This window comes from Lynx rufus, unplaced genomic scaffold, assembly GCF_022079265.1.
Source record: "Lynx rufus isolate CCGP_SWC_20201006 ecotype Redwood Valley unplaced genomic scaffold, mLynRuf1.p SCAF_12, whole genome shotgun sequence".
Lineage (NCBI taxonomy): Eukaryota > Metazoa > Chordata > Mammalia > Carnivora > Felidae > Lynx > Lynx rufus.
The window spans coordinates 30,924,263-30,996,351 of NW_025814826.1; the positions used below are offsets into that span (position 1 = coordinate 30,924,263).

The 72,089-nt window shown below is 36.9% G+C and overlaps 1 protein-coding gene across 2 annotated transcripts; it reads left to right on the plus strand.

Moving 5' to 3' along the window:
• The first annotated feature begins 19,922 nt into the window (after nucleotides 1-19,922).
• Nucleotides 19,923-57,794, plus strand: ZBTB10 (zinc finger and BTB domain containing 10). Of its 2 annotated transcripts, none has more exons than XM_047074069.1 (6): nucleotides 19,923-20,097; nucleotides 30,993-31,878; nucleotides 47,516-47,614; nucleotides 51,727-51,903; nucleotides 52,129-52,301; nucleotides 52,566-57,794. In XM_047074069.1, the coding sequence occupies exons 1-6, from the start codon at nucleotides 20,002-20,004 to the stop codon at nucleotides 52,869-52,871; spliced, it is 1,737 nt and encodes a 578-aa protein (XP_046930025.1). In that variant the 5' UTR covers nucleotides 19,923-20,001; the 3' UTR covers nucleotides 52,872-57,794. The 2 variants fall into 2 exon arrangements, with proteins under 2 accessions (XP_046930025.1, XP_046930024.1); XM_047074068.1 differs by lacking the exon at nucleotides 19,923-20,097 and adding an exon at nucleotides 21,027-22,007.
• Nucleotides 57,795-72,089: the final 14,295 nt, after the last annotated feature.

Here is a 72,089-nt window from a genome sequence, read left to right on the forward strand (position 1 = left end):
TTGATTGGTTGCTTTGTTTATTCATTCAACACATATCTATTAAGAATCTGTGATATTCATGGAACTATTATTCTGACTGTAAAAGTTAGTTTAAAAAAAACATAAACCTATGTGAAATTCTTATTTTGTTTTATTTTTATAATTTTTTTCTTTTTATTTGTTGCTGTTATGCGTTTATTTTTTTTTTAATTTTCCCTATGTGAAATTCTTGAATCCCCAAAGATGTTTGACTCTATCAAACTGAAAGAGAATGAGTGTTAAAAACATTGATATCCTTTAGAAAGTACTCATAGGCTCTTTAGAAAGTAGCACAGAAGGCATAATTGCACATATGTAAGGAGACAGCATCTTTTTGTTTCATGTGAGTTCAAGAAAGAGGCACTTTTTACTCAGTTCGTCCCTGAGATATGAAAACTAAATTTTACATTAAATGACCTCATTTAAAATTTTCTATGCCAAAATTAAATGGGACAACAAAGAGTTCTAACAGAGCAAGTGTGGCCCCTCCAACTTCTTAGTATCCCCTCAATGAAATCTCTGAGAGCAGTAACATTCATCCAACATCCCTGCTAATCAACTGGAGATTGGGCAGATGAGTATTTTAGTCATGGTCATATGCTTGCATAATCTTCAGTGAGCAAAATATGAAGAGCCTATTTTCTAGTAAAAATAGAATGCACAATAACCAAAACATTCAAAGAATGAATTGTTAAAATTCACCAGGTACTCCAAAACAAGCAAAGAAGTACTTTCAGGATTTTCTTTTTAAAAACAAAAATATCAGCAAACGTTTCAAAACTGAAACTTAACTGACCTTAAAATTGTAGTTGTCTTGAAAAAAAGAAAAATTGTAGTTGTCTTATAATATTTATGGTTTTTTAATAAACTTGTACACTTGTAGACAATTTAACAAACAAACACAACCATAAAACATGCTAGCAGGGAAAATAATTAACCTGAGGGAATAAATGGGGAAAGTTACCAAGCAAAAGAAAGCCTAGATTCCAAGATCCCTCCAAATAGGAAATTGTTATCCTGTTCATTTTATTTTAGAATCTTGCTTCTTTTTTGTGGGTGGTGGCTACAGGGAGGTCTAGGAGATAATGTAAGGAAAATAAAAATATTATGGATTATATTTAAATTTTTTCATTCAAAATAGAAATAACATTGAGAGAAAAAATGTGTACTTTTAGAACTCAAATGATGTGTTTTATTGAAAACTGTCAATAAAGGAAAGAATATGGTATAACTAGTCATTCTTTTTATTTTTGTAATACTGATGACTCTAATTGTCCTGTGCTTTGAATAACAGTATACATTCCTGGAGATTTTCCTTCTAAGAGGTACCTGTACTTCTCTGGGAAATGTTTTTTCAGTCTAATATTTAGATTTTCATTTACAAGTGTGCTACTTAGCAATTCTGATTTGGTTAGCAACATTTAAATATATTACTTAGTCATTTATGATAATTTAGCACTAAAGATAAATAATCATACTTATTCATATTTGCTATATTCATTTGAATTATAGACTTCAGTGATTTTTAGGGGACTTGGAAGTATAAATGAGAGTTATTCTTCTGGTTTGGTCACTATATTTTATGTTATCAGTACCAATATAATCTGTTGCAAATTCAAGTTGATGATACTATTGCTTCTAATTGTATTCTATTGTATACACTAATAATAATACACTGTCATTTTTTCAGTCAACATCTACAGAAAGATTGCCAGTGTAATAGACTATGTTAGTGTGTTATAGACACAAAAGTAGATATGACATAATGTTCCTTTAGAGAGTTCATAGTGGTGGTGCAGAAAAATCCATACCTAGCCATATTAACATAATGTGATAAGGGGGCAAAGATAGGCAGGGGTCTTGGGTATTACAAAGGCACAAAGGTGTGGGGGGGGGGTAGGTCGGTAGGTAGGTAAAAGACTTTCTAGGAAGAGATGATAACTGAGGTAGGTTTTATGAAAGAATTAATTAAATGATGAGAAAGAAGGAGGGTGCTCCAGACAGAAATAGCACCACTGCTAGAGAGCAAAGTGAAAGATAAGAAGTAGAGGGAGATGATAAGAGATTAAAATAGAAAGTCAGATGGAGGCCAGATCATAGAATTATTGAATTCCACGTTAAGGAGCTGAACTCAATCTCACAAACGATGATTCACTGAAATGTTTAAACAGGGAAATGAGGGGTGCATGGGTGGCTCAGTCGGTTGAGCGTCTGACTTCGGCTCAGGTCATGATCTCACAGTTCGGTTCCTGGGTTTGAGCCCCGCGTCGGGCTCTGTGCTGACAGCATAGAGCCTGGAGCCTGCTTCGAATTCTGTGTCTCCCTCTCTCTCTGCTCCTCCCCCACTCATGCTCTATCTCTCTCTCTCTCTCTCTCTCCTTCAAAAAATAAATAAAATAGTTTAAATAAATAAATAAATAAATAAATAAATAAATAAATAAATAAGGAAATGAGATAGTAAGCTATGGACAGGGCCAGACCAGAGACTAGAAGTGTAGTTAAGAGGATGTCATAGTATTCAGGATGAGAGCTGATGAGAGCCTGAACTAGGAGAGTAATAGCAGAGTTGGGGGTAGGAAAAGGATTCAAGAACTAGTTAGGAGGTAAACTGCATAAGAGTTGGTAATTGATTGAACATGGGACATACAAAAAATGCAAGAGTTAAAGACAATTGTGAAGCATAGCACCACACCAAGTACAACAGAGAATACAGGAGAATGAATAGGCTTCACAGGAAGTGATGGCTTCAATAATTTTAGATTTGAGTGTGAGGTGTAACTGTAGCATACACATAGCAGCCAATCAGCGCTCTGCAGAATGTTTTGACATATAGCTCTAGACTTGATGTCATTACCAAGTGGCAGTTAAAACCATGTCAATGGGTCAAGCAACTCAGAATGTAGTGAGAATTTTTCCCTCTCAACTCACTGTGAAATTATACTTTTAGATGCTTATCTTCACTTTTAACTGTGAACTTTAGATCTAGTACCTATCATGAGTGGATCAATCTACTTGATTCATCATTGATTTATGTATCTTTGAGGTTGTCTTCAGAGTCTAGACATGGAGGCTTATGTTAAGTGAAGAAGCACAAAACAAAACAAAGACAAGCAAAGTATCTAAAATTAAATGTATTGGCAATTCTTCAGGATTATTTCTTACATTCCAGTGGCTCAACAATAACCCCCAACATATTGATTTCTTGTGGAACTTTTAAAGTAGCAGCTGAATTCTTTGATTAGTTAAAAGCAACTCTATTATTTTTGTTGACTTTTAAGTTAAATCAAAACTATTTTCTGTGCAGGCTTCAAGGGAAGAACATGAATAAAACTCTTACAATGACATTTCAGAATCATGTGTGGCAACCATGCAGATTAGCACTGACACACTTTCCAAGAGCTACTAAAGACAGCCTTTATGCAACTGGGCAAAATGAGTGGGTGAATAGTTTTGTGTGTGTGTGTGTGTGTGTGTGTGTGTGTGTGTGTGTGTGTGCGTATGTGTGTGTGTTTCATTTTTTTTTTTAATTTACATCCAAGTTAGTTAGCATATAGTGCAACAATGATTTCAGGAGTAGATTCTTTAATGACCCTTACCCATTTAGCCCAACCCCCCTCCCACAACCCCTCCAGTAACCCTTTGTTTGTTCTCCATATTTAACAGTCTCTTATGTTTTGTCCCCCTCCCTGTTTTTACATTGTTTTTGTTTCCCTTCCCTTATGTTCATCTGTTTTGTCTCTTAAAGTCCTCATATGAGTAAAGTCATATGATATTTGTCTTTCTCTAATTTCGCTTAGCATAATACCCTCTAGATCCATCCACATAGTTGCAAATGGCAAGATTTCATTCTTTTTGATTGCCGAGCAATACTCCATTGTATATATATACCACATCTTCTTTATCCAGTCATCCATCGATGGACATTTGGGCTCTTTCCATGGTGTGTGTGTGTGTGTGTGTGTGTGTGTGTGTGTGTGTGTGTGTGTGTTTTAAGTGGAGCCATGACCTCTGAGATTTTCTGTTGTTTTCACTATGATCTATAAACTGAACAAAGTGCTATTTTCTTTCTCACAGAAGCAGTCCATTACTTGTCTGGCACTAAGGCACTGTATCGGAATGAAGCCATAGCTCCTGTTGCTTTTAATGGCAAATACGGGCTACCTGTGCCTCCTTTCCTATGTCCCATGTCCAAGGTAAACAATTTGATATAGCAATTCACAGTTCTAATTTTCGAAAATTCTAATTTGCCACAACATTTTTTCATGATCTAGGACCCTGCTTCAGAATCCTTCTAATCACATTGCTAAGCAGTAATTAAATTACCACCAGTCAACTGGAGCTGACAAGCAAGAAGGAATTTGAGTGCTACTGCTGGTCAAGACCTTCCTTTTCCACATTTGACTTAAGGCAGGCATCAAGTGTGATTTTCCTTGAGATAAAAAAGTGAACTGAGAATATAAAGATAACCAGAACCGTGTTCCTTCTTCAAGGAGCTCACAGTGGAGTAGGGGAGATAGACATGTGAAATAACTGAGGATCCTTCACACTAACGGTTTAATCTGACTCTACAGTTTAACCAAGAAAGGGGAGATGAAAAAGAACAGATGCTTCATCTATGTCACCCTATGCAAGTACATGGAGTACAGAGCTTTTACCTCCTACCCAAACTGAAACCAAGGCAGGTAAACTTATTTCATTCAATCACCTAAAGGTATTGAGAATAATCTCTTTGAAATGTCACAATCAACATGGATTTAATGTTAACAATAAATACAAAAATTTAGCCGGTTACACATAAATAGCCAAAATAATTGGTTTACTAGAAATCCTGTATTTGACATGAAGTCCAAGCATAGCACTGGGATACATAAAGTTACCACATAAAAATTTAAGAAAATTCTTCCATGATCCTCAAAGTGAATTTCAAAAACACATCTAGCAACGGACTCCACAGTTAAAGAAGGATGTGGAGAAAGTGGAAGGGATTTGAGAGTCACAGAGATGATTAAAGGGTTGGGAAGATGGGAGCTAGAAATTATTTAGCCTAAGTTAGAGAAGACTACCGGGTTTCTTAATAACAGTATTCAAGCAGAGGAAGGGTTGTTATATACAAGATGATGAACAGCTGCTTTCTATCTCAACTGGAGAGTGGACAGAGGAAACAGACTTTGAATACAGCATGATATACCTAAGTTAGACATAAAGAAGAACTTTTAAGAATGAGGATCATTGGATAAGAGACCTCAGGATCCTCTTATTATTTTTTTAATGTTTACTTATTCATTTTGAGAGAGAGAGAGAGAGAACGCACATGTGTGAGCAGGAGAGGGGCAGAAAGAGAATCCCAAGCAGGCCCAATGCTGTCAGTGTAGAGCCATACAGGGGGCTCGATCTCACAAAGTGTGAGATCATAACCTGAGTGGAAATCAAGAGCCGGATGCTTAACTAACTGAGCCACCCAGGCACCCCCAGGATCCTCTTATTGTACCTATTCCTTAAATGATGCTGTTTCACAGGGTCCTTTTCAAATTCTTTATCTCTTTTCACTTTATATATTGTCCTTAATTTATTTCATTTACTCTGATTTAAATTACCTAGTATAAGCTGATAATCCCCAACATACATCTATATATCTTTTTCTCTATATCTCCAATCCAGACCACTTTGCAAATGGCCTCCTGGACATCAGGCTTCTGTCTTTTACTTGTTCAACTGTCATAACTGATAACCCTGTCTCTCCAGTCTTCAATTCCATTCTCTGGTCTATATGATGTTCTGAACCTTGGTTTCAGCTGAGGTCATGATCTCACAGGTTTGTGAGATCTACCCCTACATCGGGCTCTGTCCACACAGGGCCCACTTGGGATTCTGTCTCTGCCCTTTCTCCACTCATGGGCACACATGTTCTCTCTCCTCCAAAATAAATAAATAAACTTAAACAAAAGATTTAAATAAATAAATAAATAAATAAATAAATAAATAAATAAATAAATAAATATTAAAAAGCAAGTCCAGTCATTTCCCTGCTTACAATTTTCTGACAGACCCCATCATTTACTTGCTTTCCAACATCTTACTCCTTAACCTATCCAATATCATCCCTGTCACTCACCAAATGTTATTAATTCCAAGATAATTTCACCCCTTTCATCCCACTCTGTCTTTACAAATCTGTGCTTTTTTAAGTCTCTGTATTATTCACTCTTCCTAGAACACACTTATCTCCTTCTTTCTCTGGTTCAGCTTCAGTTCTAGGAATTTTTCATTGACCTTACCACATTGGACTAGTGGCCATGAATAAATGCTCATGAATTTCCATGAAAACTTGCCTTGAATAATTTAATGTTGTAGTCAGTATTAATAAGAGCGTTTCCAGACTTCAGGTTCAGTAATTGCTCATTTAGAAAACATTTAAGTAGCTTGCTAACAGAATCTAATGATCAACCTTCAAAAGTGGTATATATCAGACTATTGTGTTTATCACACTAGCCTCAGGCTGCTGTTCGTCCGACACCTCTTGCAGCATTTCCTCTGGCATTTCCATATCACTCTCCCATTACCGTACTAGTGCCTTTTCTCCATCTCTTAGCCTGGCACAATTATTGATACATATTTAGACACTTTATGTGCAGCCTCTTGAACTCATTTCTTACAATACTCCTATGAGGCAGGTAGTGTGCTCACTTTACAGGTGAGAAAGTCATCACCTATCCACAAACAACATATATGTATGTGCATGTGTGTGTGTGTGTGTGTATATATATATATACACACACACATGTATATTCTATGGGCTCTGGCCTACCTAACATGTCCTCTTAAATACCTCAAAAGAATCTCAAAATGAAATTTCCAAAACATGAATTCATAACTTTACTCCCAAATCTTGCTCTTCTGATGTTACCTGCTTAGTGAATACTGGACACTTAAGAGTCATCCTCCACACTTTGCTCTCTTTTAATCCCCATATCCAATCCATCCCCAATTTATATATATAAGATTTTCTTCCTAAATATTTCTTAAATTTGTCCAGTTCTCTCCAACTTTACCATTATTAGCTGAGTCCAAGTTTTCATCATCTCTTATAACAGCCCCTATATCCTTTGGTCTTCTTCTTATCCATTTTCTACAGCCAAGAGGATCTCAAAATCCAAATCTAATCATGGTACTTCACGCTGTCCCTTCCTCCCACCTCATTTAAAAGCTCTTTAGCAGTTTCCCATTGTTCTTATCAAAAAGACAAACTTAAAACTGCTATTCAATGGATCACATCCATGCATCTCAAATTCACCTATTCTCACATCCTGCTCCGCTTCCTCAATTGCTCCAGGCACTCAGGATTGCTTTCTGTCCTTCAAACCCGTGATGACACATTGTTCTGCAGGCCTCAGCACAGACTGGAAAGCCATCTCTCTTCTCCATTTCACCAAGTTAACTTTTAATCATCCTTCAGATACCACTTTCCTGGAGAAATCTTCTCTGATTACCCTCAAAAACCAAGTCTAATCTTTCTATTTCTAAAAGCCCACTTGTTTCCTTCTTCTCTTCTTTGTATTTGTTTTTGTGATGATTTGATTATCAACCTCCTCCATTAGATTGTAAGCTTCACGAGAGCAGGAACTGTTTATTCTTGTTCACCATTTTATCTCTAGTACTTATCTCTACTACCTGGCATGCAGTGTTGGAAAAATTGAATAAATTAATTTGTTGATTTATATTTGGTAACCACTGATCTAAGTGCTTTACATATATACTTTCATTAAATTTTCACAACAGACTTACCAGGTTACTACCTTTCTATTATTAACTCCATTTAGAAATGGGAAAAACAGGGTCTAAAGATATTAGGTAATTTTCCCAAGACTCACAAGTTGAAAAGTTAAATCCTCTACAGTAAAACTATATGCCCAACATTTTGTGGATACCTTTGGAGACATTAATGTATTAATTAATGTAACACTGAGCACATGAGCAGGAAGAAGTCTCTGAATCATGAATTGATCATTTGTGTCTCTTGAGCAAACCTGAAAATCCTGAAATATTTAAGAGTCAACAACAGAATCCCACGGTTGTTAGGTCAGGTTACTTAAACAGAAGAAAAAAGTAGGCTGGACCTGAATTGTACTTGTTCAGTGAGCCTAATTGTTCCACTGACCAGTGAGGCATAACTTTGCACAGTACAACACTGACTGTGACTGGCCTAGGGGAATGTATCTCAGAGCAGACAAAAAAATTTATCAAGCCAAAATTAATTAATTGATTCTCACTTCACCGAAAGAAAACAACTTACCTCACTCACGTTCACTGTCTTTGTTCATGCAGAAGACTCTGCTGAGCCATTGTAAGTAGTGCAACTACTTTGAGCAGTTTATCCAAAAGTGCTTCTGAGTTTTTCCTTCTCCACCTACACTGTCTGGTCAACTCCTTTTGAGAACAGAGGTATAGTGGCATAGCCATTCTTTATGGGTCTTGTTGCAAGAGTAATATATCAAAGTTCAAGATGAATTTTATGTTGGTTGATCACGAATGTTCGGAAGAGCTTCACCTTCATTTCTGGAAGTTGTGTTAAGGATTTTTAAATTATCATTACCATCTTTTATGAAGTTATTGTCATCATGACTACTGAATTCTTACTACATGTAGGAGGCTGATAGATATGTAATGTTCAGGTTACTACAGAGAAAGTCTTCAGAATTCCCACTAGCTTTTCAAGCAGGACTTGAAGAAGTAGAAATAATTTGTTGATCTCAGTAGTATTTTGTCAGATCTGCAACTCAGGTTTGGGCATTCCCAAACTGGGCTTGTTCACTATATTTTAAATACATTAGAGTTTGGATACTATCTCAAACCAACTCAGAATAGATTGCCAATTATTTTTCAATAGAACATTTATCTGGAAGGAGAACTTAGCTTGTTTACTAAGAGAATTTCTTCCTAGTGAATGAATCTACATAGGAGGCCAAATTAAAGATCAGATTGTTGGATGAGCCTGTAATTAGGAATTAGATGGTATTAAGAAGTATCCGATTTAGTCATTTCCTTGCTTAAAAAATCTTTCAGTCTTGCCATTGCTTCAGGAGAAAAAACAAATTTTGTATTGGTCTCTCCCCCTTCTTTCTTTTCAAATCTCACCTCAAGCATTTCTATAGTCCAAACACACTTGGACTACTTAAAATGTTCTTACTTCTAGGATAATTTTCCTTATATTTTGGCAAAACTCATGCTTTCATCTATATTCCCTAGCAATTCAATTTTTAAAACCAGCAATAATCATTCTATCCTCCATGTTTCCACAGCAATTTGTACATATCTCTATCAACACTTAACCATTATAATTATTAATTTTACATGTTCCTCTCCTTCATTGAAATGGGAGTTGCTTGGGGGTTGGGACAATCTTATTTACCTATTAAATCCTGGTGTTTGGTACACAGTAGAAATTCAAAACATGTCTTTAAAATGCTTGTTGGTTACGTTCACTAAACTAGGTAGTAAAATGAATATCTCCATTCCTCAGTAAGTCCAGAATATTCTGTTTTATAAAATAAACATTCCTATTTACATTCTACTAGACTGGTGTTTCTCTCAGGATTTTGAATCTTGTGAGTTAATAAAAATAACTTTTTAAACATTTTAGGAAGCAATGAAGCAAAAAACATTAAAAATAAAGCCACCATTTGTTAACATCATAATTTTAAAATATATCTTAACTCTAAACCATGAGAAAGGATATAATTTAAAATAATAGCCTTTTAAATTGAACAAATTTAACTTTATGAAAAATTTTCTAGGTTATTATTTTTTTTTTCTTTCCCAACTGGTGAAAATTAGCATTTGGGACACACTGAACTAGATCAGTGTCCCCCCCAAAATAATTTTAAAATACTAGGTACCCTTTCATACATTTCTAAGATAGCACTTGACATATTTTCATTGTAAATTCACATTATTGTAATGAATGTCATTTCTGGCATGTGATAGATATTGACACTACAAAATAAAATATCTTCTTAGAAAAATCCATTCAAGGGTAACTGGGTGGCTCAGTTGGTTAAGCATCTGACTCTTCATCTCAGCTCAGGTCCTGAGATCAAGCTGCTCATTGGGCTCTGAGCTGAATGTGAAGCCTACTTAAAAAAAAGAAAGGAAGGAAGGGAGGAAATCCATTCAATGGAATCTATATACTACAACTGATACCCATCATTATTCATTTAAAAATATATGAACAAACTGTTGGAAAATTTACCTTATTCCTTTACTTCCATTTTACTTCCACACAGTTTTATAATATGACACTTATATTCAGAAGTCCGTTATCAATTAAAACTTAATTTCAAAATTTCTATAACCCTAAATGTATAAAATATCCTGAAATGAGTTACCTTTATAATTACTAGTGAACATTTGGTCAAAGCAACATAAATATATTGATATTAAACATGTCATAAACATTTACTGAAAATACATTTCTTAATTAGCTGAGTTTCTTCAACTAATTAATGTGGTAAGAATTTGTTTGCTAGGATGAGAAATAGTTTGTCATACATTTTATTCCCTTTTTTCTTCTTTTTAAGACGTGCTGAGAATATTTGTTCACAAAAAATTATGGATGAGGGAAATAGAAGGGGTTTGTTTTAACTACGTCACAAATTCTTTAAACTCCTTGAAGTTACATGCAAAAAACCCTTAGTGATCTATTGTTGAAAACTATTTTTAATGATTAGCCGACACTTTAGTTAGGTCCTTCTTCATTTTTGTTTAAAGGAAAAGCTGAAAAACATTTGTACAAGGATAGCTACCAAGTAATTAGGGACATTTTACTTTCTGTGTCTGGTGTCCCTTTTCCATCCTGGGGCAATATAACACAGTTAATATTAGGGATGCGTAAAATGTGTTTGCTTTTTTTTTTTGTTTTCTGTTTTTGGGGGGTTTGTTTTTTGTTTTGTTTTGTTTGGTTTGGTTTGGTTTGGTGAAGGGGGAGAAAGGTTTGTGCAAGGTGGAGGTAGGACCAGAAAACCAATGGGGGGCGGGCTCTCTAGTGGCTCAGTTTTAGAAAAACAGTGCACATGGAAATTTAAAGGCTGACAATTAATTCTCTTAAAAAAAACAAAACAAAACTACATGCTGGTTACATAGTTCTTAGAAATTCCTTGGAAACCTCCAGAGCTGAGCATACTCCAGTTTGAAGAGCACTGGAATATACCTGAAAGTATATTAATTCTATTAGCTTTAGTTTCAAAGTGTGGTATTTTCTGACCTTGACACTACCTCCAAATTCTGGGGGAAGGAACTTATTTGCAATTTTTAAGCCCTCTGTGAAATCATTATGTGAAGTTGTGTAGAAAGTCCTGCTTTAGGGGCGCCTGGGTGGCTCAGTCAGTTAAGTGTCTGACTTTTTCTCAGGTCGTGATCTCACGGTTGGTGAGTTCGAGTCCCGAAGTCAGGCTCTGTACTGACAGCTCAGGGCCTGCAGCCTTCTTCGGATTCTGTACCTTCTTTTTTTTTTTTTTTTTTTTTTTAATGTTTATTTATTTATTTTGAGAGAAAGAAAGAGAGTTCACCAGAGCAGGGGCGGGGGAGAGGGAGAGAGAGAATCCCAAGCAGGCTCTGAGCTGTCAGCACATGGCTGTGACATGTGCTCTCACATGAAATTGACATGGCTCTCAATTTCATGAACCATGAGATCCTGACCTGAGCTGAAATCCAGAGTTGGACACGACCAACTGAGCCACCCAGGAGCCCCAGCACTGTACTTTTAGGATCTTGGCATCTTTCTCTCTTCCATGTTTTCTCACCTGGTCCTTCTGAAGGGAACCGGTTTGTATTTGTAAACTTATGAAAGAGGTGGATTAGTGTGAAATCTGTGGCTACTGATCAGAGCCTAATTAATCAACCTATCAGGGAAATGAATTTGTGAACCAAACAGTTATCTGTACACTAAATATTTGAGATAGACCTCTTACAAAAATTGATAATGTTTATGTGGTTTTAATAATTCAGTGTTCAATAAAAATAAATATTAAGCCTCTGCTCCTACTTTATTGTTCTCATTCTTTACAGTCGATATAAAAATTCATATTGTAAACATGATCTATTTTTGTACAAGTCATACATACAAAGAAGGCCTTTTACTTTTTAATTCATCTGAGTACAGTGAACTCTTATTTGTGATCAATTAAAAGACAAATAAACTGCAATGACAAAATGGTTAGCTATCATTAAATTCTGAATTTCAAATATTTTTTTACATAGTACTCACCTAGGGGCACCTGGGTGACTCAGTCAGCTGAGCCTTGGTTCAGCTTGGGTCATGATCTCATGGTTCATGGGTTCAAGCCCTGTGTCAGGCTCTGTGCTGGCAGCACAAAGCCTGCTTGGAATTCTCTCTCTCTCTCTCTCTCTCTCTCTCTCTGTCCCTTCCCTGCTCACACTCTCTCTCAAAATAAATATTTTTAAAAAATTTAAAAAAATAAATGATACTACCTAATTTTTTAAATAAATAAATAAATAATAAATTTTTAAGTACACTCCATGCCCAACATGGGGCTTGAACTCACAACCCTGAGATCAAGAGTCATCTGTTCTACCGACTGAGCCAGCCAGGCACCCCTGAATTTTCAAATATTTTTAATTAAAAGCAAAACTTCACAGATAAAACATTTCATTTATTTATATTTTTAAAGACCTAGTAGTTTAGTTCTTAAAAACTTCAAAACAATCTTCCTACAACTGTACACTTTATAAAAATGCCTTACACTGTATAGCAGGTACGTATTATCAACACTTAACACCTATTGTATTTCTGTTCTAGTAGTTCATTTTGATCTATGTTTTAGTCTTTTGTTGAAAGTTCAAGGTTGTACATACTTAGTATTTGCAAATTTGCACACTCATACATGATTCATTCAACAAATCCTTACTAATTATCTGCGATGTCATAGTCACTGTTTCTACACACCATTGAGTCAAGCCAGAAAGAGTCCTTGACCTCATGGAGTTTTCGGTTTATTGGGGGAACATGCAAGAATCAAATAATTACACATGTTTAAAAACTACAATTATGACAAGTGCTGTGAAGGAGAGTTAAAAAAAAATACAAGAAGAATCTTCAATAGCATATATGAATGTTGGGTGTGTGTTTGGGGGGGGGTGGTTAGGGAAAGTTGCCCTGAGGAAGTGATATAAGGATGAATGTGGGTTAATTAGGAGAAAGGAGGGAAAAGCATCACTGACCTAGAACAACAGCTTCTACAAAGGCCAGACAGGTATCAAAGCAAACATGAAGGACAGAAAAAGGCTACCTTCTAGAGGAGAGTGTTAGAGGCAAGGGGAGCCTCTAATGAGATGAGGCTAGAGTATGAAAGGCAGCCAGATCTTTCTGGACTCTACAGGCATTTAGAAAGTGTTTTTACATGTAGACAAACAGAAAATAATTGAAACCTTTGTAGGGTTTTAAGTGTGATTGTGGGTGGGGTGATAGGATAAGATTTGCATTCTGAAAAGATTACTGGCTTCACAGTAGGAATGGATTAGAGGGCAGGGCAAGAATGTATGGTTTACTGAGATAGACTCTTCTCTGAACATTTGCATATAAACTTCAGACTTTGAAAAATCAGGTTTTAAAGGGATTGGGATTTTCTAAGAAAAGAAACACTGTGTTTTTAGCTTTTAAATATTTTGTGTTTATTTTTTAGGAGCAAAGCAAAATGGGTTCACAGTGAGTATAGAAAAAGAAAAATGAACAGTACACCTTCCCAGAAGTCCTGGGAAAAAGTTTGTCATTGATTATTGATGTTAACTTTTTCTCCCCAAATGAAAATAGCTTTATTGATTTTTTTTATTATACACCCAATATAAGTTATATTTTCACTATAAAGCAGTACAGAAAATGTGTTAAGAAAGTTTTTTAGAAACTGAAGTTCAACTACTGACTAAGTATTGTCCCCATTCTGGTGAATCTTTTAAAACTACTCTCCATGCTAGTATTCACATATGAACTTATATATACATTTTAGGGACCATGGCTATCAATAAATATTAATAGGAGGAATTAATTATTCCCATCATATGTGTTAATATATTGCTTTCTTCACTCAACAATAAGCCTTGGACTTATAAAATGCCATATGAACCTTTTTAATGGCTAGTGAATAATTCATGGTAAGTGTGTGCCATAATGTATGTAAACAACCCCACAGGATGGAAGCTCAAGTTTTTTAGGCTTATAAACAGTGCTACAGTGAATATCCTTGCACAGACATCTTAATAAACCTGTCTAGGATAAATTTCTAGAAAGGAAATTGTTGGGTAAAAAGATACATATATTTTTTTTGTTTTGATACATATAGCCAGCCTAATGTTAAGCTATTCCTATTTACATTTCTAATTATATTTATTTTGCTATACTTCTAATGGACTAAAAAATTACTTATTCACTGGTGTTTTTTATGCACACTCCTCTGATTACTGGCCAAGTCTGCACATCTTCCCATATATTTATTACTTACTTGTATTTCTTACATAGTTTAAAAAATTTTTTTTTAATGTTTATTTTTGAGAGAGACAAGCAGAGTGTGAGTGGGGGAAGGGGAGAGAGAGAGAGAAAGAGAAAGAGAGAGACACGAAGAATCGGAAGCAGGCTCCAGGCTCCCCAGATCCTGACATAGGGCTCAAAGCCATGAACCAAGATCATGACCTGAGCCAAAGTCAGACACTTAACCAACTGAGCCACATAGGCACCCTTCTTCTTATATAGATTTCTATGTCCTTTGCACATTTTTTTCTTTTACTAGATATGTGTTTGTTTTATTGATTTATAAGAGCCCTTTGCTTATTAGTGGTATTAAGCCTTTGTCTGCCATATACACCCCAGACTTCTTTTTCCTAGTTCACTTAAAAACATCTTTGTTATTAAAAAAAAAGTTTTAAAATTTATATAGTTAGTTCTGTCAGCCTTTTTCTTTAAAAAAAATTTTTAACATTTATTTATTTTTGAGAGACAGAGTGAGACAGAGCATGAACAGGGGCATAGAGAGAGAGGCAGGACCCAGAATCTGAAGCAGGCTCCAGGCTCTGAGCTGTCAGCACAACACCCAACATGGGGCTTGAACCCAAGATCATGACCTGAGCCAAAGTCTGATGCTTAACGGGCTGAGCCACCCAGGTGCCCCAGTCAGCCTTTTTCTTTAAGGCTCTTGCTTTTGTGTTCTACTTAGAACTAGGTCTTTCACTGTCCAATATTATAAAAATACATCCCTACTTGTATTTTCTTTTGGTACTTTTTACATTTTCATGAGCATTAAGGGAGGACAAATGATACTGACTTTATTAAAATTTTTCCTTTTATGAGAAATTCCTCTTTTAGGATTTATCTTAAAGAAATAATAGACACAAAGTTTTAGTTTCAAGGATATTCACTAAAGAATTATTTATAATGACCAAAAAACTGTAAGCAATGATAAGTTCAACACCAGAAGACTGATTACATCAATTATGGTATATCCATAGCCATTAAAATGACACTAAAAATATTTAATCATATTAAAACATATTAGTAAACATAAGCACAAATATGCTAAGATGTAATACATAAACACCAAAAAACAATTTTAGCTAGGCACAGAAGAGTAAGATTGTATTTACACGACAGTGGTTAGTTTTGGTACCGGAAATAATGAGTGATCTTTTCTTATTTTTTTCTGCCATGAGCATGTATAAAGTATGAAAAAAGTTTAAAATTTAGTGTACCTTGTGATTACACAGTGTATAGTGGTGTTTTCGTAGCTACGGGTGCCTTAGAGATTGTCTTCAACCTTACAAATATAACTTTTGCTTCACCCAATAACCTTGAGCAAGTTGGTTAACCCTTTTGTACTTGAGTTTCCTCATCTTTTAAATAAGGATAATAATACCTATCTTGATTTCATTCAAAAGGAAGGTGTGTAGGGGCACCTGGGTGGCTCAGTCGGTTAAGAGTCTGACTTTGGCTCAGGTCATGATCTCATAGTCTGTGAGTTTGAGCTCCCCCCGCCCTTCAGGCTGTGTGCTGACAGCTCAGAGCCTGGAGCCTGTTTCAGATTCTGTATCTCCCTCTCTCTCTGACCCTCCCCCTGTTCATGCTCTGTCTCTCTGTCTCAAAAATAAATTAAAAAAACAAAAACAAAAACAAAAAAAAACAAAAGGAAGGTGTGTAAACTGTTCATAATTCACTGTAAGCTATATAGAAAGTATGATTTACATTCAACTACATAAACATCATTGCTTTTTTGGCTTAAACCCTTTTCTTGAGGTGTGACTGACATACAAAAAGCTGTACATATATTTCTTAAAGCTTTTATTTCTTTTTTAAGTTTACTTTTTTTTTTTTTTTTTAGTAATCTCTACACCCAACATGGGGCTCGAACTCATGACCCTGAGATCAAGAGTCCTATGCTTTTTTGACTGAGCCAGCCAGGCCACCCACAGTACTATTGAATGTATACAAATTGGAGATAAATACACACCTGTGAAACCATCACCACAATCTATTCCATAAACATATCCATCACCTTCCAAAGTTTTCTATTGCCCACTTTATTACTACTTTTTTTGTGATACAGACATTTAAGACCCACCTTCTTAGCAAAATTTTAGGTATACAGTACAGTATTGTTAAATACAGGCACTATGCTATACAGGAGATCTTTAAGACTATTCACCTTATATAACTGAAATGTTGCACCCTTTGACTAATACCTCTCATTTCCCTCTCTCCCCAATCTCTGGCAACAATTACTCTACTTTCTGCTTCTGTGAGTTTAACTAAATACCTCATAGAGGTGGTATCATGCAATATTTTTCCTTCTGTGTCTAGCTTATTTCACTTACCATAATGTCCTCCAGTTTCAACCACATTGTTACAAATGGCAAGATTTCCCTCCTTTTTTAGGACAGAATAATATTCCATTGTATGTATATGATTATTGTTTTTAATGTAAATTCGATGGAAACATTAGTTCAATATCTTTACTTAGCTAAAGAAAGAAAAAAAGAAGAAACAGAAGAAAAAGTTGTCTACCAAATTAAACTGCAAGGGAAGATAAATTATTCAACAAACATACTAATCCCCTCCTATGTGCCAAGCACGGATTGGGATAGGGAATTATAAAAGTGAGTAACACATAGTCTCCATTCTCAGGTACTTCAATCTGGTAGATGACACATGTCAATCCCACAGACAGAATCATAGGCTATTGTCCCTAGAACTAAAGAGGCAAAGTGCCCCCACCAAAGCAGTAACTGACTGTCAAGTTTGACTATCAAAGATCAGATGAACCAGGTATAGGATGTCAGCCTCACAGCAGTTATAGTGAGACAGTATCAAGGTAACCCACAGAATTTTACATAGCCTAAAGTGAAATTAGGGGATAAATTGGTTGGGGAATGCCCCATTCTTGAGGGGTTCCCCTGGTAAGCATAAGGGGGAATCCCCTTAAATATGGTAGAACCCCCAACAGTAAATGTAGGGGCTAAGGGGAGAACAGATCCCTACTTGCTAGCAGGAGACTGGAAGGGGTGGGGGAATTCTTAAAAACTCCATTTACAGAACAGGAGATCCCCTTATGTTACTCAAAGTTCCCTCATACATACAGCTGTTTTGAGACGTTTGTGATTACTATCCTCTTGAACTTTGATTTTGATTCCATCTCCCTTAAGGTTTAGAGGAAGACCTTAATATTTCTTTATATATATCAGGAAGACCTGTACATTTATATAGAAAAAACAATAAAAATATAAATACATATACATACATACACCACACACTCACACTATTTGGCTGTTAGGAGTTCAATAGTCCTATAATTTAAGCCATTTACTTGTACCATTTGAATCTAAAGTTCATTCCCAATTAATCCATGTTTAAATATAATTCCAGACAGAAGACAAAGTGGATTTTACAAAATATAAGGTAAGATATATGTCTGAGAAAAATACAGTCCTGACACAATTCACACCAGTAGGGATTCAAACATTTTTGGTGGTTCTAGTGCTACCAGAAAGCAAAAATAATACTAGCAAAATTCCTATTATGTACTAAACATATAAGATGAAAAGAAGCAAAGATGTTCATTTAACAGTTTGGAATGAAAATAATTTGTAAAGTTGAAATAAAAATTCTTAAACCCACTTTCACTTACCATTACCTTAATCCTAGATGAGCAATTAACTTTAGTAACTCTTTTTATGGGAGAGGCACTGGTGGTTAAAATACAGTAAATAATGTATTTATTTGCAAAGTGCCTGGAATTGAAAAAATGCATTAAGGACAAAGTACTGTATTGTTATAGCATTCTTCCATATATTACATGGAAGCACATATTATATGTACCCCAACAGGCAGAATCCTATCTTCTCCAAGGTACAGATTAGGTCAATGTCATGAGCCTACTGTCTCAGACTTTCCAATAACTAAAACAAAGCAGGACAAAATGAAGAAAAAAAAAAAACACCAACAATGCCAATCTGAGGATTTGTATCAGAATTTGAAGCTGTTGATCACATGGATAGGTGATAATATGATCATTACTGGAAAAATAATTCAAAGCCAAAATCTTTTTGTGGCAGGTTAATGTATCATTCTTTACATTAAAATTACATTTCATCTAAAAGATAGAACTAATATTTTTTTGTTTCATATACAGCACTGTTCATTTATACTGGTACTAAAATTATAGAGAACTTAAGTGGAAGTTGCTTTGAATAAATCTATACAATCAATAGCATATATGAGTCTGGATGTGCATGCATAGGTATAGCCATTGAAAAATATTAATATTAATGGTATTTTATAATATGTCTGGGAAACTGCTTTTTAAAGCTAATCTTGAGAAACATACCATATTCCTTACTCCACATATATATTCAAATTTTTAAATAATTTTCTTACTTGAAAAATAGAAATTTCAAAAGAACAGAATCATCAAACTTGAGGACCTAAAAATTGTAACACATGCTTTTATTAAACATAAAATTTCCCATTAATATTTAATGCAGATTATTAAGGCCTCTAACCATAGATAATTTGTAACTGTAGAGTTTGTATTTCCAATTTTTTTTCTATGCACATTCTAACATATATTAATGTAAAAAGTGTACCCTGTCATATAAATGTCCTTTTTCCCTTTTTCAAGAGTAATTATCTTGAACATATTTCATATTAGTTTGTGATTAAACTTTCAATATATTTCTTAAAAAAGTTAAAAAGCCTCGCCATAGTTTGAGAACATCTTTTTTTAACCTGAAATAGGTTTGAAAAAAAATAATTTAAAATTTCACATTTTAAAACAATAAAACGAGTCTAAACACTTTAGTATTAGCTAAATTTAGCATACTAAAATTTCAAAAAAAAGAGAAGGGCTCTAAATTGGAAAACCTTCTTCTGAAAAACTCGACCAAGATTATGAGTTTCGTTTCCAGCTCAATCTGTTCTTTTAATCATTCTAAATTCCATACGCAATGTAAACAATTAAAAAATAAGTCTGAAAAATTAATTCTTGTCTTAAGACACACAGTCCTTGGAGTCGCACACAACGTCCGTAGAAGCAGACTCCTCCCCGCTCCTGGGGAAAACCCTGCCTAATATTTATAACGTTATGACATACTGTAATACTCACAAGGTGGTTGTAGAAGTATAAACACGACTGGAGTTATCTGATTGGCTGGTGGTGATGTAACACCCATGTCAATACTTCCCAGTGAACGCACGTGTTCGACCTTTTATTTAAATTTCCATTTCATCACAGCAATAAGACACTCGGGGCGGTGCATTTTCTGTGAAATGATTATTGCCTTGGGCCTGAGGTGGTGCCTCGCACACACAATGCTGCAGACGAGGAGGTGTCGGTGGTTGTAACCTCCTCGCGTGAAAGGCACCGCCTGGTCCAGTCTTTGTGAAGGAACAAAATAAGTTCACTTCCTTGGGTACCGCCACCCACCCCTAGGCAAATGACAAGGCTGGAGCGCAGCTCCCACCGCACAGTTATTTCTAAAGTCCCAGGTGAACTCGTGGCGAGAGAAGGAAAATGTGCGTCCCGGCCGCGGGTAGGTGCGTGTGGGCAGCGGGGAGGCGGCCAGACCCTGACACTCGCCAGCTGTTTGTCCTCCGCGTAGCCCGGCCCCGGCCGCACACGCCCGCCCCCTCCCCGAGACCCCCAGCCAGCCGCTCGGCCTTTTGTCCCCCGCCCCTCGGCCGACTTCCTTCCCCCCCGGCCGCACCCCCGCCCCCAGGCCGGAGGCGCGGCCCAGCCCCTTTCCCGGTCCCCTGGCGCCCCCACCCCACCCCAGCCCAGCCCCAAGCCCAGCCCCCCTCCCCCAGCCCGGCCCCCACCCTTTCCCCCTCCAGCGGTTACTGCTACCCCGGTGCATTGTGGGCGCACGGTCCGTTGTTCATTTGCCATTCGACCTCCGCCAGGGCCTGGTCGGACGGAAACGCTCCGCCGGCTTTATTGTCGGTTCGTTATGTGGCGGAGCCTAGCAGTTTAACGTGCCTCTCGCCCTCAGCGCCTGGGAAGCCGGCGGCGGCGTCGGGACTCCTCGGCGCACCGGAGGAAGGATATCTGTTTGGAGGGTCGGTGTGTGCGCGCGGCTTTAAAGAGGGGGCAGCGGAGGGTCTCCCCGCACTCCGCCTCTCAACTTCGAAGGCCCCACGCGCCCCCGGCTCGCTGCTCACCTCTCCGCCGCCCGCCCCCTTCTCCGCGCGGGACGCTGCCCGGAGCACAGCGGGGCGGGGGTGGAGGACGAGGAGGCGGCCGGAGGCGGCGGCCCGGCGGGCGGTGGTGGACGCGTGAGGCAGCCCCGGGAGCGAGCGCGAGCCGGGCGGCCGGGCGGGAGGGCGAGGCCGAGCCCCGCGAGACCGGAACGCCGGGGGTGGGGGCGGGGGCGAAGCCGAGGGGGAGCGGCGGGGAACGCGCGGGACGCGGCCCGAGGCCGGGCGCGAGCCGGGGCACCGGGCGGCGGCGGCGGCGCGCGCCATGTCGTTCAGTGAAATGAACCGCAGGACGCTGGCGTTCCGAGGAGGCGGGTTGGTCACCGCCAGCGGCGGCAGCGGCGGCGGCGGCAGTTCCACGAACAATAACGCTGGCGGGGAGGCCTCGGCTTGGCCTCAGCAGCCCCAGCCAAGACAACCCCAGCCGCTAGCGCCTCAGCAGCTCAATGGGCGGGGGGCCGACGAGGAAGTGGAATTGGAGGGCCTGGAGCCCCAAGACCTGGAGGCCTCCGCTGGGGCGGCCGCCGCCGCCGAGGAAACCAAGGAGTTGCTGCTCCCCCAAGACGCGGGCGGCCCCACCTCGCTGGGCGGCGGTGGCGCGGGGGGCCCCCTGCTAGCGGAAAGGAACCGTCGGACTCTGGCCTTCCGAGGAGGAGGCGGCGGCGGGGGTCTCGGCAACAATGGCAGTAGCCGCGGCCGCCCCGAGACCTCGGCGTGGCCCCTGAGGCATTTCAATGGGCGAGGGCCAGCGGCTGTGGATCTGGAGCTGGACGCGCTGGAGGGGAAGGAGTTGATGCAGGACGGCGCGTCCCTGAGCGACAGCACCGAGGACGAGGAGGAGGGGGCGAGCCTGGGCGACGGCAGCGGGGCGGAAGGCGGCAGCTGCAGCAGCAGCAGGCGGTCGGGCGGAGATGGCGGGGACGAAGTGGAGGGCAGCGGTGTGGGAGCTGGCGAAGGAGAGACTGTCCAGCACTTCCCGCTCGCGCGGCCCAAGTCCCTAATGCAGAAGCTACAGTGCTCCTTCCAGACCTCTTGGCTCAAAGATTTTCCCTGGCTGCGGTATTCCAAGGATACTGGCCTTATGTCTTGCGGCTGGTGCCAAAAGACCCCTGAGGATGGGGGAAGCGGGGACCTTCCTCAAGTGGGGCACGATGAGCTTTCGCGAGGGACCCGAAACTACAAGAAAACCCTTCTTCTGAGACATCACGTCTCTACCGAGCACAAACTCCACGAAGCCAACGCCCAGGTACAGTATATCCTCCTACTTTTTAAGGTCTTTAAAGGAAAGATTTATCAGCTAAAAAAAAAAACAAAACACTTTCCTGGGTGAAGGCATCATTCCAGTTGTGGCAATGAAGGGAGCTCGTGCGTGGGGGTTTAGAAAGCCTGGGAACAAGTTTTCAAAAGTTATCTGTGTTGGGGGTTGGGGGGAAGGAATGACAATTTTCTAATCGTAGCGCTGAATTTTTTTGATGACTCCTTTCTTTGTCCATGGGATTGAATTTTTTAAAAGTTTAATAAAGTGAGTTTGAAAGTTTTAACCCCAAAAAGTTGATTTTGCGGTCAAAAATTTTATTAGCTGTGATTTTAGAAAAGCTGCCTTATGTTTCAGTCTTTCAGCATGCTGTTGGAAGTCAAATCTGGCAACTCTTTGAAGAATGAATTAAACAATTTCCTTAACCTTTGATGCTAACCCTTTCAGGAAAACGTTCAGCTGAGAAAGTTCTTTATATCAGGTCAGGATAATGTGAATTATGAGAGCAGTGTGTAAATGTAGAGCAAGCTATTTGGGTAACACTCCCCATGAATAATTTTACTCAATTCATCTCTGTTGAACTTTCTTACCAAAGGCATGCTTTTGGTAAATTACTGTAGTTTTTCCTTGTTTCCTCCTACCCAGATTTTTGTGCTGAGATTTTCTCTAATCCTCCCTTTTAAAAACCTTCTTGTAAATGCAGTTCATTTTACACTTGCATATTAGAGATGTTTCACGTGAGGTTATTTCTATCAGGTAGTAGGTTGGTAGAGACTTTATTTACTAAACTGCTTGAAAACATAAGTCCTTAGTTACAAAACATAAGCTGTACCTTAGTTATTTCTTGTTTTAATATTTCCAGACTAAAGATAGTAGTCTTAACATTTTGGTAATCCCTTTTCAAGCCAAATAGATGTTGAGCACTTCTCGTTTAAGAGTTTTTGGACAACCAGTGTGGTGGATGGAATTCATTTTTTTGTATTGGTAGCCATTCATTGATTTTAGAAAGTCAGCTTTTAGATACTAGTCTCTGTGTGTGTATTGGAGTGATCTTACTGTTCACAGCACTGGAGTTAATTAGGCACTATCCAATAACCCCCCATAGCGCAGCAGTTTCTCAGAAGTTAACTTTAAAGCATAGGGTTATTTTTCCCAGTGGAGAATGGCAATAGTCTTCGTACAAATTTTAGTTGCCTAAGCCCTAGAAGGAAGGTCACTTAAAGATATATGGCCCCAAAAGGTTAAGTAAATTGTCCTAAGTCTTAGAGTCCTCGATGACAACTGGGACTAGGGCCTATAAAGAATGTTGTAATGGAAAAAGAATGGGTTTTAGAGCAAATCTGGGTTCGGATCTCAGCTTTCTACAATTACTAGCTTTATGAGCTTGGGCAATGGAGTGAAATATAACTAGCATTTCCTTGTGTAATGTATGCCGAACACACATCACCTTACTCTGCAAAGTCATATTATTTTATAGAAGTGGAAGTAGAAGCTTTAAAGAGTTAAGTAATATATTAAGTTATTTTGTAAGATGATGGAGGAGGGGGACTTGTGAAAATGAAAGCATATTTTTCTAAATAATCATAGGTTGGTTATTCAGAAAACTACAAAAAGACAATGAGAAGGAATACATATTCTTAATATACATGTGGACCCAGTTACTTTTCTTGTCAGCATAGTCTGTCTCTCTAGGCAAATCTGAATGGGAATGCAAAATATAATTAGCTGCTTAGTGAACCTGAAATCAGAGGAAGGGGAATTAGAATTAGTTGGATAACCTTATGATAGACTTAGTATGGTGTAACCTTCTCCCCTAGGCATTATCTGGATCAGGGGATTCATTCCCTAGGTAAAATCTTTTCTGAATTTGATCTCTGATTTACCCTTCCTTTTCCCTTTGCCCCCTCAAAAATTTTTATAGATATAAGATACCATTTTTCTCTTAGGACATACTTTCATTAGGCTGAGGATAATACAGTTTAGTAAGTATGTCCTGTGTGTCTAAGGGTGTATATACATATATTGGTTACCTTGATTGAGTTTCAGATGTTTCCCCTCTGAATTGATCCTGATTTTTTTTGTTTTCATTCTAACGTTAGTTTGTGGGTGTTAACCTTGCTGTTTACCCCAGATACCACCTACATATCTGTCTTGTTAATATGAGTGACCTGTTCAAGAATTGAGTTATTCCTATGGACAGAATTCGGGGTTTTTGGTTGTTTTTTTTTTTTCTTATCTTGTAGCCTTTGATTACCTGTAGGAGGCAGTATAACACAATCTGTAAGAGCATTCTTGGGCTTAAGGTTAAGGGGACCTGAATCCTAATCCTCTACTTTCTTGGCAGGCAAAGGAGTTAACTTCTAATTTCCTTGTGTATGAAAAGTATATATGCCAGCACATAATCACTTAGTAAATGCTAGTCATTATTATCATTGTGTATATTTATCATAGATAATCGTAAGGGTGTGTGTGTGTGTGGCCTGGTACCTCATGTGTCTTCAGTGTTACCAATTTTGACAGTTTGGAAAGCACTTTATCTTGTGGAATCAATCTTGATTCTAGAGAATAAACCATTTCTCCATTTCATACCTTCAGAGACTTGGTTATCCAGTTCTTTGAACATTCTGAGATTTTCTCACATAGGCAGATTTTTTCACAGCTTCATAAGAATACTTTGCTTTCCTTTCTCCTGTCTTAAAAATAATGAAATGAGAGTTCTGGAGTTCTTCAGGCAAGAATTGAATTTGAGGCTAAGGGTAGTTCACTCCCTTTATTCCTTTCAACTCCACCCCTCCTTTTTTTCAAATTTTTTAATTTTTTTTTTTTAAAGAGGGATTTTTTTTTTTAATTTTTTTTTCAATGTTTTATTTTTATTTTTGGGACAGAGAGAGACAGAGCATGAACGGGGGAGGGGCAGAGAGAGAGGGAGACACAGAATCGGAAACAGGCTCCAGGCTCTGAGCCATCAGCCCAGAGCCTGATGCGGGGCTCGAACCCACGGACCACGAGATCGTGACCTGGCCGAAGTCGGACGCTTAACTGACTGCGCCACCCAGGCGCCCCAAGAGGGATGTTTTTTGAGAGGAGGTTGGCCAAATTTTAGACTATCACTAAGTGTTACTTTTCTTATGCTTTCTGCAAGTACAATTCATTAATTCTGTAGTGACCAAAGAATTACAGTACATTCCTAAAAAGTTTGCTATACCGTTAATTGGCTGTTGGTTGTTAAGACTGCTCATGGGAGAGTCAAAATATGCTCTCAGAATCTGTTCTGAGCCTTCTATTTCAGAGAGATACCTGTATTTATAAGGGTGTAAGGGGCAGCATACAGGTTTTTTTGAGTAGTAATTATCTTCTTTGAGGCAAGTTCAATGATTAGCTCATACAGAATTTGACCATTTGGCCCAGAGGACTTTAAAATTGCTTTAATAACAGTGATTACCACTGTATCTTGGTTCAGATCACTTTCTACCCAATTGTGACATTTTCATAGCCTAAATCACACATTCTGTCAACTCTAAATTTGCTAAGTCTGAAACATACACTTAAATATATTATAAATTTAGTTAACCTTTCTAGAAAGTAAGTACTTAATTTAGATCAGTGATCTGATTGAAATTACTAATAAGAATATGTTGAGTTTAGCAACTAAAGCAAAAGTGACAAAGTGACAGTCTACCCAGCCTTCTTTGCATTTGGCAAAAATAAGGCTTAAAGGTTTGTTGTTAACAATGTAGGAAGAAAGTCTGAAAGTTTTCACTAAGAAATCTTAAAGATGAACTTATGGCCCATTAAAGAAGCATTTTGTATAATATGTAGGTTCTAACATTCATTGTGTTTGGTTTATTGAGCTGGTTCATTTCCCTTGTGTTTGACTTTTTAGTAGTGTCTTTGACTACCTTATAGTGTATCTAGGATTGGCTTCTTTCTCCTTCTCAAATTTACTTATATTAGGTACATCCAAGGCACTGGAGATAAACCTGTAAATCATTTTCTCTGCCATCAAGGAACTTGTAGTCTAGTAAGAAGAGACAGACACGACAATAAAATGATAGATACCATGTTAGAAGTATGTTCAGATTACAATGGAAACAGTAAAGGAAGGGAGTCATAAATTCTACTTGTGAAGGTTGGGAGAAGCTTGTATAATTGGCTCTTGAACTTCATTGAGTTAAATGAATAGCTGTTGAACAGGGAGGGGAGGGCATTGCAGGCACTGCAATTGGAAGCAGCATTAACAAAATGAAATTGATGTGTCTAAGAAGTGGATAATTTGGTTGCTGACCAGAATGAAAAATCAAGTTTGAATAGGTAATAGACTATGGAGGGTATTTTGTCATGCTAAAATGATTGTATTCTATTCTAACAAATGGGCAACCATTTAGCAGTTAAATTTAGCAGTTTTAAACAGGGGAGGATCATGAAGAAATATGTTGCTGTTCAGAGACACCTGGGTAGTTGTGTTTTTAGAAGAGAGCTGGTAATAAAGCATATCTTTAGTATCTAAAATTGAAGATTTCCACTGCTAACCTATAGAATTAGAATTTCCATTTGGTTTTAAAATTTGGATTTGGAAGTGAAATTGACATTTTCATTCTTTCAGTATAGTGTTGTAGTGGGTTGCTGCGACAAAAGCAGTAAAGATTTTTGTTTTTAACACTTTAATTTTATACTTTGTTTTGCATTGGAAATGCCTTTTTTCTGCTAATCCATTTATTTAAAGGACTAGTTCTGGATAGGGAAAGTAAATACTAATTGTTGATTTTTAACTAATATTTTCTTATGATTGGTGGATTAACTACAGATGAACTCACTGTAAATGAAGGTATCCCCAACTCTTCTCATAAGGGTGTGGAGATGGGTGGTGGTCTTGGATTCTTTGCAAGTTGGTGGCATTACCTAGCTCCCCAAGTTAGAGTGCTGAAGACCAACCCTATGATCCCTACCCCCTCAACCAAATCTAGTTGATTATTCAGGTTCTGATGATTTTTATCTTCCAGGTATTTTTCCAGGCTGTGACTCATCACCCCTCCCCCCATTAACGTTATCCATCTTAGGTTAGTTAGGGTCCTGGTTTCTTGCAAGTATGTTGCACTATTAAACAGTAGCTTCCCCTGGTCACAGTATCTCTAGTTCTAGTTCCCTGATATTAATCCCCTACTTTGCTATCATAACCATCTCTTATATCTTCTAATCCAATCAGATCACTGCTTCTAAGGCTCTGTAGGTACCTATTACAGTGGTTCTTAATCTGGGGGTAGGCAGGGGACAGATTCTAATCTCTTGGTAACTGATGGAAGCTATTGACATATGCCTCAAAAAATGTTCGTAAGTGTATACTTGTATTTCTTGGGCTTTTTTGGGATCACCTTCAAGTTCTTTCATAAATCTGTATTGTGAAGATTCTTGTAGACTGTCTTGTTTCTTTTAATGTTTTATTTGCTTAGAATGTTCATCCTCCCATCCCACTCTTTTGTCCTGTAAGGCTCTGCTCAAGATCTTTCTTCCAAAAAGCATAAGCATCCCCCCCCACCACCAAAAAAACAAAACAAACAAACAAAAAAAAACACTGGACTGTATACACCTCCTCTCTGCCCTCATAACAACTTTGTTACAATCTTCAGTACCTTAAGAGTCTTGCCCACTAGTGATAGTCTTCAAATTGGGAACTATACTTCCTCATTTTTGATCCCCAGTGTAGAACTTGTGTAAAGTAGGCATTTGTTTAATGCTTATTTAATAATTGAGTGAAGTCAGAATTTTTCAAGCTTTTAGCAGCTTTTTCCTCTGTGAGTAAAAGTACTTATATAAGCTTCTTTGGAAGTAGATTTGAAGATACATGTTATGAGGATTTTAACTAAATGGACACCTTTTTATATTTTCTTGATTATAGAAGAGTTAATTCTAAGGTCTCTTACAGATGTAAAATTGTAATTTTACTTTGGGCATTTTCACAAGTAAAAAACTTGAAAGCTTTTCACATTTATAGAATCTTCAGTGTAACAAATTGTCTAACTTTTGAAGTCTGAATGTCCGTTTCCTTAAAATATCGTTCAGCCAGTTTAGACTGATGTCTAGGCTAAGTTGTGCTTTCCATTTTTGGGAAAGGGAACAGAAAAGGTTCCCAACATTTGAAAAGACCACTTCTGGAAATACTTAAATCTTTTCATCAGTATATTTTTACATATCACTGAACTTATATTACCGTATACTAGGAGTGGACATTTAGAATGTTAAAGAACCAGAGACAGATGCCAAGAGTTCTTAGGAAACTACTTTAAAGATTTTTATATTTAGTACTAAGATTTTTCTTAATTTATTTAGTTCAGCATATAATACCAGCAATTTACTTTAATGCTATGTGCTTATTGAAGCTCTGTTTTACCCAACTGCCGAAACTACACGTATTCTTGACTTGCAAACCCTTCATTGTGAAGAGCATGTTTAATAGGTGCTACAGAAGCAAGACCTAGTGCTCTACTCAGTAGCGGAAATGAAATTGCTGATGTTGCTCATAAAATCAAAGAACATTATTATTCTTGTATAACAGTAATGAGAGAAAAAATGGGTGAACAGTTGTGTTTGATTTGTATAGTTTGTGTTAAAATAGTATGGGTAAATATTTTGGTGGATAGGCTTTTGTCTGAGTTACTGTTAAAAGTTAGGACATTTGGTCTGATAATGCCAGAGGACTTCAGAAATTGGGACTGGCCCAGAAAATCAGAAAATGCAGAACACAGTGACCATAGCCTAAAATGACTGCCACAGTTAGATATAGCTACCTCCTTCTTAAAGAGTTTGAACTGCGAGTTTGAACTGCCAGATGTATAAACTCTAGGTGGGTTCTTGATTTGTAAATGCTAGTTCACTGCTTCCACAAATACTTCATGATGTGCTGCCAAATTTTGATCAGTGCTTAAATTTTTGCTTCTTCCAAGTATTTATACTGTTACTACAACATCAGAACTTTGAACCAAATGAGCTTTGCTGGGCAGGTATGGCATGCATAGCAAAGCTCAGTTTCAGGCCTGCATCAAAGGAAGATTTTTCGAGTTTGGAAATTTCTGTAGTGAGTCGAAAGCATAAGGATATTAGTAAAAAGTCTTATTCAAATAGTCTCATAAAAGGGAGATCAAGTAAGCAGTATGATGCTTTTGTAGAAAATTATACCATAGCATTGATTGTAGGTGTTTCTAGTATTGGTTTAGTTCTTTATATATTTATACGTGTTCATTCCCCTCTGCCATAACTTTAGTGATGCTAAACATGCTGGTTTATGTACAAGCTCTAAAGGTTGAAACAATGTCTTTTATCTCACCTCCTTCCCTGCACACCTTCAAAAGCAAAAAAAATTTGGACTTGAGCATTATTTGTTTTGATTACTTCACACAAACCTTAGCTATTACCAGTTTTTGCTGAAGATTGGGTGTTTGGTAGGGAAAAATAGCTAATTTAGAGCATGAGACTTTTTGGTATGGTAGATCGAGAATGTGAGGGACTAGGCATACAGTATAAGGCATTCTGTATGTGAGACACTGGGACGGTGATAGACTGCCAAGGGTCAGTTGGAAATAGAGGAAAATCTCTACTTGCCATTTTTCCTTCTATATATAGTGATCCTGTATCTCAGATTTGCAAGGTTATCTTGCAAATACTGAAGGGACCTGGAATTCTAATTTTGGTTCTTTTCAGTTGACTTCTCATACTTGGAAACACACAAATTCTTAAGTGGACCATGTGACCTGGTTTAGTTTCAAGAGAATTGGAATTGTATGTATGGCTGTGTTCAGTACTCAAACTTTAACCTAGTATTTTTGTGCTTTAGCCTTACCCCTGTGGGGTGGGGTTAATTAAGGAAGTTGTGGGATTGTTTAGGAATCTTACCACCAGTTAGAATATTATTTCCATGAGAATTCTTTTGCAGTCTTAACTGTGTTTCCAACACCCTTCAATATTTTTCCCTAATTCCCCCTTCCTCTCTTCTCTCCAAGCATATCAGTCCTCCCAGCATGTTTACAATCTAGTATGTATCTTTCCATGTTTTTCCCATGCTCATATAATCTTAGATTTGTCTGTGTGTCATTATTTCACAGAAATGGACTAACACTTCAGGTCACAATTTTCAGTTATCTTTTCTACTAGAAATGTCTAAGCACTTTTTTGATTGGAAAAAGTGATTACTTCAGTTATCTAGCGAAGTTATTAAACAGTGTGCTGTGGCTCTAGAGGAAATTACCATAACTTTAGTGATGCTAAACAGAACTCTAATGAGTACTTGTCAGATTGAAAGAAAGAAAATTATAAACTTTTGAGAATTTTGAGTTCAGGAATTTTTGATAAGGTATTTTGAAAGTTGATTGGGAAATTATATAGCTGGATATTCCTGTAGTTGAAACCCATTTTCCTATTAGGGTCTTAACTTTATCTTCTTGAATTAGATTTAATTAACTTCATTGACCTAAACTATTTGGATGTTTGCCAAGACTTAAGATTTACCTTTTTAGTAGTGTTAAATAGGATGAGATGCCCAACATACTGTAACTTGAACATTGTTAGTTCAATTAGGAAGGCTGCTGCATTCCTATCAGAGATAAAGCAAACTAATTTGATTCATATATAGGAAATTTTCTTTTCATAAGAAAGTATTATTATGATTTTAAGTAATTCTTAATCTATATCCTTGGCTTATATGAAAAAAGTAACATGATTCATGCTATTCCTCAAATGAACTCCTGCTGATCCTCATTCAGATGTGTTTGACTTAGAATAGCAGTGGCTTGCACCAAGCTCTTCACAACTTTACTCTCAGTATTTGGGACCCCTGTGAACACTATGGTCTCAAAATACATCAGGATTACTAACGTTAATGTGTTTGGTTAGCACTTTTTAAAAAGTTATATTGATGATACATGTTTTCCTTTGGGGTTTTTAAAAAGTAGATAAAATTTAATATTGATGTTTTCCATCCAATTACAGGAGTCAGAAATACCATCAGAGGAGGGGTACTGTGACTTTAATAGTAGGCCAAATGAGAACTCTTATTGCTATCAACTTCTTCGACAACTAAATGAACAAAGAAAGAAAGGTATTCTTTGCGATGTCAGCATCGTGGTGAGCGGAAAAATCTTTAAAGCCCATAAGAACATCCTGGTTGCAGGCAGCCGTTTCTTTAAGACTTTATATTGCTTTTCAAACAAAGAAAGCCCTAACCAAAACAATACTACCCATTTAGATATTGCTGCAGTTCAAGGTTTTTCAGTCATCTTGGACTTCTTGTATTCTGGTAACCTGGTGCTCACAAGCCAAAATGCCATTGAAGTGATGACAGTGGCCAGCTATCTTCAAATGAGTGAAGTTGTTCAAACCTGCCGAAATTTCATTAAAGATGCCTTAAATATAAGCATTAAATCAGAAGCTCCAGAGTCTGTTGTCGTGGACTATAATAATAGAAAACCAGTTAATAGAGATGGTCTATCTTCATCACGGGATCAAAAAATTGCCAGTTTTTGGGCGACACGGAATCTTACCAATTTGGCAAGTAATGTAAAAATTGAAAATGATGGTTGTAACGTCGACGAGGGCCAAATAGAAAACTACCAGATGAATGACAGTAGTTGGGTCCAGGATGGTTCACCTGAATTGGCTGAAAATGAATCTCAAGGTCAAACAAAAGTGTTTATTTGGAATAATATGGGCTCCCAGGGAATTCAAGAGACTGGCAAAACAAGGAGGAAAAACCAAACTACAAAGAGATTTATTTATAATATACCACCTAATGAAACAAATTTAGAAGATTGCTCAGTGATGCAGCCACCTGTTGCCTATCCAGAGGAAGATTTATCATTCATCAAGGAAGAACCAGGTAAATATTTTATATACAAAGGTATCTGGGTTTTTCATTCTAATTAATTCTGATTGGATATAATCTTGAAGTATATTTTTAAAGTATTTTTTAAATCATAAAAGTAATCCACAAGTAATACTAAATTTGAGTGTTTATAGTAGAAGGGAGAAAATTACTCAAGCATATAATTCTGCTGTGTCTTTTTTCTCTGAACATGTGTGTGTGTGAGTTTCTCAGAGTTTGTGTTAATCAGGTGTTTGTTTATATTATTATGTGTAATGTGGACTCAGCTTCATTTATAGTTCTTAGGTGTTTCTGATCTTTATGCTCTGATCACTTTTTTTGCATCCAGTGCTGGAAAGGATAAAGTCTTTGTAATCTTAGTTAAAATCTTAGTTGTAATATATAATCAGTTTGTCATTTCAGAACATTTTTGAGACCTAGTTAACATTTTTTATTCCCAATTTGTGGGGGGAATAAACATTTGTTTTATAGAATTTTGCAAATGACAGTGGGATTATTCTAATTTGTTTAGGGCTACTGTTCTGTTCTCACCATAAATCTTACAGAAGCTAAATGTTTTAAATTTGTCCCATTGTCCCCTCATTTTCATTCTCATTTGCCTGTTACTAAGAGGACTCAGACCTTTCTCCTCATTATTTAACCTAAATGTATACACATACAACACAATCTTAGCATATCACATTTGTACTATGGATTTGTTTTTTTTAGTGGAGTGGGAGACCATTGTTACTGTGTGTGTAAATAGAAAGATTTGAAAATTTTCTTTATCTTTAATTGCCTGTGCCTAACTAACTTAAATATATTTGAAGAAGAGTTCAGTGGATTTGAGGTTTTCCTTTGCAGACCCTAGACTTGAGGTATATATCTACCACTGTCACATATGATTTGATATTTGTTTTGTTGCTTTCAAAGCTCTTTCAGTGTCTGATTTTACATCATGGTGATTATCTGGGGATGGAGTACTTTCTGTTAAAGAGAATCATTGTTTTTAGATCTCAAAGGGCAAAATGCCATAGTAATCTTATGAAATGAAATGGTTTCTCTGGCTTTTTAGGTTTGGATTTAGTTTTCATTGGTTTTTACATTTACTTTTGTAAAAATCAGCATACCTGTGTAATAACGATTTACTGCTCTTTTCCCTCCTACTTGTCAACTGTTCAGTAAGAAAAGCCCAGAGGCAGTTTCCTTAAAGTATTAAGGGAAGATAGAATTTCGTAGCGTCACTTTATTTTGGCTTAATTAAATTTTTTTTTTTTACAATATTTATTTATTTTTGAGAGAGAGACAGAGCTCGAGGGGAGGAGGGGCAGAGAGAACGGGAGATAACAGAATCCAAAGCAGGCTGCAGGCTCTGAGCTTTCAGCACAGAATCCAGTGCTGGGCTCAAACTCATGAACTGTGAGATCATTACCTGAGCCAAAATTGGACATTTAATCAACTGAGCCACCCAGGTGCCCCTTGGCTTAATTTTTAATGTACAAGCCCTTGAAAGCAGTTCTCAAAAAATTAGAGCTACATTGTCTTTCCGCTGCAGGGATTAATTGTTTAATAGTATGTTGGGAACCCTGTAGTGTTTTTTTAAATAAAATACATATATACACAATTTAAGGAATAAGCAGGTTTTGGGGGTAGTAATTGGCAAAACTAATCAGAGCCAAACCCATTCATAGTCCCACATATAATTGGAATGATTCAAAGAAAAGCACTCATACTGAACCACAATGCATTCTTTAAAAAATAACATTACTGGCTATTATTTTGGCAAGCCCCCCCCCCAGCTGAGTTTGCATCAATGGAGTAGGCGTATCATAAATTAATTTTTAGTAGTCTAATAGTATGTTTTCAGTTTATCTCTTACATCTTAGAAAAGATTATTACATTATGAGTATCACTTTGGTTTTGGACCTTGTTTAACTGACAAATTGGTTTAATCAGTGATGTGCTATATTTCAGTTGTTAAACTTTTTGCAACTTTTCAAGGCCTCTAGATCCAAACTCACTGAATGGCAGGAAATAGGGTCTTATGAGATTATTATGGTTCAGACATAATAAAACGAGCCAGGGGTTGGCAAATTTTTGCTGTAAAGGACCAAAGAGTAAGTATTTTTGGTTTTGCCAGTTATAAGGTCAGTGTCTGATTTACATCATGAAAGCAGCCATAGACAATAAACACAAGTGAACATGGATATGCTTCACTATAAAGCCTTATTGCCAACCCTTGGTATCGAGTAGTGGATCTTAATTTTGGCTGCATATTAACATCACTTGGGAACTTTACAGACCATGATGCTTGGGTCTTTGCAGTAGGGATTGAGTTAATTGGTTCTGTGATGTGTCCTGGTTGTTAGAATTTTTATAAGCTCTGTAGGTGATTACACAGTGAGCAAAGGTTGAAATCCACTGACAAAGAGGAAAGAGCCCAAATGGAGTTATGATTTGAAAATGAGCTGTTGTATTTAACATTTAACTACAGTGTAACCATGATCAAATTAAACTCTTGCCTTTGGTTTCTTTATCTTTAAACTATGGTACTTATTTCTAGGATTATTAAAATTAAATGACAAAGCACACCTATCCTAGTCATCCTAGGTCCCCTTAAAGTTGAGACTATTGAGATTATTTGAAGTCAGTTTTTCAGTGCAGTGCACTTTCTACTAAATTCTACGAAGGATGGTCTTATTGGCCTCAGCTTGACCTTTTGTTTGAATATTTAGAAAGAATACTCTTTTAAGCAGCCCATTCCAGTGTATGATGACTGTTAGGAAGTTATTTTATATTGAGCCACAATTTGCTTCTTATAAATTTCCTGATCCTTCCATTTTGAGTAGTATAATCTGAGCTTAACCTAATCTCTCCAGATCTACGTGATAACTCTTGAGATATTATAAATAATTTAAGTATTCCCCTAAAGTCCCTTTTTCTTCCAGGCTAAGTGCTATACCACCCACCTTCTGAATTCCAAACCTTTTTACCATCTTTCTTACAATTAACCCCCCTCCCCTTTTTTTTACCCAGAAATTGTGGTGTACAGAATTAACTACAACTCTTCAGGCAAATTCTGACCAATATAGAACACGGTGCATCTGTGTTTATCAAGGTTAAGGCCCGTCTCAAGGTCAATCAGCTAGTAAAAATAGAGGCAGGTTTCATGTTAAGGACTATCTCACAATAAAACTTTGCAATTAATGAACTAGTAGACTCAGTCTTTTAAAAAATTGGTCCCTTTTAAAATCTCATTTTTATGAACTGTACCATCATTGGTTATACTTTGACTTCCATTTATTTAGAAATGGTGAAAATGTTTAGTGAAATAGTTTTAAATGAATTTAAAGCTCTATACGTAAATATTGAAAAGTCCTAGTAAATTATATAGTCTACAAGCAATGCTTGACATATTTGGATTTGTGGATCCTTTATAAGAACTATGACTTCCCCCAGATTCTTAAGTCTACAGTTTGTAAACCACAGCTCTAAATATCTTCTTGCCACATAATGTTGAAGCTGGTGTTCAGATGCCTCATTCAGAAAGGTTGTAAGATATTGAGATAAGATGTACCCACAAATATCAGGGATTTTATTTAGGTGGGTTTTTTTTTTTTTATCTTAAACTAGCATGTTTGTTATTTGAGTCACTAATGCAGTTTGCTTCAAATTATTTTTAATATAGGAGGATACTTGAAAATAGAACTCAGGAGGGGTGTCTGTGTGGCTTAGTCAGTTAAGCATCTGACTGGGGCTCAGGTCATGATCTATCTCACAGTTCATGAGTCCTCTATCAGCTCTGTGCTGACAGCTCAAAGCCTGGAGCCTGCTTCAGATTGTGTGTCTCCCTCTGTCTCTCTGCCCCTTCCCCACTTGTGTTCTCTCTCTCAAAAATAAACATTTAAAGAAAATTAAAATAATAAAGTAGAACTCAGGAAAGGTTAGAAACTTCTGTCATTTTTATTTTATTAAGGTTTATGGGATAATTAAAACTATTGGGAAAGACTAAATTCTAGGTAATAGGGAAAAAAAGATGTCATTAATGAGTTAGTTCCTCTGCTAATATAAAATTTTCAAATACTTGTCTTGCTGATACACAGCCAGAAAACCAATTTCAGCTAAACGAAGTAGATAAAAATCTAAGATTAGAAATTAAATTGTATGAGTAAAAATAATAACTAAATTATTTAACAGTGTGTTCACAGAGCAAGTCAAGTGTTAATCCTATTTTTGATCTTTTGATGCTCTGGGACTATAAGGAACATGGTTTTCTGAATCTAGATTCTTCTGTTATTTCATTCACACTAGCAGGTTGCACCCATTGTAAATACTGCTTTGCTTGTATACACATTTAATTTATGCATGCATATATACCACATTTTGTACAAACATTTTTTGAAATGACTGACAAATCAGCAAAACAATTTAGCAGTAAAGAAATTAAGTGTGCTAGTCAAGGGTGTTAATATGGTTGCCCTAATTAAGCTTTTAATTGGCTCTAAGATACTAAGCCTCTCTCAAAAGGAGGAAACATGCCAGTTCTGGAGGATGACAAACTTTTCTGGTACTGAATTCTGAAAGGAATCTCTCCATTGGGGTTTTATATAGTTGATACCATGTAGCATAATAACCATTTCCTCTGTAAATGAAGCCGTAGATTATATAACCTGATTTTTATCTTTAATAAAAGCTGATACAATTCTGTATAGATGATTGATTTTTTTAATGTTTTGTTTATTTTTGAGAGAGTGCCAGCAGGGAAGGGGCGGGGAGAGAGAGAGAGGGACAGGATCTGTGAGCTCTGCACTGACAGTAGCAAGCCACCTGAGCCAAAGTCTGATGCTAAACCTACTGAGACACCCAGGTGGCCCTGGATTTTTTTTTAATGTATACAGGATGCAAGGTGATTTTACCTCAGCAAAGAATTTAACAGTTCTTTTAAATAATCTAAAGTTCCTTTCTCTCATCTGAACTTCTCAGGGAAAACAGCTTTACAACATTTGTAAATTTCTATAAATCCTTTACAAATAGAGTTTTAGCTTTAAAATTTCAATTTGCATATTTGCCTTTTGGTTAAAAAGCAAATAATTTTTGAGTATTTAGAAGACAACTTGGAGAACAGAATGTTCAAGCTAAATATCTTTAAGATACTCTAATGGGTCATGTTTGGACTAATGAATTATTCTATTTATATTGAATTCTTCAGAGTTTGCTACTAACCAGCACTTCTGCTTTTTTCTATGTTTTGGATGATAATAGGTATATGCATTACCTTCAGTCAGATGTTGCAGAAACTTTAAAAAAAATTTTTCTAATGTTTATTTTTGAGAGAGAGAGCACAAGAGGGGGCAGGGCAGAGACAGAGAGGGAGACACTGAATCTGAAACAGGCTTCAGGCTCTGAGCTGTCAGCACAGAGGCCAACATGGGATTTGAACTTACGAATGGTGAGATCATGACCTGAGCTGAAGTTGGATGCTTAACCAGCTGAGCCACCCAGGTGCCCTCAGAATCTTTTTTAATGTTTGTTTTTGAGATAGGTTGAGAGTGTACATGCACCTGTGGGTGCGTGTGTGTACATGCAAGCTTGTGCATGCAAGGGAAAGGCAGAGAGAGGGACAGAGGATGTGAAGGAGGCTCTGCATTGACAGCGAAGAGCCTGATATGGGGTTCAGATTCACCAGCCATGAGATCATGACCTGAGATGAAGTCTGACAAACAACTGAGCCACGCAAGTGCCCCAAATGTTGCAGAATCTTAAACTGCTTTCTAAATGATTAACTTTTTACAATTTTGAAAACTGGCCATCACATTTGAGAGTCCTGTTTTGACCATGCCATATAAATTTACTGTATAAACTATTAAATATGTTTAAAAACCATGAAACTTGGCTTTATTTAAAGAGATGTGGGCTTTGGACTAGCTTTTGCCACTTAACTGTAACTGGTTCTGATTGTATCCCACATAATGTCTCTAATGGGAAGAAAGAAAGGAAAATTTTGTAATTCTGAAATCTTGAAATCTGTAAAAACTACCCAAAGCTTTTTCTTAATCATTTTGGCAACAAAACTTGATTCTTAGCTGGCAGCAAAACCAGCTATTTATATCTTTTACTCATTTTTTTAAATGTGAATATTCATGTTTCTTTGCAGAAATACTGTTCTGATTATAGGATGCTACCCCTAGACACCACTGGGAGTATTGTAGTTATTACTTTTATAAAATCTGAAAATTGCTGCCTTCTACATCTTACTGTAAGTAAGCATTTCAGATAGATTGATGGATCTAGATTAGTTTTCTTTGTTAGGGGGTCCCAGATGTTCTTTAACTTTGAGGCATCCTTTTGGTTGAATGTGTTATGAAGGATGATCTATAAGTGATAATATCCAGTCACTTTTCTTCAGAAACTGTTACAGTTGGGTGTTAAATGATAGTTTGAAGGCCTGATGATCATTTTAAAAAGTAAATGTCCACCAGTAGTGAATGGATTATAAAATACACTAATCCATAAGAATCTTCCCAATGTTTAATCTTAAAAGGATGATAGTAGATAGCTGTATGGTGGTAGGAATATTCTGCCATCTTTTCTCCCCCTTCTTTTCATCTGCCTAGTGTTCCTTTCCTTCCCTGTCTGCCGTATTTGTCCCAAGAGATGACTGTAGTTAGGATTATTACCAATACGTTAGAAACCCTAAAGAAATAGAATCTGTGTGGCCAGACTAGGTACTGAAGAAGCCTTGTAGATCAGTTACAAAAGCATTTTTGTGAGTTCTGCTTGAGAGTATCAGATTGTCTAAGTGTCAATCCCTGAGAGTTCTATAAAACTGAAACTTTGGTTTCTGACATAGTCTTAATATTTATTCTGGGGTGACTAGAAGGCCTTAAATCTTCATTCAAAGATTTACTCTCCAGAAAAGTTATATTATAACCAAATGTTATTTTTCTGAGATACCAGAATAGCTTTCCACATCATAACAGGAAATTTACTAGTAAATTTTTTAAAAATGTTTATTTTGAGGGGCGCCTGGGTGGCGCAGTCGGTTAAGCATCCGACTTCAGCCAGGTCATGATCTCGCGGTCCCTGAGTTCGAGCCCCGCGTCGGGCTCTGGGCTGATGGCTCGGAGCCTGGAGCCTGTTTCCGATTCTGTGTCTCCCTCTCTCTGCCCCTCCCCCGTTCATGCTCTGTCTCTCTCTCTCTGTCCCAAAAATAAATAAATGTTGAAAAAAAAAAAATTAAAAAAAAAAATGTTTATTTTGAGAGAGTGAGCAAGCAGGGGAGGGGCAGAGGGAGAATCCCAAGCAGGCTCCAGGCTGTCAGCATAGAGCCTGACGTGGTACTCCATCTTGTGAGATCATGACCTGACTTGAAATCAAGAGGGCTGCTTAACTGAGCCACTCAGGTGCCCCTGATAATAAAATTTCTATTTAAGTCCCCAAAAAAGTAAGTATCATGTCAGATGACGTTGATGTCAAGATTGAGGATTACCTTACCTGGAACTTGTTCATAGTAGGGTCGCTGTAGGGTAGAAACGTACCCAGTGCGTTGGAACAAATGTTTAAAATAAGTAGGATGAGCAGATGCAATGGGAGGTTCCTAACTGCTCAGAAGAGTTGGAGAAGGCTTCATGGAGAAGGCAATAGTAAGAACAGGGTCTTGTGTAAGACTTTGCCAGAGGAGTGGGAGGGCGTTCAGTGACTACAACATGGCAAGAAATCAGGGTAAATAGGTAAAAGAATAGAAGGAGTGTAGTGGGAAGATGAGGTTGGGTAGGTAGGTTAGAGCAGATTGTAATTCTCTTTGTTTTACATGGTAAGTTTGTCAATTTGGTTTCAAAAATAGACTGAGGTAGTGAGAGGTTTTTAACTAGAGATTAGGTGTTTATATTAGCCTTTAGGAAAAAAAAACATTTGGAGTGTGTTGTTCATGGATTGGAGTGGGGAGTGATCTGGGTAGAACTTTTAAGGACTAGTGAGGGCAGAAATAACAGCCCTAGTTGAGTAGTGCAAAGAAAAAACAGAAGAACTTAATCTAAGTAAAGATGGGGCAGTCACTTGAGTCAGTGGGGGAAAGGAAACTACTATATGTTGAGTCTCTATCCTACTACAGGAACTGTCAAGGGCATTTTATATGATACATTTATAACTGACTACTCTCCACTGAAAAGCAGAAAAAAACCTGATCACAATCAAGAGAAAAAAATTGTACCTGTTTATGAAAAAACAGTTCTGAAACTGTCTTCAGAGAAGAGAAACTTGATGTTGATATATTTATATGAAAGTGGAATATATCTTACTGGGTCTTTTAAGGGTTTTTTGTACAGTTGAGTTAGTGACTTCCAAAACCTTGATTTCTGGGGCACCTGGGTGACTCAGTCGGTTAGGCTTCCGACTTCGGCTCAGGTCATGATCTCACGGTTCATGAATTCAAGCCCTGCATTGGGCTCTGTGCTCACAGCTTGGAGCCTGGAGCCTGCTTCAGAATCTGTCTCCCTCTCTCTGCCCGTCTCCGCCTCATACTTTCTGTCTCTCTCTCTCTCTCAAAAATAAATATTAAAAAAAATAATAAATCTTGATTTCTGATGTTCTCTATCATTTCATTGATTTCAAGAATATCTGTCTTTTAAGACAGTCTGAGTAAGTTTGTACCTACTTCATGTTTGGAATTTTGAGACCCAGAAGAAAATTGTTGGGGAAACCTTCCAACTTGGTTTTGTTTATTTAGCATTTACACGCAAGTGCCGTACCACTCCCTTTACCAGATGATTTGGAAGCATTGCCTGCCGTGGTCCAAGAGAAACCTGTAACGATAGGCCCCAAGATTAATCACACTTACTGACACCAGATTGATATTACATACACTTCACAGTTTACTCAGTATTTTCATTTACTGGTGTCACTTTTATTCATTAAAAAATTTTTTTAATGTTTATTTTGAGAGAGACCGAGTGCGAGTGGGGGAAGGGCAGAGAAAGAGGGAGACAGAATCTGAAGCAGACTCTAGGCTCTGAGCTGTCAGCACAGAGCCCGATGTGGGGCTCAAACTCGAACTGTGAGGTCATGACCTGAGGCGAAGTTGGATGCTTATAAACAACTGAGCCACCCAGGCGCCCCCTGGTGTCACTTTTCACAGCAACTTTGTGAAGTGGGCAAACATTGCCACTCTTTTTTATGTGAGAAAAATGAAGTTGTGATTGTTATAAATTAAAGAGGGAGTAGAGACCAACATTTTACTTTATTTTACTTTTATTTTTTTAAATATTTATTTTGAGAGAATACTTGCAGGAGTGTGGGGGGAGAGGGGCAGAGAGAGGGAGAGAGTGAATTCCAAGCAGGCTCCTCACTGCCAGTGCAGAGCCCCACGCACAGGGCTCAGTCTTAATCTCACAACTGCAAGATCATGACCTGAGCTGAAATTGAGTTGGATACTTAAACGGAACTAACTGAACCACCCAGGCACCACACCATTCTTTTTTTTAATCTCATTCTCTTTTGTTTGCTTGTTAATCTGATTTTCTGTTAATCTGGTTTTTTAAAAATCCATGAATAAAATGTCATCTTTTTAAACATGCAAAAACATGGTTAGTCAGTTACTTAAAAATAAACCTGAAGAGAAAATTGCCTTCAAAGACAAAAATGTAATACTTACAAAGAACCACAATAGCTGATACCTAGGTACATTTAAGATTTTGGAAATGGTTTTATTAAATAAAGTTACTAAAGCAAATGTTGATTTAGCATGGAGTGTAAAGTTTATTTTTTTCATTTAGCAAAAAGTATAAAGTATCACTAGGAAACTAAGTTAAAGATGGGTGTACTTCTTCACTCATTTCTAGCATTGCAGATTGTGTTTTTTGTTTTTTGTTTTTTTTGCCTCGTGTGCAGCAAGTCCATAGGTTTGGAACTTATATATTCTCAGGAGGCAATGTAATATAGGCAATAAATGTAGCACTCTGCCACTAGCTTATCTTAGGTTCCTCATAAAGCTGATAATATTTTTACTATTCTTCCATAAATTTGTAGTAAAATTTAAATGAGATACATAAAGGGACTTACAGACTTGAATGCGTAAAATCTGGTGTTTGGTTTGTGTGGGGGGGGGAAGAGGTCTGTAGTTACCTGTTCACTGGAGAAAAAGCAGCTTATAGCCATTTGAATTCAATCATTTAAATTCATTCAGTCATTTGAATGATAATGCATAGTGTACCTATACCTGCTGTAATTCAGAAAGATGGCTATCTTGTGAAACTGTTTTAATAGTTCTTTAAAAAAAGGTCTTTTGTTTACAGGGATATCTTAGCCCTTTTTGCCAAGTTTAAACGAAAAAGATTTCAGTAGGAAGGTGGCGAATGTCCTAAAACCAAATATAGTAGAGTTTATTCTTTAATCCTATAGTTTTGGAGAAAAATGATGACCCAGAGTTACTGCTTTTGCTTGCTAGTGAAACAAAATTCATTTCTGTTTGAAGTGAATGGTTAGCTGCCTCCTATCCCATTCACATCAACTGATTAAAAATGATTTGCTAGGCAGTTTGGCTGGTTTTGAATAAGGTACCAGCATGATGTATTGATTCCTGAGTTAAACATGCTTATTGTCAACCTGGAAGAGCTCACCTATTCTAAGAATTTGTGTGTGTTTGTTTGCTTGTTTGTTTTGTTTTTAATGTTTATTTTTGAAAGAGAAACAGTGTGATAGGGGAGGGGCAGAGAGGGAGAGAGACAATCTCCTGAGCCATCCAGGCACCCATGAGAATTTGTTTTTGATATCAAGAACTAAGTAGTACCTTTTGAAAGAGATTTGATATTTGTAGCATGGTTATGATTTTGTTTTTGAGAAGAAATATTGTCCACAGAAAGAATATATTTGCCATCTGTTAAGCTTTCAGGTTGAGGTGTTCTGAGCTTAGGGTAAAGATCACAAATTAAATTCTAATACTTAAGAGGTAGAGTAGGAGACAGGAAATGTCTATTTTAAGAACTAGCTGAGGAAGCCTTCAACAAATCACTATAGAATGTTACATAAATAGAAACGCCCTGCCTGTATTTACAAACCCACTTTGTAGTGCCCTCTGAACAGGCTGTATTCTTCAGAATAGTGACTTTAAAAAAAAAAGATATTGGGGAAACCTAGTACAGTTGTTTGAATAACAATTTAAATTTACTATTGAAATACATTCAGGTTTTCATAGGAAAACAAAGGCACTAGATTTCAGTTAATTATTTTCAGTTACTGGTTATGTTTTAATGTTACTGTACACCAGAAAACTGAGAAATTGTCATTTAAATGCCATTAATTAAACTAGTAATAGAGGTTGCAGAAGGCAGAATATTCAAACCAACATTTAACAACACTTGTTGAAAAGCATTTTGTCACTCATTATGACAATGCTGGAAAAATAAAACCTAACCAATATCCCGTCTCTCAAGGAACAGGTAAAGGAGTCTGTGTCTATTTCCTTTTCCTGCTCTGCATATAAAGTACTTGTTCATTCTCCTGACAGCCAACATTTACTGTAGGCAATAACCTCCTATTTTACTATTCCACCTTATGGAGAATATAAAAGCCAATAGATGAATGCCCTTAAGTACTTGTCTTCAAATTTATCTCTATATGTTGATTATCCTTTCTCTCTCTCTTAAGTACCCAAACATTTGCTTCTGGATTCCAGACTCCTCTTTGCAGTATTTCCTCAATATTTTTAACTTTTCTCTTTCTTAGTGACCTCTTCATTTCAGCATTCAAAGATGTTTATTACTTTCATCTTTAAAAAAATAAACTCTTACTCTATTTCTCACTATTCCCTTTTGCAACCAAATCTCTCAGATTGTATTGTATATCATAATTCTTCATTTTCCATCCACAGCACAGGCCACTCTTGCTCTTTCTCCTTGCCCCACTGATAACACCAGTGTTACTCTAAGATCACTAATGATGTCCTAGGTGCTCAGTATTTATTGAATGAAAGTAATGCACATTTCAGTCCTTAGTCTTGAAGTTTTGGCAGCATTTCAGCATTGTCATGGTGGAGTATTTCTTGAAATACTCTTTTTCCACAGGTGCCTGGGTGGCTTAGTCAGTTAAGCGTCCGACTTGGGCTCAGGTGTCCCGTGTCAGGCTCTGTGCTAACAGCTCAGAATGGAGCCTGCTTCAGATTCTGTGTCTCCCTCTCTCTCTGCCCCTCTCCCTCCCTGCCTCTCTCCCTCTCTTTCTCTCTCTCTCTCTCTCACACACACACAAATAAACATTAAAAAAATTTTTTTTAAATAATCTTTAAGTCCTTTTATATCCTTTTCAAGTTTATTGAATGCTAGGATTCCTCAGCATATTGGTCATATTTTTTTCCTCATGGTCTCCTCTGTTTACTTCCGTGGTCTTATTTACCACATATATTCTGACAACTCATTTTTATCACCAGTTTAAGCATCAAATCTGTATAGCCTTTGGTACTAAATTTCTTCACTTGGGAGCTTAAATTAAAAAAAAAAAATTAAAAGTTTGAGTGTTTGCTATTTACCAGACAAAGAGCTAAGCACTTTTCATTTATCTAATTTGGTCCTTTGAGATAATAAATGAAAAGTGCTTAGTTCTTTGCCTGATAATTTCCCCATTTTTATAATAGAACAGTTCTCAGTCTCTAGTAAGCATCAGAATCACCTAGAGGGCTTTTTAAAATGCAGATTTCTGGGCCCCACCACCACAGTATCCTGATTCAGTAGGTTTGGGATAGGTTCTGAAAATTACATTTCTAGCAAGTTCCCGGATAATGCTGATGCTGCTGATTTAGGAGCTATACTTTGAGAACCACTACGTTAGAAAAGCAAAATAAGCTGCTTCACAACTGTCACACAGCTGGGAAGTGGCACAGATGAGATTTGGTCCCAGGCAGTATCTAGAGTTTACCCATTTAACCCCTATTCCTACTCCAAACCTATTATTAAATTACCTCTTTCTTAGGTATGTCAAACTCAGTATCTTCATAACTATGTAAGCCTCCAAAACTGGTCCTCTACCCACCAGAGTTTCCTAACTGCCTTTAGTATAGGCTGGAAATTTCCCTCATTACCTTCAAACCCTGCCTTTTCCATATTCAGTCTGTCACCAAGCACTATTGGTTCTTCCTCCACAAAGTTTCCTTACTTATCTACTTTCCCCCATTTGTTGCTCTCGTCAGTCAAGGCCACCATCAGTTCTTAGCTGAATTTCTAAAATAGTTTCCTAGCTAGTCACCTTTTTGCCCTCTTTTAATTAATTCATATAATACCAGGATTTTTTTTTTAAGGTAAATGAAATTAACACCTTGTTTAAAATCCTTCTATTGCTTTTAGACTATAGGCCAGAATCCTGACCATGACCTGCAGGGCTCTATATGACCTATCTGCACCTGCTTGAGAGGATCAATATATACTCTTCTCTCCTTCATTATGCAAATACGTAATCCTACTGGCTTCTTAGACCAGACCATAAATGCCAGATCCATTCAGTGATTTGAGGTTTTATAACTATGCACTAGAACCATTACTGGGTGGAATTCCATTGTGTAAGTGTACCACAGTTTCATTTGCCCACCATGGAGTTTTTTGGTTTTTTATTTTTGAATCAAGTATCTGCTTATGTAAAGAGGAAGGATTTCTCTTTTTGTTATTAAAAAATTTTTTTTTATCTTGAGTGTTGGGAAGCTAGATCAATAAGTACGGAGTGGTATTATCAAAAATGAATATTGGGGGACACCTGGGTGGCTCAGTCGGTTAAGCGTCCGACTTCAACTCAGGTCACGATCTCGCGGTCCGTGAGTTCGAGCCCCGCGTCGGGCTCTGGGCTGATGGCTCAGAGCCTGGAGCCTGCTTCAGATTCTGTGTTTCCCTCTCTCTCTGCCCCTCCTCCATTCATGCTCTGTCTCTCCCTGTCTCAAAAATAAATAACCGTTAAAAAAAAAAATGAATCTTGGAAGTAGAGGACAGATTGTCCATAAAAAGTGGCATTTAAAAAATAAAAAATTTTTCTCAATGTTTATTCTTGAGAGAGACAGCATGAGTGGGGGAGGGGCAGAGAGAGAAGGAGACACAGAATCTGAAGCAGGCTCCAGACGCTGAGCTGTCAGCACGGAGCCTGATGCTGGGCTCGAACTCACGGACCGCAAGATCATGACCTGAATGACCTGAGCCAAAGTTGAAAGCTTAACGGACAAAGCCACACAGATGTCCCCAATTTTTTTTTTTAAGTTTATTGAGAGAGATAGAGGCAGCATGAGCAGGAGAGGGGCAGAGATGAAAAGAGAGAGAATCCCAAGCAGGTTCTACCTTACACGGGGCTCAAATCCACAAAACTGAGATCATCACCTGAGCTGAAACCGATAGTCAGATGCTCAGCTGACTGAGCCATCCAGGAGTGCCAAAAGTGGCATTTTTAATGTTTATTTTTGGGGCTCCTGGGTGGCTCATTCAGCTGAGCATCTATCTGACTTTGGCTCAGGTCATGATTTTGCAATTTGTGAGTTTGAGCCCCACATCTGCTCTGCACTGACAGCTCAAAGCCTGGAGCCTGCTTTGGATATTGTCTCCCTTTCTCTCTGCCCCTCCCCTGCTTGCATTCTGTCCCTCTCTCAAAAATAATAAACATTAAAAAGTTTTTTTGAAGTTTGAGAGAGAGCGTGCCTGTGCTCACGAGTGGGGGAGGGGCAGAGAGAGAGAGGGAGACAGGATCTGAAGCAAGCTCTGCACTGTGTATGACCTGAGCTGAAGTCGGACACTTAACCAACTGAACCAACCAGGCGCCCAATAAAAGTACCAAGAGGATGCCTTGATTTCAACTTCAGGTCATGATCTCATGGTTCATTAGTTCCAGCCCTGGGTGAGGCTCTGTGCTGAGGATGTGTAGCCTGCTTAGGATGCTGTCTCCCTCAAAATAACATTAAAAAAAGATAATAGAACTATGAGCATTATATTTAGAAGCAAGGAGACCCAAGAAACTGTTTCAGTAATTCACTAATCCAAGAGAATGATGATGCCTGAATTAAGGCAGTGGTAGAGAAACAGAAGGGATGGAACAGACTTAAAAGAAATTAACAGATTGGAACCAAAAGTATTGGTATCATTAGTATGTCATTTACGCTGCCTTTCCACATCCTTTCCATATATCAAGGTTAATTCTAAGGAATTACCTCTTCTCTGAAGCCTTGCTTTACTATTCTAGCTTTAATTGGTCTTTTTCACTTCTGAATCAATACAGAAACCATGTTTTACACACCTAGTACTTGGTACTAGCAGCAGTAGCAGCTGTCATTGGATGCCAGACACCAAAACTCTAACACTTGACTTGCATTACCTATATATATCAAATCTGTGATCTAGTTGGAAGCATATGAGGAAACTGAGGTACTTGCTCACATAGCCAGTAGCCTAATTCACCCTGTCTCTAAAGCTTATTCATGTTCAGTACAGTGTACTCACTGTTGAGTGTGCACTTGTTCTTGTGGTTGAAAACCATGTCTTAACGATTTTGTACCTTAATAGCATTAAGCATATAGCAGGTATTTAATACTTACAGATATTTTTCTATTTAGTGTTGCATAAGAAACAATACCAAGAAGGGAGTGGTGTTTTGATGATGGCTATGGTATGGTTGTAAATAACCGATTAAAATATCTCCTTTTCAGACCTGGATGGTGCTCTCCTCTCAGGGCCAGATTGTGATAGGAATGTGAATACAAATTTATTGGCTGAAGCCAGCTCCAATCAGGATGGAGGTGATGCTGGTAGGTGCAGTAGGATTTTATTAGTAAGAGTATGTTTAAGAGGATTTAAAGATTTGGCATTGTTTGTGTATATGTTTAAGGACCTACTGCAGTTTCTTTACTGTCTGTCTGTCTGTCTAATCAGTTTATCTATTTATTTTTAAGTAGGCTCCACACCCAGCCAGGCGCCCCTCAGTTTCTTCCCTTAAGGAGAGTAGCTATGTTTCTGATAATGCTTTGGAAGCCTGGTAAACACAAATAGATGGGTGTTTCTTATTCTTTGTGGGAGGCATTTATTTAGAGATTTTAGAATTCTTAAATATCAGAATAATTAAGTTAATAGAGATGGTGGTTTCCTGCTAGTATATACATGGAATGAGAATGGTAATTATCCAAATGGCTAGTTAATGTATTTTAATTAGCTTTGATATAAAATAATAGTATGATTAGTGATGGCAATACAAAATGTTAATTCTGAATAGTAATATTTCTATCATTTGAACTTTGGGAGAAGTAAAGGCAAAGAATCCATGAATATTCCAGAGAATAACGTGAGTCTAAGTAAATTAGGAGAGGGAAAAGCTTTCTTAACAGAATGCCAAGCTAATAAATACAGAATGATAGAATTGAAAAATAACCCACAGGAAACAATTCAAGATCATCCATGGATGTTAAGACACTGTTGATGGGCTTATCCCATAATGACTGGGCAAAAGACTGTTGTAATAGCATATTCACATGGTCTCCGTGTTATCCCATAGATTATTTCAGTTACAAAAAAGAAAAGATTTCTTTACAATAAAAAAACCAGAAATAACCTGCCTCTTGCCATAATGCAGTAGCAGGTGCACAACATCACCTATGCCAAAATGTTTAACTCAAATCTGATCACGAGGGAGATATCAGACAAGCCTACAGAAATCTAGCTACTCTGGGTTTTTTAAATGTTAATGCCATGAAAGACCAGCAGAAGAACCACTAGACTCCAGGAGACCAACCAAAAGGCATCAGTCTTGATAACATCAGGGTTCTAAAATGAGTAAAGGGGCATTTGGGGAACAGTTGGAAATTTGAATATGTAGTATGGGTTAAATGGTAGTTGGGCAATTTTAAATTTCTTGGATGTGATAAAGGTACTGTGGTTATGTTTGAAAAAGCTCTAGAAGATACATGCTATATTGAGGGGTGAAGTGAATTTCTACACATAAACATTTTCAATGGAGGATGGTCCATATAATCTTTTCAAAAAAAGTAAACCCTTGATTTAAAGCCGTTTCTCTTAGGGGTCATTTTGATCCGTGTGCTTTTTATGACTGAGATCAGCCTTTGTCTTAGGATTTGAGTTCAGAAAAACGCTGCTTTCTTCTTAGTTATGGAAAAATGTACCCTGAAGGATATTATTAAACAGTGAGCACAGTTTTGAAGTAGATCTTTAATTACCTTAATGATCTTCCAGTGTATTGAATTATAAAGGCAATACCTTTGTCAAACTGCTCATATACTTCCTATAAATAGTAATTTCTACTGTTATAAGAATTGGGACAGGTGAAAGAAGTTTGGGTTGAGGTTTTCTTAATTTGAATTTTGTATTCTAGATATGGTGTCTCTTGTCTGTTATCCTGGATGTTTATCAGATCTTTAGATTACCTAGAGAAATACAGAATTTCGAGTATTAAAAAGTTTTAATTTTTTTATGTTAAGTATTTTGAGGAAGTAAAAAATAGTACGTGTGTGTTAGCATTCACTAGATACATTTATTCAATAAATAGTTGAAGGGTATATGCTTTGGACATTAGCAATACAAAGGTGAGTAAAACAGGCAAGTTCTTGCTCTCAGCTTTTTTGTACTGATTTCATCAAGAACTACAAGTCAAAGCTCAGGCTTTATGTAGAAGTGTAAAACTGAAAATTGATAGATTTGTGTTCCCAGGCTACCACCCCCATCCCAGTCTCCACCCCCCCCACACACACACATGTACACGCATGATGTCTCACTTTAGGATTCTGAAAACTTACCCTTGAACAGAAGTACATCATAGTTTAATTATCTAATTGTCAATTCAGAAGTCTTTCCTGACATTAAAAAGGTATAAAGGTATTCCAAGTATAAAACAATTTACATTAATAGAAATGAATTTTTTTTTTAAGTTTTTTTATTTTGAGAGAGAGGGGCAGAGAATCCCAAGCAGGCTTTTGCTGTCATTGTACAGCCTGATAATGGGGCTCAAACCCAAGAAAGGAGAGATTGTGACCTGAGCTGAAATCAAGAGTTGGATGGCTCAACCAACTCAGCCTCCCCTGTGCCCCAATAATAGTGAAATTTTAAAAACCTTAGAGACCTTTTGCATTGTTGGTTAGTGATACTTCCACTGAAGAAGAAATATTAAGTTATTTTAATTTTTTTAAATGTTTATTTTTGAGAGAGAGAGAAGGAGAGCATGAATGGGGGACAGGCAGAGAGAGAGAGGGAGACCACAGAATCCAAAGCAGGTTCCAGGCTCTGAGCTGTCAGCACAGGGCCTGATGCAGGCCTCAAACTCCTGAACCATGAGATCATGACCTGAGCTGAGGTCGGATGCTTAACCGACTGAGCCACCCGGGCACCCCAAGTTATTTTAATTTTTAAGAGAAGTAGTATATCTGGCAGGTAGATACAGGAAAATAAATTTTTACAAAGTCCTTTTTAACAAGCATTGTTTTGTATAAATCCATGGTTTTTGTGGGAGGAAAATTAATTACTGCACAAGTGAGTGAGTATATAGCCTGGAAAGGAGTGTTCAGGCAGAGGAAAGAAGAGTTTAAGTGCAAAGGTCTTGCAGAGAGGGACCCATTTTCCCATGGAGGAACAGTACAAAGGCCAGTATGGCTGAAACAGATTGACCAGGGGGAGTCGTTAGAAGCAAGGGCTAGAGTAGGTAAGGCTATGTAAGATTTTGGAAGTCTTTGGTTTTTACTATGAATGAGATATGGGTAGTCCTTGCAGGCTTTTGAGCAGAGCAGTGCCAGGCTCTGAATTAAAGTTCTGAAAGAATCTCTAATTGCTGTGTTGAGAGCAGACTGTAAGAGGGCAACATTGTGAGCCTGGATACAAACTCTGATGGCTACTGAAAATAATCCAGAGGCAAGAGTTGATGATTGATTGGATCACTGTGGCAATAGCTATGGAGAATTCTGGATATGTTTACATTGCCACAGGATTCCTGGATTTAGGGAAATACATACAATATTCAAGAAAGAATCTTGTCCAGGGGTGACTGGCTGGCTCAGTCGGTGGAGCATGCAACTCTTGATCTCAGGGTTGTAAGTTCATTCAAGCAACCACATTGGGTTTAGAGATTACTTAAAAAATAAAATCTTAAGAAGTAAAAAGGAATCCTATCCAAAGGAGGTAATTTTTCTCTTAGCTAGTCTAAAGGTCCTCTGGCACAAATTCCTTAAGGGATATTGACTATTCTAATTCTACTTTCTGGATTTAAGGATGGAGTTAGAGAGGTTTTGATGAACTCCCTAAGAAGGCATTCAGTTACCTTGCCCAGTGTGTCTGAAACAACAAACGGGTGTAATAATGTGAGAACCTTGAATTTGTAATTTCCTTGTATTTATTCTTCATTCTTCATCTGTTTTTCTATACTGATTAGTCTTAAAAACAAGATTGTGATTATTTGGGGCACAATAAGGACACTATTCCATTCCACAGCTGGGCTTCAGGGCGATAGTCTCAAATGATATAATAATTAGGAGTAACAATTAAGAGTGCTGTTTTGAATGTTTGAAATACAGTATAAAAGAGCACTTTTCTTGTGGCCTCCATGCAGTATTAAATAGTATTTAGATTTATTTCCCTAAATTTTTCTCTACCTGTGGTTGAATTGTGTTTTAAATTTTAGTTTTTCTATTTCAGATGCCTGCCAATCAGGGTTTTATGATTAGGATAATAAATTATGGAAAAAAGTGCAATAAAGTATGCAGACATGTCATTTTAGACTAAAATGTAGACATTTTTATTTAGCTATTTATATTAAGCTTCTCTATCATAGTGCTCATAAAATATAAATAAATATTTTTTTCTTTTAATTCTAATAAGAGGTGTTTATTACCACCATTATATCAGAATGACTTTTCAATTGTATTAGGTACTTCACATGATTTCAAGTATGGCCTGATGCCTGGCCCTTCAAGTGATTTCAAGTATGGATTGCTACCAGGTACTTCAAATGATTTCAAGTATGGATTGATACCAGGTGCTTCAAATGATTTCAAGTATGGATTATTGCCTGAATCTTGGCCAAAACAAGAAACTTGGGAAAATGGCAAGTATTAGTCATCTAAACATCTACAGATTTTTAAAATTATTTTTAACAATTAAAAGCTTCCATATTCTGGGTTTTAAAAAAATTGAATAGTATGGTAGCCCTATAATAATCCCTGTTCTCAGGGATAGAGACAAGGTTTTGATAGCAAATTTTCTGTTTAACATATAATTGCTTTTTGTGTGTGTGTGTTTGTTTCGTTTTGTTTTGTTTTTATTCTCAAAGGTGAATCATCTCTAATCATGAACAAGTTAAAATGCCCTCATTGTAGCTATGTAGCCAAATACAGACGAACACTAAAAAGGCATTTGCTCATTCATACGGGAGTCAGATCATTTAGCTGTGACATTTGTGGAAAACTGTTTACTCGCAGAGAACATGTGAAAAGACATTCCCTGGTAAGTAACTTTAAATATAAATGATCTTTGAGATAAACTATATTCATGTCAGGGAAATTTAAGATATTTTAACACTATTACCTGAAATTTAGGGAAGGTTGATATTAAATAAATTGCCTTAAACGGAGAATGTGATTTATGAACTGAACTTCATACAGAAAAACAAGGTATATATTCACTCATTGTTGAATGGGTGGTTTGAGTGGTTCAAATGCATTATTGTCTGTACTATCCTTATATTGGATTTTTCCCCCCTTCAATTAGGTGCATAAAAAGGATAAAAAATACAAATGTATGGTGTGTAAGAAGATCTTCATGTTAGCAGCCAGTGTTGGAATAAGACATGGATCTCGACGCTATGGTGTTTGTGTAGACTGTGCAGATAAATCACAACCAGGAGGGCAAGAAGGTGTAGATCAGGGACAGGATACAGATTTCCCTCGGGATGAAGAATATGAGGAAAATGAAGTAGGAGAAGCTGACGAAGAGCTGGTTGATGATGGAGAAGATCAGAATGATCCATCTCGATGGGATGAATCAGGAGATGTTTGTATGTCTCTAGATGATTAACTGACCTATACTCCTCAAGGATGCTGCATTTGGACATAATATGAATCGACAATTTGAATTGTTGAACTGAAGGCTTGCAAAATATGGTACATGCTGGATGGTAGTTATGTTGCTGTGAAAACTGTAGGGTCAAAAAGCCTTATAGCAAAAAAAATTTTTTTTTTTATATTTGCACAGGACTGTACAGCAAACAACCTTGTGGTTGGATTACATGGAGTCCCATCTTCAGTCAGTTATCAAAAATATTTTTTATTTATAGGATATACAGTAACTATTTGGGTCCTATGAATATATAGTACGTGTCCTTAAAGAGCTTACATTCATGTGCCACTTTAACATGAATGAAGAAAACCCATTTATGAGACTACAGTGACAGCTGACCCAATTCTCTGTCCATCAAACCACTCAGGCTAGTTTGTACTAGTAGAGTTTTGTTTCTATTTTTATTTTTATTAATTTTATTTTTTTTAATACAGATTTTCAGTGAGGGGCCTTTTCAACCCCATGGGTTCTACCTTTCTGTATTTTTCCATTTTAATTTGCTTCATAACTTAAACCAAGTCTCTTCTAGTCTTAGGTATTATTTCTCAATTTTGTGCTGATGGGCATGTTTATAAGAACTGGAGAGGTAATTTATTGGAATGAACTAACTGACTTCCTCTATTCCCCCTTTCCTTTTTGACATGAATTTTACTACTTTACAAATGAAGAAATGATGTTGCAAAGTTAACATGGCGAAGTTGACAAATACCACTAAAATGATTATGATCTAGAAGTAACTTTCTCCTGCTGCTGTAATCGATAAATGGTTACTATATGACGTTTTCTGACATGGTATTCGGTTTTGGGTATCTGTTACTTTGGCACTATTCTGGTTTGCCTCTTTATTTTTGCCAGTGTACTATACCTCAGTCCTATATGAAAAGACAGAAATCTAATCGAAAGAAAAGTCATCATAGAAACAATAAGGAAAATGATTTGTTTCCTAATTTGACCTCCATGTCCAGTTTGGTTAGCTTGTTATGCAATATAAGTGAAATATCAGGTTTTTATTCCTGTGCCCTTTTTATCATTAAAAATAACACAAAAAGTGCATTCTCTTTTGTTTGATACTTACTGGGATATTGAACGTTTTGAAATTATGATAGATCATTATTTTTTCAATTCCTCAAAGTTACTACATCTTCACATATAGTCTTTCTGGTAGTCACCATGATTCAACAATCTGCAAAAATCTTACAAATAAGATATTGAGAGGCTTTACAATTATTCTGTTAACTAAATTCTTCAGGGTACAAGGGGTGATGTATTAAGTTGAAATTGTCAGATTTATTTAGCCTAATGACAGATGAATTAGCTGATTGTTAAACTCACAGCAGCATTTCACATAATTAATATTAACATGCATGACATTTATCAGGAACATATTGTATATTATATAAGATTGAGGGATATCATATTTTCAGCTTTCTTTTAAATAGAAATTGAGTATATTTTCCTATTTTATATCAGGTCACTAAATTATGCTATTTGTGTGGAAAAAATTGCAAAGTATACTTTGACAGACATAATCCTTTTGGTGCTCCATCTGATCAAAGTTGAAAAGCTGATAGGTTTTTTAAGAGACAAGCTTTCTCATGGTCTCCGACTTCAGTACTATAATGGTTTAATGTTAGACATTGATGTTTTTGCTTGGATAAATCAAAGATATAAAATACAGTTACATGGTTAGATACATCTTTTGTCATCTAAACTTTATTGTAGTTTCTACATAATTGTAAAACTGACATGAATAGTTTGGTTTGATTTTTGTTTAAGACTGAAGAGTACATCTTATTCTCAGTGTTCTAGACAAATGAGTATAATGTAATTCTGGTGGGGTCCAAAGTAGACGTTAGTTGGGCAAAGATACTATGAATGAAAAAGTATTTTAAACGTAAAATGTTCTGCTTTGTGAATATGTAAGTATAGTATAAAGATTTCTTTCATCCCATTATCCCCCTCCTTTAAAATAAACCATAGTTTACAATTGGTAGATCTGTCTATATATAAATATATATTAAAGAGAAAAGATATATATCTGAAAATCACCTAAATCTGCTTTATTAGACTACAGTTCACTTATTGCATAGAAACTGGACTTGGCTTTACATTCTTAATGTACTTTTACTTTTCCTCAAGATATGAACTTACTCTCTTTAAACTGAATTTTCTTTTACTACTTAAATCATTTATGTATATCTGGTAAATTATGACCAAATTTTTGTTAGATTGCATACAGTAAATTGAAATACACACTTGGTACACTACGGGATTGTTGTGCTTTTGTTTTGGTTTTAGTTGGAAACAAGGTTTGATGTAGATGGCTTGTTACTGTTAATTTAAAATATTCTATAATTGTCCATTACTTTTTATGTTGTGTTGTGACAGATTTGGCTATATTTTTAGTCAACTGAAATATGATACTTTAAAAGTTTGTTTTTAGAAAGGTAATCCAAAGGAATAATGTTTATACTCTTGAATATATTAGCCTCAGCCTATATAAAAATTTCTTCTTTAAAGTAAACATTTTACCAGAAACAGAACTGACAGATTTTTCTACTTGCTGACTGCCTAACTTATTTTGTTTCATGATCTCGAGGGACTGCCTTTTCCCTTCTAGGTCTTTTTTTAAAAATAGTTTTAGTACTAAGGTATACTACTGGACTTTTTTTTTTTTTTTAAAGTATATTCTTTTTCTGACTTACAGTACAATTTCAGGAAGTTGATAGATAATAAGAACTTATGATTGGTCTCAAGGTGACAATGAAATACTCATAATTTTGTCTGTGGAGCCCTGGCAGAATTATGTGTTATACATTTGCTGAATTTTTCTCTTGTAACTTATATTTTAAATGAGAAGCATATTTTAGAGCTTGTAATTTTAATGAAGAGGAAGAATATAAACTTTCTTTCCTATTTGCTCTAGTAACAGACCCTCTCATATAAGTCAAGATCATGTATTATTTCTTAGAATTCTCAGAGACAGTTACTTCCATATGGTCCCTGCATTGTTGTTATTGGCCCTCATTATTCATATTCACTAGATGTTTTGCTAAATTTTAGCACCCTAGCAATTAAGAGCTTAAAAAAAACTGTAGGAAGGGGAAGCTGAACACTAATGAATAGCTTTGAAATTTGAGGGGGGAAGGGAAACACTAGCTGGTTTTGGTAGAGCCATCCTGCTGGAGAAGAGAGAAATGAATGAGTTAATTCATGTAAAGCGCTTAGAACAATGTCTGGTGCATAATAGGATCCTAATACATCTTAGTTTAATAATAGATGTGAACCAAGAGGAAAGGGGGAGAAAATAGAAAATGAAAGGATCAGGGTTGGGAAATTTATATTCATACAGTACAGTTGTAAAAGGCCTGAAGATGACTGGAGGAGTATAATACGGGGCAAAGTGTGATGGAAGAGGAGTTTTAAAAAATAAATTTAAAAACTTCGGTAAGCTTTATGTATATTTTAAAGATTTTGTCAACATAGAAGAGTTTATTTTTCTGGATGATGATTCAAAAGCTACCATTGTTTTAGTGCCTACATGTGCCCTTGCGCTTTACATTATTTTGTCTAATTCCCTAAGGTGGGTGCTATTGTCTCCATTTTATGGAAGAGAAAAGGCTCCAAGAAATTTGCATAACATAACTTGCCCGATGTGACACAGCTACTAAGTGGTAGAGCTGGGTTTTGACCAGATCTGATTCTGAAGCCCATGTTCTTTTTAGGGGGCTCTATTAACTGCCTCATTGAACTTTTGTAGAATTTCAGTGCTTTAAAAGCAGTTTGTGTATGGAGACATGTTCTCCCCATAAAACATCATACGTTAGGAATTTGAGTGTCTAATCTTTCCTCCCCCTCAAATATCCTTATCAGTCTTTTCCTCCTAATACAGCAGTTTTGTCACCTGACTATAAATAAGACACCTGACCTCAGTGTAGCACATGCTGTTAATTGGCTGTGGCATTTTTATTTTTAAAAGGATGGTCTTAAAGTGAAGAACTAGATGCGAACCCCAGTTTTTGTGCCGTTCAGTCACCCAGATCCTTAAACTTAACTATGGTACATAATATATGTGCTTAGAACTAACAGGTGTTTTTTCTTAGTCACTTTAGGATTTAAAATGGAAAGTTTTTTCCTGCTGTATCCCTGCTTTCAAATGAAGTTGAACAGTTCTTAGATAGTTTAAAATGTGTTAGGGATAAGCACACTTTAAAAGATGTTTTCTGGCCCTGAATTTTATGACATTGGGTACTTAATTTGGAGTACACTGGCTATTGAGAACAAAATTTTGGGTTGAGGAGAGGGATGGTTGAGGCCATTATGAAATGGGAGAATCAGCATTTTAAACACTGTAAACATAAAAGAACGCTTTCTTCTGCCTGCTGTTTGTAAAAGCTCTTGGGGAAGATCTTTTACGAAGACCAATTTTTTAAATGTAATTTACCTACCTAGTATAAGTGTCCTAAGACATGTATGTAAACTTCCAAAACTGTTTTGTCTGTGTATTTAGAAAATACACAAGAATCTTTATCAAACCTAAAAATATAAACTTGTGAGCACTAAACTTGCTTCTGGCTTTGTGAATTTTGTTGACTCTGACATTTAATTCAGATTTCTTTGAAAGTGTATTAATTTGGAGTATTTGGGGTAGGGGAGCACCTTTGTAAACTTTGATTTATGTATAATTCAGATATCTTTGTACTTAAGGTTTACAAGTTTGAATTACATAATAGGGTTTTTTGGTTTGTATGTTTTTATATGAAGTGCATAAATGACTCAAACTACCTCCTCGTAATGCTTGGAGAGCTGCTTTAATTCATAGATAGCAGTGATTTGTAATCAGCATTTCATCTATCTTTTAATCTTTATTACTTTTGGGATTCTTTACAGGTTTTAGAAAACATTAAAATATTTCCCCTCTAATTTACACGTGTGCATAATTTTGGAAGTGGATTGAAAAGCGAAGGTAAACTACATCCCATATTTACTGCGTATTAGTAGGCTAATGAATTACAAGTAAATCTATGTTTTGGGTGTCTGTAACTTTAATAATATAGAGAAAACATACTTGTTTTATTATTACTTTTTTAGGTATTTGTGTTTGTGGTGTTAGTAATAGAACAAAGGAAATCATAGAGTGACCAGATACAGACTTCACTAAAGAAATGAAGAAGGGTGGCCATGTAATGTGTAAAAGCCTAGTGTCTTAAAATTACAAAAGCCATCATGTGGCAGAATAATTACATATATTCTGTATGGTTCCAAGAGGTTAAGACTGGGACTATTTGACTCCAGATTAAAAACCAGCTTTTAGTAATTATCCAAAGATGAAATGTAATTGCTTCAGAAAGAAACCAGATGTCCTATTGCTGGAGATATTCTAGAGAAAGTGGAAGATTACCTGATAAGCCTTTTGGCTAAGGTAGTAATTGACCAAACATTTCTATCCAAAGGTGTTTTGTTTTTCGCTTAAAAATTTTTGGACCATTGTAGTTAACCAGTTTTTTTATCTGGTTTAGCAAGAACATTGATAAGATTATGCGTAAGTATCTCATGACACCAAAAAGGATACAGTGGAAATTAAGAACGATTGGTTTAGCTTTATGGAAAAAATTGCTATTTGAGCTTTTTTCTTTCACTTTGCACATCACCACAGACCAATGTTTGGAAGGCAGTATAGGAAATTAAATTACTGGGTCCTTGGTAGGATGAGAAAATTAAAGGTCCTTCAGGTCTTCGTCTGTGTTGTAACTTTTTCTCAATTTTGAACTAAAGGAAATAAAAAATGAACCACAAGAAATCTATTCAGTTAATTATAGGAATTAAAAAATAGGTTGTATTACTGCATGGTGCCTTTACATGCTATTGATACTTTCTGATTGCCAGCCAGATATTTCTTTTTTCCAACCCAACCAAAGTTTGGCAATAAGTAATTATTAATCTTCCAGGCATAATTTGGTATGTTTTAGAATATTAGTGAAAGATACACAGGAGACAATCATTTCTTAGCACATGTCTGAACACTCAGCGACACAAAATGTTTCAAGATAATTGTAGAATTTTTTAAAAAATTTGTTTGTTTTGAGAGTGAAACACTGTGAGCTGGGAAGGGCAGAGGGAGAGGGAGAGAATCCCAAGCAGGCTCTGCATGATCAGTGTGCAAAGCTCAATGCAAGGCTCAAACCGACAAACTGAGATTATGACCTGAGCTGAAATCAAGAGTCGGACACTTAACCAACTGAGCCACCCAGGTACCCCAATTGTATAATTTTTTAGGTTGAAGGAAATTTTTTTAATGTTTATTTTTTAGAGAGAGCACACAAGCAGGGGAGGGGCAAAGAGAGAGGGGGACAGAGGGTCTGAAGCAGGAGGTTCTGTGCTCACAGCAGCAGTTCGAACTCCACACCGTGAGATCGTGACCTGAGCCAAAGTTGGGCACTCAGCCGATTGAGCCACCAGGATCCCCTAGGTTGAAAGAAATTTTGACAGACTGATAACTGATCCCCAGAGAGGTTACAACAATGACTTTGCAGTCAGTTTTGGGATCTAGGATTTGGGAAAACTGAAATTAGAGACTACAAAGTGAACTTAAATGTAATTTCTGGCACGCATTCTGAGCTCAAAATTATTTACTAAGTGATTAAAAGACCGTCAGCAAATTTTTTACGAATTTGCTTGCTACTATCTAATGGCATATAGTTAATAAGCTAATTTTGTTTACAAGTAGTTTGTGTTGCCAAGCACAGGATGTGTGGGATTCCTTTGGACCCTTTCCCACAATACCCCCATAGGTGACCACTATCTGAAGACATAATAACCAAACCCAACTTATAGCAGGTATCATGATAGAAATCTCAGTGCACATAGCCTTTTGATTTTTTTTTAACCTACACCATCCATATAACTTGGAATAGTTAGTGACAAGATTAAGTATTAGCCATTTGCTGTAAAATATTTGTTTTAAAATGACTGGCATAGCCCCCACTAACATCTTCAAGTATCTAATATTCTGTGTATGTGAGGAAGATGTGAAAAACCCTATTAGAGTTTATACTTTGATGTAGAGTGCAGCAATGCATCAACAAAGATCATTCAGATCTGATGCTTTTGTTGCTGATGATGAGTTTTATATTTGTAAAGAGACGTGTAGGCATTTATATTTTGCCATATGAAAGATTGTGTTCATGTGGAAGATGGAGATTAGTAGTTTTGTCACCCTCTCCCCTGTTGATGAGCCATCCACTTGGATTATGGTAAGACCTAGATTCCTAAACTGGGATGTTGGCATTTTCATGGACACATGGGTAATTCTCCAAAGTAGGTTTTACTATGTTAATTTTTAAAGTAATTGCCATCTAAAGGATTAGATCAAATAATTAACTCATTCCAAAGAATCGCAGTTCTAGGAACGGAATCCATGTCCAAGAGCTCTAGTCCAAGGAATTATCCTCACCTGTGGCAAGGGAGATTTGAACAACAGCTTTATATATGTTGATGTGGATTTTCTTTTATTGGTAGTCTTAAATTTACCTTCTTTTAGGATTTTGTTACTTCATAGGTCTAAAGCTGTTTATTAGAATCCTACATTAGATTTCCGGCAGTTTTTTGGAGTCTTTCATTCTAAACTTCTGCCCTTATGTGGGTCTTCTGAAGGTAGGTGACTTACTGGCATCCAGTCTGTTTTCTGGCCCTTCTTTCTTTGTTGCTACTGGTGACTTATACTATATTCAAAAATGTGAGCTCCCATTTTAGCCTATGGACGCTTCTTTAGTTATATAGATATATATTGAATACCCATTTGTGAGAAAATGGTTACCTGTGATGGATGAGATCACACTATATTCTGTTCTCAATTATTCTTTTTTTTTTCTTAAAAAAAATTTTTTTTTACGTTTATTTATTTTTGAGACAGAGACAGAGCATGAATGGGTGAGGGTCAGGGAGGGAGACACAGAATCTGAAACAGGCTCCAGGCTCTGAGCTGTCAGCACAGAGCTTGACGCGGTACTTGAACTCATGGACCGCGAGATCATGACCTGAGCTGAAGTCGGCTGCTTAACCGACTGAGCCACCCAGGCGCCCCTGTTCTCAATTACTACAAGCCATTTGCAAAGGGAAAAGATTCAAAATTAAGCAGGGAACAAAAAGTCCCTTCACATCAGTGGTTTTAAAAAGCAGGAACGATTGGGAGTTGTGAATAGGTAGGGTAACTAAATATGTAAAATGGAGCAGATTAAGTTAAGAAAATGCATACATGGCACTTTTTTAAAAAATGTTTATTATTTTTGAGAGAGAGACAGAGTGAGCGGGAGAGCAGAGAGAGAGGGAGACACAGAATCCGAAGCAGGCCCCAGGCTCTGAGCTGTCAGCACAGAGCTCGACGCAAGGCTCAAACTCTTGAACCGTGAAATCATGACCTGAGCTGAAGTTAGACGTTTAACCCACTGAGCCACCCAGGCACCCCAGAAAATGCATACATGGCACTTTGTATTGTCTCCTTTCATAATAAGGAGAAAGAAAACTTTCTCCTTGAAAATATATCTTAAGGTTACTGCAGAAAAAAAAGATGTTTCCTGTATAATTTTTGAATGAACTTTAATATTTTTGTCTTAAGTGGCAAACAAAAATGTTTATGTCCGCTATTTATCTTTTTCTGGGATAGGAATGGTTACTCTTTAGGTGTCTCCTAGTTCTATAGGACAAGAAGTATACTGGACAAGTCTATAGGATTAGACAAGCTCTTCTTCAGAAGGTCCATTTATGTACTCCGGGAAACTGAGACCTTAACAGTCTACCTCCTATTTGGGGAAAGGAGGGGATGATGAAGTCTTTGACCTAGAGGAGTTTTCCCTTCTAGTAAAGCAGTTCAGTACACTTGCACACACTTAGGGTTAATGTTCAGTCCACTTATTTTTGGCATAGGGAAAGAACACCTTTCCTCAAAGGATGAAACTGCAAGCTTCTATACTTCTTTCCACTCCAAGTTATTCTTCAACGTTTATTTATTTTTGGGACAGAGAGAGACAGAGCATGAACGGGGGAGGGGCAGAGAGAGAGAGAGACACAGAATCGGAAACAGGCTCCAGGCTCTGAGCCATCAGCCCAGAGCCTGAGGCGGGGCTCGAACTCCCGGACCGCGAGATCGTGACCTGGCTGAAGTCGGACGCTTAACCGACTGCGCCACCCAGGCGCCCCCACTCCAAGTTATTCTTAAGGAAAGTATCCTTATTCAATTTTGATGTGCTCTGTTTTTAGCATAGTATATTTAAACGTCACTAAAATTAATCTCAATATCAAATATCTGATCAGTGTTCAAAATTCCAAGCTTCTGTCACGTGTGCGCTTATGTATTTTACAGTTTGTTTTTTGGCCAGGATTCTAAATTGTAGGAGCCCGCAAGCTTTTTCTGTATATGGCCAGATAGTAAGTATTTTTGACCTTGTGGGCCATAAGGTGTTCAGTCCAACTAGTCAGCTTTGCTGTTGTATCATGAAAGCAGCCATAGACCACATGTAAATGAATAGTGTGGCTGTGTTCTGATAAAGCTTTACTTAACAAAATTAGGGTGCAGTTTGCTGACCCCTGATCTATAAATTCTCCACACCTATCTTCTCTCTCTCTTCTTTGTCCTTGCAGTACATACACTGAAGAATCATGTGCCTTCTAAATAGCAATGAATTATTTTCTTTTCAGAATTGCAGACCTGGAGCAGCAACAAGATTTAATGTCCTGGTGGCACCATTTTAGCTGAGAAGCATAAAAACCTTATCATCTTAGCTCTGATTAGACAGTAAGACCTTAATAGGAACAAGAATACATCCAACTCAGAAATACATTCAGAGTCTTAAGAGAGGAGACTTACTGGCTGATTAAGGTATATACTTTTTATTTTTATTTTTTAATTATTTTTCATTTATTTATTTTTGAGAGACAGAGCACAAGTAGGGAGGGGCAGAGAGAGACACACAGAATCCGAAGCAGGCTCCCGGCTCTGAGCTGTCAGCACAGAGCCCGACATTGGGCTCAAACCCACAAACTGAGATCATGACCTGAGCCGAAGTCGGATGCTTAACTGACTTAGCCACCCAGGCACCCCAAAATATATACTTATTAATCTAGGCCCTTTCATTGCCACTTTATCCCATATTAAAAGATTGTTTTTACATCAGCCTCAGCCTTAATCAAGTTATGTACTCGAACATACTATGTACAAAGTACTATGACGTTTATTTTCCACGGCCTTGAGAATGTAAACTATTTGGGAGTCTTTCATTAACATCTGCATTCATAAAAGATTATGATTAAATTAGACTTGTCAGTCATCTTGGATATAGGTTGAAAATGCTAAGCTTGTGAGTAAATGAGCCAAAGTATCTGAACTGAAAAATACTTTCCATCAAATCCCTTAGGAAATATTCCCAAGACTAAAGACTCACACTGAATCAGAAGACTAAAGACTACCAAACTGAACCAGAAATCTGCCATTGTTTCAAACCTACGAATTCCCCATTGTAAGCCCTACTGAGGCCCTTGTGGTCTTGTGTTTCTCAGTCTCTTGCAATAGTAGGCTATTACTAAATACATGTTAGATGAACCAAGTACTGAATATAATTCTTCATAGTCAGAACTTCCATTTAAAACGCAGTTTCAACATCTAAAATATAGTTCTACGAGTTTTTTCTTATTAAGGCTAAAATTAATTAGAACAGAGGTTTGATTCTAACGAATTTAGAAAAAGTTCTGTTGCTCTTCTAATAAGATACACTCCCCCTTCAGGGGGCACCTGGGTGGCTCAGTCAATTGAGTGTCCGGCTTCAGCTCAGGTCACAATCTCAGTTTGTGGGCTTGAGCCCCATATCGGGGTCTGCTATAGCTCAGAGCCTGGAACCTGCTTAAGATTCTGTGTCTCCCTCTTTCTGTGCCCCTCCCCCACTCGTGTTCTGTCTCTCTAAAAAATAAACATTAAAAAAATTTAAAAATACTGTGCCTTCAGGAACATGAAATCTATTCAGAAAGGACATATGTAGAAAGTCTGAGAAGAACATAGCCACAGAATTCAGGAGGGGTTGCACTATTCAGTGCACTGCAATCTGGATTGCAAGTTAAATATTTGAACGAAACTATTTTCATAAAGGCCGCTAATGACTAGTTGCTAGATCCTTACCTCTGCAGCATTTGATTCTGTTAATGACTAATTTCCTTCATGCAGCTCTCCTCATACTTGACCCCATAAGTATTGGTATTCCCTTAATTCTGTGCCGGGCACTCTCCCCATCTTCTTTCACTTGGCGTTCTTCAGTCCCAGATGATCACAATGACAAGCCTGGGTGACTCTCCTCACTGACCTCTCTTTCGAGTTTACAAATAATTAGTTTAAATGACACCACGCATTGTTGTTGGAAACCAAGGATTTTCAATCACGATCCTAATTTGGGTCACAGTTCTTTCATTTCTCTTGAAAGTCTTTACGCTGACATTTCACTGTATGGGGTCTCACCATGAGCTGATAGTACATAGCAAAGTCACCATTAGAAAAACTGTAATCTTGGTTTTCCAGAGACATTTAATGCATCCAACCATGTTAACGCTATTTGATGAGGTGGTGTCTAGCTGGCTATCCTATCAACATGTATATACCTCTGTTAACTAGACAGACCAATAGAATCTTTGAACTGAAAGAACCTTAGACACAATTACACTTGTTTACCCAGCCTCTGATTGATTTCATTCCATAAATACTCCTCCCCAGCTCATTACCTCATATTGCAGTTCATATTAGCTTGAGATGCTTTTCTATTCTCTGAACTGAGCCGAATTGAAATCCACTTCTTCCATCTCTTAATGCCGCACAGAAACTCATCCTTCCATGTAACAGTCTATGTAACAGTGGAAATTGGAAGTGGGGGAGTATACTATATTTTAAGAGTGCTTAGGAACTTAGATTTTTCCATTGCTAGAAAACAGAACTGTATGGTTTCATTCCTGTATAACATCAGAAACCCATGTTGTTCATCCTTTTCCCATTTAATGTTTCCCTCTTAAGGCTAAGAATTAAATATTTAATATAAAAAACCAATGCCCAAAAAGATGTTTTAAAGAAAAGCATCCAGAAATATTTCTTAGAAAGTAGAATATTAATTTACTGGCACTTGTGTAGAACACTTAACATAAGATTAAACATGATTCTCCCAAGATAAGATTAAGTTTGCAGCTTGATATAAAAATTTAAATGTTGCTTAATCCTAGGCACTCAAGAATTTCACAATCAACTGATTTTTAAATGCAGTATAATTTTAACATGTATAAATTTAATGATTCAACTCCCTTAAAATGTATTACAAGGAAGATGAGAGTTATTTCCTTGGATTGCATTTTAGATCATATTCTTAAGTGAGAAATATTTCATTTTTATTAAATTCTTATAAATCTTTAGGTCCTGCAGGCCCAAACTATTCCTCTCCTTAAGCAGCAGGGCAGATTTATAATTATGGCTGCTTTTATTTTTATACTTAATTTGAAAAAGACTATGGTTACTGTCCTAGTGCATTTATGTCACTAAGATGGAAAAATGGGAATATTGTCCTTATTGGGTAGCCATTAAGTCTTGAAAATTACCAAATGCTCCTTAGCATAATGTTTTCTCAATGCTTGAACGTTAAAAATAGGAATCAGGAAATTCCATAAAAATGGTTACCAAAAACACATTTTGTAAATTTTATCACATGCTGTTGAGAGTTACCATCCTATCCTTCATCTTTGTCTCAGCAAAAATCCAGGAATAGGAGATATCGAAGAATCCTAGGACATTTTGCCTGTGTAGGTGATGAATGTCACTGCCATTTTCAGCCATTTATGGATATGAGAGAAAAAGGGGATGTTTTTACTCTTCTAAGCATTTATCACTCACATGCCAATTTGTTAAAACTTTGGTTTAACGTAAGCAGTTTCTCTATAATATTGTGATTCTAGACCTCAGAACTGCCATTTTTGGGAAACCAGGCATAAATGATGCAGATGTAATATTTTCTGCAAGCAGAAAATAAATTTGAATTAGCTTGCTTGCCACTGTAAAAGTGTTTTCAGCATATTATAAAGGAATTGACTTGAAAAATCTGACTTGAGAATTTTCCCGATATATCATACTGTCATTAATGTCCTTTTTAATAGAATCTTTTTTCTTATATTAGCACCTTTATTAACAGTCATTGTTGGGGATGATTAATGAGACAATTGCATTTTGTATATCTTTTTTTTTGAGAGAGAGAGAGACAGACAGACAGACAGGATCCAAAGCAGGTTCTGCATTGACAGCACAGAGTCTGATGCAAGGCTCGAACTCCCAAACCATGAGATCATGACCTGAGCTAAAGTTGGACACTTAACTGTGTCACCCCTGTATTTTGTATATCTTAAAAAAACAAACTGTTAGTATTTTTTTTTTTTTAGCCACAGGTACACAGAAGCCAAACTTAAGCATGACAGTAAAATAAAATCTTAAGCAACTGAAACTGAAGATTAATGTACTATATAATTGAATTCCATTGTAATAATTTAAGTATGTTTAGAATATTTTCATTGTGGGATTAGTAATCAGAATATGGTATATATTTAATCCCTTTAGTTTCAGAGTTGAAAGTTTTCCAATGCTTGTAAAAAGTAAAGCTATAACTCATTTATGTGGCTCTCATTCATGGACATTGGAGAAAGGATTTCCATAAGCCTCATGAGGTACACTCCATTGCAAAGAGGATTCCTCGAGAAAAAGTTTTCATGATTTGTAGATGTGATTTAGAAAGCTTTCAGAATAAATTATGGAGTGTTATGAATTTTACATGTTTGAACAGGTAAATTTGGTAATTAAAGAATGTTTTTCTTTAATGTGTTCATTTGGTATATGGGATCATTATTATTATTCAGATCATGTATATTTCTTTAGCTCTATTAGAGACCCTTTGTTTTTTCTTTAGTAAACAGTAATCAAAATTACCATACATGCTGTTGTATTCTACAGTGACTAATTAGCAGAAACTCCTCAAACACACCAAGGCATTTCTATTTTAAAATCCAACCTTGGGGCACTTGGGTTAAGCGTCTGACTTCAGCTCAGGTCACGATCTCATGGTTGGTAATTTGGGGCCCCGCATAGGGCTCTGTGCTGACAGCTCGGAGCCTGGAACCTGCTTCGGATTCCATCTCCCTCTCTCTCTGCCCCTCTCCTGCTTGCACTCTGTCTCTTTAAAAAGCAAATAAACATTTAAAAAAAATTTTTAAATAAATAAATCCATCCTTAAACAGAAAATATACTTTGTAGGATAATTGCTAGTAACAATATTCATTTTTAAATAATCTAGTAAAATTATGTGAAATTGTAAAGGAGTGCATTGTTTAAACATTTTATTTTCCCTTTCTGCATTCATGCTTGACAGGTATTCACACATTGTTTACCTTCATCTCTTTGAGTTCCCTACTTTAGCAGCTCCTTGTTTACTTTTATCTGATCTTTGGCTAATTCTTTCAACTACATCCATCTTTGTTTTAGATATAAATACAAAGCTAAGGATCCACTTCATGCCCAAGCTAACCTGAAGGGAATTTTAATCCTATTTTATTTGCAAAAATAATGTCAATTAAAATTTTTTTTATTATAATGGTAACCATCTAAATTTACTGCCTGATTTCCAGTACCTAACTTCCAGGAAAAGTTTCTTCATAATGTATTTCTCTGTACCATAAATTTGACCATTTTGCCCTATGACCTTTCTTATTTAAGCCTAACTGGCTAACAAATGCAGCACAAACCTCAAAAGAGGAGCATTGTTTTCACTTCTAAATAACCTTCTTCAGGGATTTTTCAAACTGTGCTGTAGGATTGTAGGGGTTCTTTGAAGATGCCTCTCTGGGTATGGGGTTAGCTGGTGCAGAGTAGGTGGGGCCCTGGGCCTTCAGCCAAACCTCTACAACAGCTTCACTTTTGTCTTATTCCTTAGGCTTTCATGGCCTAGTGTTTTTTAAAAAATTTTTAACTGCCAACTTAATCTTAAAGTATTAATGGACGATCATAGTTAATAGTAGCTTTTATTTATAGAGTGCTTATATGCCAGACCCTGCTTTAAATATTTTCTTTCATGCATTAATCCTTTAAAAACTTGTAAGATGAAGCATTTTTATTATCCTTATTTTACAAATGAGGAAACTGAGGCTTAAGGGAATTAGCCCAAGGGGTTATGGCTACTGGGTGACAGACTTTGGAGTCAATCTTGGTGTGCTGATTAATGCCTTAGTTTAAGTCAGGAATGGTAGATACAAGGTCAGTGTGCCACCACCCCACTCTCCCACATTTGAGGGAGACAGAGCCAATAGCTAAAAACTATTTCTCACAGATCACCAACATAGCCTTAGAATCCTCCATGAGGTGCTATGGGGCAGTCATTCCTGATCCTTTGGTGTTGGCATTCAAGATAAGACTTATTTACTTCTCCCCGCTTTAAGGTGAGATATCTGTGACCTCACACTTGTGATTAGGAGGTCTCCCCCAAGTCTAAAAGTGTTGCCAATTGCAGTTTGAATATTGGTAGTCAAAAAACAAATTATCTTTGATCCAGATGTAATTTTTCATGATGAAGCTGTTCTATGAATAAATCCCTCACTATATCATCCTCATTCTCACCAGCTTCTAAAAGAGGATTTTTGTTTCTGTATTTATATATTTGTAATCTAAGTTGATCATTATAAACACTATACAATCCTCATAATTACAATAGTTGGGATTTTTAAGCTTCCCTTTGCCTACTAGAATAAAGACCTAACGTAATTAATATTCTGAGACCTAATGTTTTAGATGTGGGGTGGAGGTGGACGGAGAGGGTGGAGAACTTATGCTTGGGGGGTGGGCCTGCCAGTTTCCATATTGTAGAGAATTTAGTGGTTTGAATGACCTTCACTATTTCCACTACCAGCATGCCCTGCCCAGGAATGCCATAGCCACAGGACTGGGCGAATGCCCAAACATATAAAAAAGGAGCGTGCACACACATACACACCCAACCCCTAGTGGATTTTCCCTTGCTCAAGCCAGGAGGTAACCAGAGTTCCTGTGCTGTGCCCATTCTTACCAGGGAAAGCTGGGTGCAATTAAAGTTTTTCCTGTTATGTGCAAGACTTTTTAAATGACTCATAGTAGTTCCTGTGCTCAAGACAGGGTCAAAAAGGCCCAAGCCTATATTTAGGAACTTTCTGAAATTCCCTGTCGGCTTCAACCAATTTTTTCAATACAGTATGTATGGAGACTTAGTGGCAAGTGATTTATTACTTTCAATACATGAAGAAATCTTAAGTCACTTTTTTGTTGTTGTAAACAGGTATTGAAATCCAGATTTTCTTAAATGGATGGAAATTCCTTTTTGTGAAATTATTTAACATTCATTCAGCAAACACATTAGTATATTGGAATGATCTTCATATGACCAATATCATGGAACCCATTAAATCCTTGTTCATAAAAATGTTTGAATATACGTCTTAAATGTTCTCTATACAAATAAAAAGTTTCTAAGAGCTATTTCTTACGCATTCTCTTTCCAATTGTTTGTAAAATTAGAAATCGCTGACCAGTGTTAAGGGTAACGAATCGTACTAAGTCCAATGACACTTAGTGCTATCTAGTGAATTTCTTTGAAGAGAGTTGAAAGAACCACCTTCTACTGGTGAAGGTGTTGCGAAGTTCTATGGTTGCAGTGTATGGTCCACATGCCTCTTTTCTCCAGGTTTTTGCTTTTGTCAAATGAGAAAATAGAACAGCCAATTGTAAGTTGTCCTGTTGGTAGCTGATCAGGACCTCCCGAAAAAGTCAACCAAAGCCAGTGATTCAGTTATATGAAAGAATACTAATTAGGATTGGTAGCACACATGAAGTAGAGATAGAAATGCCCACTAAAGAACTATGTGATGCTAGATAAGATTCTAGAAATGTAATATAAGTTAAGATGAGATGGTATCGGGATTATATTAAATGGTGTTTGGTAGCACTTAAGGTTTGGTGAGAAAGGTTTAGTTATCTGTTTCAAAAGCTTGCTCCACTTGATAGTTCTAAGTCATTTCATTAAAGCATCTAAGCCTAAACATTAAGTTTTGGTATTTACTTTTTAAGTAAACAACCATGCCACTGCAGGTTTCTGATGCTACCACATACTAAGTGCATGAAAAATACTCCACAGAACTAAAAAAGTCCTTTTGAATGTTAATTTACAAACATACATATCAATGGCAAATATGCTATAAATAGAACATAGGTTTTTGTTTTTTTTTTCCCTTGACAGTTTAGTAGAATGATTATGATCTAGGTCTAATATAAATGCTAAAAGTTCTTTATCACTAACAACTGAAATTAAAATACTGTAAGATCAGAGTAGTCCCATGTGGTGGATTAAGAGAAGGCCATCACTTTTTTGGAAAAGAAAAATCTACAGAAATAAGAGTTACAGATAAAGTTCTTCCTTAAAAACCTATTGTTAAAATTTTTTTTTAAACCTTTCAATAAAATTTCAGGTCCATGATTTACTGTACAACCGTCATCAGGATAGTGCTACCATAATAGCACTTGCCATCAAAATACCATTTACCTGGCAAATATACAAAAGTAATTCAACTAGTTTTCAATGTTTTTTCTAGAAAACGGATGCCATTATTTTGAAAAACTGTAATGTTCTAAATTGGCAAGTATGAGGTTAATTGAAATTTTCGGGACTCCTAGAAGAGGCTCTCTGGAAAGCAATTTGGTAATAATTTTGGTTTCAAGAGTTATTAAAAAATGTGTATCCCCCCCAAATGCACTTCTAGAAAACTGTACCACAGGAGAGGTGATTTTTATACAAGGATATTTTTCAAAGTGTTATTTATAAGAAAGAAAATAGGGGCACCTGGCTGGCTCAGTCAGTAGAGCATGCAATTCTTGATCTTGGGATTGTGAGTTTGAGCCCCACATTGGGTTTAGAAATTGCTGAAAAATAAAATCATAAAAAGAAAAATAACATTTCCAGTCATGTAGGGATAAATAAACTATGGTAGGTTATCATTATATTAGGTACCCGTTAATATTTTCAAAGAACGTTTGATAATTTAGTGTATTATCTTGTCTCAATATTAAGACGAGATGGTATTGGGATATAAATTAATATAAAAATTAAGATAAAAAAATGAAACCTAAATAAATACACAAAAATGTTAACTTTTAGGATAATTTATTATTTTTTTACCCTGTACTGTATTTTCCAAATTTTCTTCAATGAACATTTATTTTAATCAGAATATTAAATGAGGGTTGCCTAGGTGGCTCAGTAAGTTAAGCGTCCAACTCTTGATTTTGGCTCAGGTCATGATCTCATGGTTTGTGGGATCAAGCCCTGCATGGGGCTCTACATTGACAGCAGGGAGTCTGCTTGGGATTCTCTTCCTCTCTCTCTGCCCCTCCTCACCCTCAAAGTAAGTAAACATTAAAAAGAAACAAAACTATATGATAAATATAAATCAAGGCATTTCTTATTATTTTAGGAAACATCATTTCCATTTCACGGTTTTTGGAAATTATGCTATTTGATAAGTTGGTTGCTTTATTGCATTTTCCAAACAGACATAGCTTTTTTTCCCCCAACTGTAAGGATAATGGTGCTGTTAGTTAAAAAAAAAAAAAAGACATGAAATACAGAAAAGCATGAATAAATTAAAGACATGAAAAATTACCCATAATCTCACCACCCAGAAACAGTCATTGTTAGCATTTATTGTATATTCTTCCAAATAATATTTATGCATATATATCTATTTCCAGGACTGGTTTTCAGGGATATACAGTGATAAATAAGCATATCAGTTATTTACAAACAGCAGCTGTTCTGGTGGTTTGGTGTCCATGCCAACTGGTGGCAAAATACATTATCACCCTTTCACAATCTATCAATTCGTCGATCGAGCAATTGTTTGATCTATTTTTATATTTTAATTTTTTTTTAACATTTGTTTATTTTTGAGACAGAGAGAGAGAGCATGAACAGCGGAGGGTCAGAGAAAGAGGGAGACACAGAATCTGAAACAGGCTCCAGGCTCTGAACTGTCAGCACAGAGCCCGACACGGGGCTCGAACCCACAGACCGCGAGATCATGACCTGAGCCGAAGTCGGACGC

Excerpts from the sequence above, each read along its gene's own strand:
- ZBTB10 (XM_047074068.1), top strand. The coding sequence starts at position 21,027 with ATGTCGTTCAGTGAAATGAACCGCAGGACGCTGGCGTTCCGAGGAGGC. Across the intron at positions 47,615-51,726 it reads TCAGGATGGAGGTGATGCTG|GTACTTCACATGATTTCAAG; the intron begins GTAGGTGCAGTA and ends CAATTGTATTAG. Across the intron at positions 52,302-52,565 it reads ATGTGAAAAGACATTCCCTG|GTGCATAAAAAGGATAAAAA; the intron begins GTAAGTAACTTT and ends CCCTTCAATTAG.